We start from the raw sequence: 72,089 nt of genomic DNA on the forward strand, positions 1-72,089 counted from the left end.
AGCAACATGGCAGCATAACTCTTTTCAAAGCAACTTCACCACTGTGGGTGACAGAGTGCCCCCGCCCACCCCCGGTGCAGAGACACAATTCCTTAAAGAAGGTCTGTGACACTTTTCCTGCCATCCCACTGAGGAATTATGTCCACGATCGCATTGGTATGAATACCTAGGCTGTTTCTGCATTGTCCTTCAAGTCATGTACAAATTTTCCCATTCAGAGGAATCTAATTTAAAGGAGCCCTTGCCTCAGTCTGGTGCCACACCCAAGTAGGCGGTTTTATTTGTCTGTGGCATCAGTGTTGGGAACCAGGTGCAATGTCCCTAGCAGATCACGATGTGCCCTCAACACAGGCCACCCTCAAAGGATGTTTTCTTTCACATCCATATGTCCTTTCCAACTTGGCATGGGATGAGAACTCAGGTTTGCTTCTGGAACATCCTTTGTTTTTAAAAACCATTTCCTCATTTTCCTTGGCAAAAAATAAAACAACAATAATAGTAATAATACTTGGCACCAACAACGAGAAGCCAGAGAAAGATTAAAAGTGGCAACTAATTAAGCTACTCTACTGGATAACTGGATTCAAAGGGACACGCTGAAAATTCAGTTAAAAATGCCAATCTGTACATAATCTCAAATTTTTCCGTTTTCATGTATTCATCATGGTTTTACCACACTTCAATAAAAATGACTAAAGATGATGATCTTATTATGACTCTTATTTTGGATGACCTGTTAAGTTTTTGCCACAGCACAAGTCTTTGCAGAGACCAAATGTGTGTCACTTTTATCATGCTTTCTACCTTTCCTGCCAAATGCTTCTGAGTTCCTCTTAGTTCTTGTACTTGCATAGTCACATACTGTCTTTTTTAAGGAGGAAAAATAAAGGAGCTTGAATAAAACAAACCATTGATACTGATCTAAGCTCACTACAAAGGAAAGTAATTAAAGGGTGGATCATTATTTCTCTGATGCAATTTTGAATCACCCCACAGTAAATTCTCTACTCTGATTATCCCGCTACATTCAGAGATTTGGGCTCTTGTGTTCCAGGTTTCATGCAGTATCATTCAATTGAATGACCTCATGAATGCGGTCAAGGCAGGTTTATTTAGTTCCTGTTTTAGTAAGTACTGTCTTAGTCATCAGCTGTTTTTTTGTTTTTTTTAAGACCCTGGACAAATAATTTCAATAATGAGAAAGAGTTTACAGAAATGTAGCTGTGTCAACAAGAAATGAATTTCCATTAACTGTTCATCTAATTATGTTTCGTATTTACTACATTGAATTCAAGTGAGAGGGAACAAAGTCTCCAAATTTAAGCTGTATCTATAGTAATTTTCCTATATTCTATATAGCAGAATAAAAATGCAGTAGTTTAAGTTCTTTTTGAAAGGAAATTAATTTTATCCCAGTATAACAATCTTTAGAGTATACTCCTCATTTAAGAAAAATAAAATAAAAATAAGTAGGAATTTTTGTTTTAATTACATTGATTCTCTGTTTATTGCCTTCTCTTCTAAATATCAAGCTACTCAAAATTTTGGAATAACAGCACTAGATATTGTAATACAGCATTTTGTATTTAGTGAGGTTTCACCTGATTCCTTCATGTAAAAGTCTATTCTTTCTATTTTTATTATTAAATTATTTCATTCCTAGTCTAAGTACAGAACATGACTGCCAGGTTCTGCCACTTACTGTTTTTGGATATGTTTTCCTCCTCAATTAGGTAATAATCCCCTTGTAGCAAGAGAGGCGTATCTTTCCCTCCTTGTATCTTTACCATCTAGATCAGACCCCCTAAACAATAGATAAACACAAAATGTTTATTGATAATGATTTGGAATTTGCTCAATGAATATTATAAAAAAGAAGAGTGAGAAAATATAAATGTAATACACGTAAAATAGCATTAAAACAAAGAGGATCAATACTTGTAAAGCAAGTATGATATACTAGGCACTCTAAATACATTATAAGGTAGTTATTTGTTAGTTTCACTTTTCAATGTGGAAATAGAGACTCAGCGAGGTGAGGTCAGGAACTTGGTCAGAGTCAGTTTAAGAGCTGCTGAGCCGGGTCTTAAGTCCGGCTGACTCCAAAGCATGACCTCTTCCATTGCACCATGTTGCCTTTTATGAAAACATTAAAACACAACCTCTGTACAAAACCAGATCTTACATTCGGTCTGCAAGAACCAAAAGGTGTTTCTTGCTACCAAGGATGGCAATGTATTTTCTTCTTCCATTGATGGTTAGAGGGAAAAGCAATATGTCACCATACTATGCCAAGTTAGGTGTACACTATAGACTATTAAAGGATAATTTTTTAAACTGAGAGAAAAGAAACTTCTGATCCCCAAATCAGAGAATTCAGTTGGGGAGATGACTCGATGAGGAAAGGAAATTCCCAGCAAAGAAATTGTGGCATTCTTATAAAGAAAGGATAATAGTATAGGATAGAATTCATATGATGTTACTATTTGGGTAAAAAAAGAGGGGAGAGGAGAAAGGATATATATGAATGTATATAGAATATTTCTGGAAGCATCCATAAGAAATGTTGGTTGCTCCCAACATTGGATACCCTTTAAAATGCCCTAGTCCCAGAATGAAATCAATGTTTCTATTAGATTATGGATTAGTTTGCTAGGGCTGCCATAACAAAGTACCATATACTGGGTGATAAGTCAAGAACAAGAACTTTTTTTCCTCACAATTCTAGAGCCTAGAAATCTGAAATCAAGGTTTAGCGGGGTTGGTTTCTTCTGAGAACTCTCTCTTTGGCTAACAAATGGCTGTCTTCTCCCTGTGTCTTCATATGGTCCACCCTCCATACTGGTCAGTGTTCAAATTTCCTCTTCTTCTAAGGATACCCATTGTATTGAATCAGGGTCTACCTTAATTACCTCATTTTAACTGAATTACCTCTTTAAGATCCCATGTCCGAATACAGTCACGTTTTAAGGCACTGGGGGGTTAGAACTTCAATAGATGAATTTCAGGGGATACAATTCAGCCCATACAGATTAAGTCAGATTTCTTTTCATTTTAATGACAATACAGCTGAAAAGAAGAAAACTAAATACCACTTATTCTTCACCATGATGAAAGAGTGGTATGTTAGAATCAACTACAGCGTTTTTCCAAAGTATAGTCTCTGTTCCCATCACCCACACAGAGATTTTGATTATTCAATATTCTCCCCCTGCCCCACTGGAGAGCTACCATTTTGCATTTTAAAGAGCTAACATTTATTGAATACTTACTATCTATCAGACACAGTTAAATGCTTTATGTGGATTATTTTTATCTAATCCTCATGAAAACTCTATAAGAAAATCCCATGAGATATTAATATTACCCTCATTTTATAGATAAGAAATCTGAGGCAAAGAGAGGTTAAGTAACTAGCACAAGGTCTCAAAGCTAGTAAATCAAAGCACCAGGTTCAAAACCAGCATATCTGGCTTCAGATCCCATACTTGTAACCATCACACCATCTTTTCATCATAATGTATCTGAGATTCAGCAAAGTATTTCTCACAATACCTCATGAACACGATAAGATGGAAACTGAATTATCAAATATTGAGGTAGGTCCATAACTTGTGAATGACTTTTCCTAAAACACATTAGTGAATTGAATATGATATGGAAACATGGTCTCCCCTTTCACACCACAGGCCTTTTTCCTTGGTCCTGCTCTGGTCTATAGACTTACAGAAGAATATAAGATTGTCAAATTAACAAATGAGATTAAACTGGGAAGGATGGAAAGTATTTGTATTTTAGAATGAAGATCTGTATTTCAGCTCTACAAGGGAAACAACTGTGAGGTAATACACAAAGGTGATCATTTCTTTGAGGGGTGAGGTCAATGGAATGGGGGTCACTTAGCCTGTGTGTTCTCAGAGACATTACAAAGGGAGGCCTCTAGACCTAGCTTGACGTTACCTTTGAGTCCTCCTGGTAGAAAGGTCATGAAGAACATGAGGACATGGAATTAGGAGGAAGAGATATGAAAGAAGTGACTTAGCGAGCCCCGATATAGGCCTAGAGGGATGAGGTCCACTTAATACCTCACTCATCAACCAAAGATCTTAATTCTAAGACTTCTGAAGCTTTGAAAATATCCCATGTTTGTTGTTGTTGTTTTCAATCATGTTTCTTTCTTTGTCACTAGCAGAAGGATTCCCAAACCCTTGAAATCACAAAGGGCCTATGTGATAACCTTTGAAAAGGGCAAGTAAAGGAGAGCCAAGGATACGGTTTCTTGCTCCTCAAACTCCAGGGCAAGAATAATGGGAAGATCCCAGGGAACAGAGCGACTGATGACAGGGGTCGTGTGTGAGGTCTGCTCACAGGAAAGAAAGGAAGGTCTGTGTACTGTCCAGGGCTGCGAAGGGCCCCCAGGACATAAAAAACAGAAAATCCTGATAGGGCCTCTAATAATTAGAGTTATTCAGTAAAAGGACAGGAGTGTTTTTAAGGTAATGAGCTTCCTGCAGAGGATGGATAGAGTTGTAGAGAGGATTTCTGTTGAGGATAAGGGGTTGTTGTAGCTTCTATCATGAATCTATTGCTTCTGTTGTCTATGGTCTATTATCTCTGAGGCATGGAAATTAAATATAGAGGGATTAATTATTTCAAAGAATAGTTCCAAGTCCATTTATTAATGTATTAATTACACATTAATAAAGTCTCCTCTACATTCGCATACCTCTTTACAGTAAGGTGTTTTTACAGACTTTACATCCAATATTATCTCCTTTAATAGTCAAGTCACTAGTCAAATCACTCTAATCTCGCTCCTACTACCAACCGTTTTACTGGATTGTTTTCAATAAGTGACTTCTTGTTTTCTACATAAAATCAATGTTTTTTTTGCTCTTATCTCACTAGATTCAAACTCTCTCCAGTCCTGCCTTCCGTAATGGCACACAGTTCCAATTACATTCCTCTCGCTCTAACCCTTCCTTCCGGATCCCCTAATGCTATTGCAGGCTCTTCTTGCATCTTAAAAAGCTGAGGCTCCTCGGTGTTTTATCCTTGCTCCTGTTGATTTCTCAAGCTCCAAATTGTCCTTGGACAATCACATCTAAACCCCTGGCCTCAGCCAACAACTAGTTACTGATGTTTCCCAAATAAATCCAGCCGAGCCACTCTCCCTGACCTTCACACCAGTTTTTCCTACTGTATGTTGAGCATCCCCACTTGCACATCCCAGAGGATTTTTGGATCTGGCATGTCTAAAATGGAATGAATCATCTGGCCTCCTAATTTCCTCCCTGCTCCTCTCAGCGTTTCCAGTGTTGTTGGATTACAGCATCGTTTCCCAGTTTCCAAGCCATTAACCTGGGGATTGTTCTGGATCTTTCCCTATTTCACACTCACAATCAGTCACCAAGTGCTGTTGTTTCCTAATCATCTCTTGAACCTGTGCCCTTTCGCCACCCCCTTGGTTATTGCCATAACACTGACATTGACCATCTTTTGCTGGACAATTGTAATTACCTCCCGCTACAGACTTAGATTTCATCAGCTGGACCTCCACATCACAGCCGAAGAGGGCTTTCAAAACCACACACCTTATGGCGCCACTGCTTTGCCGCAATTGCTCACCACTGCCTTCAGGATTAACAAATTTTTCACAGGAGCATGGAGTACATTCTGACACATCTCTACTTTTGTACCTGACCAGCCATCCCTCCTTCACAGACACCACATGCACAAGGCACATTAAGCTCTAGATAGTTCCCGATCTCATCATTCTCTGTCACACCTCTGTACACGTTATCCCCTCTGTCTTGACCATTTTTCTCATTCTCTCTTCTACTCAGCTCAGACATCACTTCCTTTCTGACATCTTCCCTAGCTGTTTCTTCCCCATGAAGAATTAAGACTCTTTCCATGTTCCTGTGGCTCCCCGTGCAAAACTCTATATTTGTACTTATTCTGTATTTTAACAGCCCACGTATGCCTCTATTTCTTTCAAAGATGTAAGCTCCTTGATACCACGTTTCAATTCTCTTTGTGCCCCAGCAGCGAATACAGTGCCTGACTGATGGTGGATTGAAGACTTCTGTTGAATGAACAAAGCATGTTCTGCCTAGAAAAAAAATTAGCCAAAATTTAAAAATCATTAGGAAGCTGGGACGAAGTGAGAGAGTGGCATGGAAATATATACACTACCAAATGTAAAATAGATAGCTAGTGGGAAGCAGCCGCATAGCACAGGGAGATCAGCTCGGTGCTTTGCGACCACCTAGAGGGATGGGATAGGGAGGGTGGGAGGGAGACGCAAGAGGGAGGGGATATGGGGATATATGTATACGTACAGTTGATTCACTTTTATATACAGCAGACACTAACACACCACTGTAAAGCAATAATACTCCAATAAAGATGTTAAAAAAAAATAAAGTTCGCACAAAATATTTACCAAGAAAGCCCATAATCTAGGCCATAAAATATTCTTTTTTAAAAAAAAAATTAAAAAATTTTTTAAATCATTAGGAGACATGTATAAAAAATGATTGATTTCCATAGCAGAGCATTTGAGCATTAATGCAGTTCATGCAGGCAGGCATGCCTGGATCGCCTGAGATTAGTGAATTCTAAAAGGCTCTCTGGCCTCTAATGATCACCTGGGTTATGTCAATGCCCTTGACTAACCTCCTGATACCCCAAACTTCACCCTCTTTGGCTTTCACAAGAGACAATGAAGAGGATAAATAAGGCACAAGTTTATAAAATGAGGTGGGAGGGGCACTTTGGAGATGCCCAAAATAAGCAAACGTGCAGCAGAAGTTCAGCTCTCTAGAGAAGGAAGGGAACATCACGGCCCATGGCCCCCAACTGCGAGGGGAGCTCAAAACATAGTTCACAAAACCAGGTCACAGATCAAGCAATGCCCCAGAAGGGACACACTGCATGTCACCTGGCAGAGCAAGAAACTCAGAGAAAAAGTGGCTTATCTCACCTAAAAGTGGGTAATTCGTGACCTTAAAGAAAACTGCCCAGCAGGTCACCCTAGGCAACGACAGCAAGTTTACAGTGCAGTTGTCAGTTGCGTGGTCGCTGTGAACCTTCTGCGGACAAATAGTCACAGTGACCGTGGGACAAATCCCATGGCCTCTTTGTGAACAGTCTGTGAGCTAAAAGACTTTTTACATTTTAAAACTAGAGTAAAAAAATAATGAAGGCGAATATGCAACAGAGAGCATATGACTGCAAAGCCTAAAACATTCACTATCTGGTCCTTAAGAGGAAAACTTTCCTAAACCTTATATTCCACTCACATCCAGAACAGTTTATAGAATGGCATGCACTGGGATGCAGTTTTTTAAAATTATGCTCTCATTACATTATTATGGCCAACTTGGATTTCTCCGTGTAGAAGGTTAAAAAGGAGACGTTCTCTTGCCTCTATGGGTCACCATTTGCGGACACCTCTATGTTCTAGTGGGGGAAAAGCATAGCCCAGGAAGGGAGGCGATCTGGTTTCCGGTGACAACATCAGGACCTGTCTTGGATCTCAGGCAGCTCACTTAACATTGCTGCGTTTTAATTCTCTAATCTGCAAAATAGGGGTAATGCCTGCTTTGCTGTCTTCACAGGTGTGAGGATATAGTGAGATAATAGATGTAGTACACTCTGCAAAGTTGAAAGGAAGATACAAATCGAGGTTATTATTATAGGTGATGACATCATCAACCCTTAATTATGGCTACTTTGGGGGAGGATGAAAGATGAATAAATTAAGTCGTTGGTTGTTAGAGGAACTTTCTACTCATTTATTCTTTTATCTCTTTCCTCATCAAATCTTTAATAAAACTAAGAAGTGTCAGGATTGATTGAGTTTAAAGTTTTTTTGTCCCTTCAGTCAATAAGTTTGTGGACTGTGTGCTCAGTACCTTTGGGAGGAGGGAAAATGAGCCATCAATGGCCAAAAGACTTCATTAGAATTAGAGGAAGAAGGAAGCAAGAAACCTAGAAAGTTAAATAACAAAACAAAGGAAAAAAAACACTTTTATTTCAAAACCTATCTCTTGAAAGCTGGTTAGAATTATTTCCATTCAGGACTTAAGGTTAACCTGCCCAGCAGTGCTACGAACTCAAACACTGTCTGATTTATTCTCTTCTCTATCAGAGACAATGTTTTTTTCACTATGCCCATGCCTTTCCCTTATCCTGAGCACACAGAAAGAATGCATTTTTCAATGTCCCTCGTGGTTAAGTTGGGACACGTGACTAGTTCTGGCCAATGAGCTTAAGCATAAGTAACAGGAGTCACTTCTAGGACAAGGATTAAAATATTGTGAGTTTTCCAAGTACTCTCTTTTTGCCTGCTCTGGAAAGTTCGTAGACGCTCCATATCAAGATGGTAGAACCATAAAATGGAAACCGCCTCCATCGCTGAGCCATTATTTGAAGGGACCTGTCCTGGTGGGATGGAAGCATCCTTCTGTATGAAGAAGAATTTTGTTTTTCTTTTTTTGCAATAAGCCACTGAGATTTCAAGATTTGTTGTTAATGCAGACTTACCTAGCCTATTCTGACTAAGACATTTTCCCTCCAAGTTTGGTATCACAGTCTATATTATTCTTCATTGAAATACACACTTCTATATTTTAAACAACCCATTGTCATTACTGAGACTTCAGAAAGATTTGCTATTTCATGTTTGCCTTTCTGTATGCCTTGTATACAGAAGGACATTTCTAACACTAGACCCAATAAATCACAATTGTTTGTGGGTTAGAGCATGTTCAATGGCTGCATATATACACACACACATATATACACATACATACACACACATGTATGTATATAAATGACTCCTGTCTTATATATAGTTATAAAAATACAAATATATAAATTTAAATATATATGTTTATAATGACTCCTGTCTTTCAGCCTTAGTTGTTTCCTCTGCCTAAAATGTACTTTCCCCAGATATGTCCTTGGCACTCCCTCATCTCCCTTACTTCTTTGCTTAAGTTTCATCTTCTCAATGAGGCCTACTTTGACTTTCCCAGTGAATACTACAGCCTGCACCTACACACACACACACACACACACACCCAATACAAATCCCTTGTATCCTAGGACAACCATGTATGTGAGCCTGGAAGTGGATCCTCCCTCAGCTGAACCTTCAGATGACTGACCCTTGACCAGCATCTTGACCTGGAGCCACAGGACCCAGCAAAGGAAGGCCCAGATTCCTAACTCATGGAAATAAAAGTTTGTTGTTTTAAGTCACCAAGTTTGGGGCTAATTTGTTACATAGCTATAGATTAATACACTCTGCAAGATTTTGGCCCCAAGGACAAAGCATTGGCCGTTGACTACTTATTTCCTCTATCTCTGCCCCACCTTTTCTCACTCCCTCTTGGAAGAGAGGGTATGGGATTTCCACCTCCTCCTCCCAAGTGCTCAGAACTCCTTTTATTGTCAATACTTCTTTTTTCTTAGGGCAGTGAGCCTCACGGTCAAGCTACCACAGGTAGGAAGAAAAGTTTCCCTACATTATGGCAGAAACTGAATAGTCCTTTTTTTTAAAAAAAATTGAGATATAATTGACTTATAACATTATATTAGTTTCAGGTGTACAACATAATGATTCAATATTTGTATATTTTACTAAATGACCACCACAATCAGTTTCGTTCACATCCATCACCACAGTTACCAATTTTTTTTCTTGTAATGAGAACTTTTAAGATCTACTCTCTTAGCAATTATTCAATACAGTATTATTAACTGTAGTCACCATGCTATACATTACATCCCTAGGATTAATTATTTTATAACTGGAAGATTGTACCTTTTGTCTGGTTCTTGGTAGATGGTCAAGACACTAGGAACGAAGGAGTGCTGAGGGGAGAAAAGGAGAATTATTTAAGAGCCTTAAGGTTATCTATCTATCTATATCTATCTATCTATATATATATGTATATACTTTTTTTTTTTTTTTTTTTGGTCGCTCCAGGTGCCTTGTGAGATCTTAATTCCCCAACCAGAGATCGAACCCAGGCCCACATCAGTGAAAGCACCAAGTCATAACCATGGAATCACCAAGGAATTCCCGGTAATATATTTATTATACCAGGAAAGATGACTTAGAGCAAACCTTTATCTGCTCATGAATATACTCTAAAGTAAGAAGGCAGTTCTGTCCATAGAGGAAACATGAGTCAAATTTTCTGAGTCAGGAAACTATACACTCTTTAACTCTATAATTATTTATTATTTCCTTCTATCTGCCAAGCAATAGGTTAGGCACTGTGGACATAAGTCCATGTAAGTCTGCACATAATTAAGACCCCATCTATTCTCCCAAATCACTTATAATCTAGTGGTAGAAACAGACAGGTATCCAGATAGTTACGTTTTAGTGTAGAAACAGACAGGTATCCAGATAGTTACGTTTTAGTGTGATATGATATGACCAGAGATGGATAGCACATAGGGGCCTGTCTAATACTGACCTGGAGTCTAGGAAGACTTCCTGAAAGAGGGGACATCTGAGCCCAGCCCTGAGGGACTAGTGGGAATCAGTTCAGTAAAGCTGTGGTGAGAGTATGCCAGGCCAAGAGAAAAACACATGCAAAATCCAGAGGGTTAGAGAATGTGTAGCAAGCTTAGAGGCATGTGAGCAATTCAGCGAATTAAGATGTGAAGAGATGGAAGCATTGAGAGATGAGTTAGAAAATTCTGGGGAATTTTCAAGAGGAAACACACTATGAGAAGAATTTTAAACTCTATTCTGAATAATATGAAAGTCATAGAAGGGTTTTAAATAGCTTAAATCAAATTTAATTATAAATATATAAATGTGAATGGAAAACTCAAACCTGAAAAAACTAAATGTCAGAGAATATTTTCATGATAGTGGGTGGGGAAGATGAAGAGGATGTTTTGAAACAAGATCTCAAAGACCAAACCAAAAGGAGAACTAGTGGATTTGGTTGCAGCAAAATTAAAGATTTCTGCTCAAGGAGGGAGTGTATAGGCAAAGTTCACGGGGAGCAAGAGATATCTGAAAAGGAGGGAGGGGATTATATGTAGAGTATATAAAGGGCTCCTGAAAATTAGCAAGAGGAAGGCAAAGTATCCCATAGAAAAATGGGGAGAGGATAAAAATGAGCAATTCAGAGAAAGGAATGCTGACTGGCTTAACCTCACTAGTAACTGGAGGACTGTACGTTAAAAAAACTGTGAGATACCCCTTTTCACAATCAGATGGACACAATTTAGAAAGTTGAATTTGGTTATAGGTAAAGAAGAGAATGGAAATTCTCAGCCATTGCTGCTGAGACTGTGAGTTGGTACTGCCATTTCGCATAGCACTCTGTTAGAATCCAGTGAGGTTAAATATGCTAACACCAATGCTAATACAGCAGGGGAATCCTACTTCTGGCATATGTCCCAGAGACTTCTCCTTAAGCCCACAGGAGATGCAGATGAGAGTGATGATTGCAATATATGGTGGTTTGTGGCAGCAAAGAGTTGGAAGTAACCTAGATGTCTATCACTAAGTGTCTGTATGCTTATCCATGGTATTTGCTGATGATGGAATATGGAGCAATGAGAAGAAATTAACTAAATGGATATCAACATGGAAGGTCACAGACATAAAATAATGAGCAAAATAAATATGAAACAGACTGAGGTTTATAGCACAACTCCATTTATTTCCATTTAAAGACTCCGTTGGTATAAATTTAACACCGCACTTTCAAGGAGGCATACTTATCTAAAGAAGGAAAGTGGAATGGGAGAGGGATATGTATAAAATATAATTAAATGTTGCCATCAATAGGGATGGAAGAGAATGGGAGGGAGGAGAAAGGAGAAAAACAATAATAAATAATGAACCTTAAAAATAACTCCAAACTGAACTGGGTTGAAGAGTACCCCTCCAAATTCATGTCCTTCCTGGACCTCAGTATGTGAGTTTATTTGGAAATAGGATCGTGGCTGATGTAATTAGTTAAGATGAGGTCATACTGAAGTATGTTGGGCCCTTAATCCAATATGACTGATGTTCTTATAAGAAGGGACGCAGAGAGACACAGAGGGAAGACAATGTGAAGATACACAGAGAGACTGTAACAATGCCTCTACAGACAAGAAATGCCAAGGATTGCCAGTCACCATCAGAACCTAGGAAGAGACAGAAGGGTCTTCACCTAGAGCCTTCAGAAAGAACACGACCCTGCTAACATCTTGTTTTCAGATTTCTGGTCTCCAGAATTGCGAGACAATAAATTTCTGTTGTCACCAAATTTGTAGTACTTAGTTATGGCAGCCCTAGCAAACTAATACAAAAACAAAATAAGGTCCTGCCTAGACCCATGATAATGACCATGAGCTGATATATATGCACCTGAATTACTAGAATAAATAAAGGCTACAGTAGAATTCTTTTTAGTCTGGGAGACAGTATAGAATATTGGGAGACAATATTAACACCCGTGTGAAAAGCCAATACTATGCTATCTAAGACTTGCACTGCATAGAATGGTTCTTTGCCAGAGCTGTTGTGTGATTCACGCTACCTCCGTGGTTGTGTAAGAGTAGCTGTCATAGAATGGTGCTCCTTGTTCTGTATTTAGAAACACAGCCAGAACTTAATTGGGGTATGAGTAGAAAAAAAATGTTTAGACAAGTGTGTGTCAATCATTTCTACAAGAGGTTCTTGGGTCTCTGACCACAAACTTTATTTCTGAGAAAGGCTATTTTAAATTCTGACGAGGAACAAAAGCATTGGAACTGATCCCACACCTCAGCTAACTGTTGGTGCTTAAAGAAAGGTAAGCGAGCATCTTCGATTATCCCCTGAAAGCTGACTTGTTCCTAGAAAGAGTAGACACAAATTCCCCAAGAACTGATGCTCTGAGAATCTTCTTCTTATAGTATTATTTGCAACTTTGGAAAAGCAGAGGGGGCTGCTTCACGACTGAGGGCCTGTACTTATTAATACAGTGGGTACTCTGCCCTGCTTCCAACCCCTTCCACCGCCTTTCAGATCCAGACATCAGCATTATCAGAAAGTCTCAAGACATATTCTCTAAAATGCTGGCTCTCAGTTTACTTATTACTTTTTTCAGCTTTCTTAAGGTATAATTGACAAAGCTGTTAAGATACATAAAGTGAGCAATGTGATGATTTGATATAAATATACATTATAAAAGGACTTTCCCCAACCAGTTAATTTACACCTCCATCACCCCACACAGTTATCCTTTTTATTTGGTGAGAACATTTAAATTCTACTCTCTGGACAAATTTCAATCATACAATACAATGTTATCAACTATAGTCACCACGTTTTACAATAAATCCTCAGATCTTATTCATCTTAACAGCTGAAAACGTGTACCCTTTACAAACCTCTCCCTATTTCCCCCACCAGATGGCTCTCCGTTTAGACACACATAAAAGTCCTTACTGGGTGATTGTTAAGCTTTGTTCCCTCAGGCTCACATCCCACCCCAACTGTCCCTCCCCCAACCAAAACCCTCCCTCTCCCGCAGAGATCTTCATTCAGGAGCTAAACTGGGGCCAAACAGTCTGCATTTTATTAAACAAAAGAAATAAATACCTCAGGTGCTTCTAATGGAGGTTCTCTGACAATACTTTGAGAAACAGTTTTCTAGATTTTCCCACTTTCATATGCCACCAATTCACGTGGAGTCCTGTGAAAGTGCAGGTTCAGATTCTCTGTGGGTCTAGGATGGGATCTGATTTCCAGGTGAACACAGCTGGTCCACAGACAACACTTGAGGTGGGAAGCCTTTAAAATCCGATGCCCCAGCAGCATGTCAGACCACTTGATTCAGAATCTCTGGGAGTGGCCCCTGGTGTCAGTACTCATCTAAAGCCCTCAGATGATCCCAGTACACAGCCAGGTATTCAATACTAAGTGACAATGCCAGTAGCCGCTTGCAGATGGCAATAGTAGCTTCTAACTCACAGATTTTCTCCAGACACAGGTTAACAGTAACTGATATTTCAAAGGAAGAGATGACTGATTTCAAAGGAGTGCAATTTAAGAAAAATAAAGCCTGGGCTTCCCTGGTGGCGCAGTGGTTGAGAGTCTGCCTGCCAGTGCAGGGGACGCGGGTTCAAGCCCTGGTCTGGGAGGATCCCACATGCCGCGGAGCAACTAGCCCCGTGAGCCACAGCTACTGAGCCTGCGCGTCTGGAGCCTGTGCTCCGCAACAGGTGAGGCCACGATAGTGAGAGGCCCGCGCACCGCGATGAAGGGTGGCCCCCACTTGCCACAACTAGAGAAAGCCCTCGCACAGAAACGAAGACCCAACACAGCCAAAAATAAATAAATAAATAAATGAATTAAAAATTCATCATGCTTCAAGAGCTTTCAATTTAAACAAAAGAAAAATAAAGCCTTGACATAACCATAATATTTTTTATTTAACAAAATCATTATTTTTATACTTGTTTTACTGCCTCAAAGAACACTGGAATTTCTCTCAACTATATTATTTCCAGCTAATTAAAAATTGATAGTTATGGATAGACCTTCTTACGTTTTTGTCAGTTGAGAGAGTTCGTTGTATTTTTCTTCTTTGTGTCTGGATTCAATCCTGATTTCTGAGCCTCATATTGTACTGGTTAAGCTGCAGGATGGTGGTTCTGAGATGTGGCTGGACAGCCCTCCATCTACCCTCGTGCATTAATAATGATTAGAATGTGAGGGACACAGGGGCAGTCACTTAGTACAATTACCCCCCATTTTCCCCAACTTCCTCCAACTGAGTACTCATCCCTGTCAGGAAATGCCTCTGGCAGCACATATTCTGATTGTTCTACCCAAACCTGGAATCCTGGTTCCAAATCTTTTTTTTTTTTTTTTTCCCTTTTTGTGACCTTTTCCATTCACCAAATGATTAACAAGGAAATGATTTCTATCATTAAATTCTGATTTCTAAATCCTTCACCTGCTTCTTCCAGGACGTTTGCTTACAGGAGCCAACCTTCTTTTCTTCAGTTCCTGATCATTAAAGGGAATGACGTATGTAGAAAGTACCTTGTATTAGACTAGTTCCTCTTATTGTCGACAGCAATAGTAATGCAAGAGAAGTCTTCTCTTGAGTCAACCAGGAGTAGCATTTGGCTGGATAATCAAAATATTTGTCTAAAACAAGGAATTGTTTTAAAATGATGTAAACTATGAAAATGTTATATTTTAACCTAAAACATTTGTAGGCACAGCTGACATTCAGCCAGCATGTGTAATTGTTTAAGTTTGAGATCCCTTTCTGATTATGACAGACATTTATTCTGATTGATCAGTGTCAAAACCATACCAATTATTAAAATATTTGGATATAATCCCTCTATATTCATCAATCTTTTGACATAGGATCAAAGTCACTTCTTTGAGTATAGGTCTTCTGATAGGAATTCTGATTCTTTCTTCCCATAAACCATGCCCAAAACATATCATACTAAATTTCCACTTTCAGTTTCTTTGATGTACAGTGAGAATTAAAAATCACTTAAAGTGCAATGCACTCTACAACTTTAAGATTTCCCTCCCCAAACTTTTAGAATATCTCACCTAAGCCTCAGTTAAAAGCAATTTTTAAATCTCACCATGAGTACTGACAAAGCATTCAATCTAGTTTTCACAGAATCCACCAACTTTCTTTTTATACTCATATTCATATTCTATGGGTTTACATAATATCTAATTAAATTATGCAATTACAGGAATAAGCACAACTATCATAAAATGTTTAGGAACAAATACAGTTGATTCTGGTCAACATAATTCAACTGATGGGAGCAGAAGTTTGCAGACATACTAGAATGTAGCCCAGTAGCCCCATGGCTCAATCTACCAGGGTCATTGATATTAGGTAGAAATACTTGAAAATGCTGGTGTTCCATCATTTTTTGACCTACAAAACCAGCAATTCAATATGATTCAACCAGTATGTTTTACAGTCATGAAAAGCTGATCTGTGAGTTAAGTGCATGTCAACTAAGGCAGCTTCTATTATGATATTAAAAGAACAGAGATGCTTTTCAACACTGTGCTTCCTCTTTAACATTTTTTGAATTGCACTTATTCATGGTGCTTATTCTTCTGCCAAGCATTTCACAAAAGCTTCTCTCTGACCCCCAAAGAAAAGCTCTCTCCACCAAAATACTATTGTTTAATAAGTTTGGGGAACACCACATGCCATACCCATCTAGGAGATTCATATTTCTCATTAGCATATTAAAGGCTCTGAGAAGTCCTGTAGCAAGGCCTTTGTTTAACTTTGTTTACCTTAGGGTTTCATAAATGTATTTGACAAAAGTAGGCCGTTTCATGTAACATCTAATCCTGAAAGGCTAATGTTTAATGAAACAAACGCACTTTAGTAAACACGAGCCAACCAGCATTAAAGACAGTATTATTCTGTTTTTGCAGTAGATTAAACAAAGACCATCTTAATATCCATTTGAAATGGCACAATTTGTGCAGGTGTCCCAAAGCACCATACAAATTTCACTTAGTGGTAATGTTCTCCCCTGGACAAATAGAGAAACAAAGGTATAAAGAAGCATTAGGTTGTTTGCCAGAACACACACAAGACTGAGACAAACTGGAACCAAAACCCTCATGTCTGAACAATGATTTCTAAGCTGTGTTTACAAACAGAACCAAATTGCAAATTGTAACCACTCACAGTTTCGAACCGGAGTAACTAAGTCAAGTTCTACCTTGGTAATTGGATTTTCACGTAGTGAATTTTAACTGGACACGCTTGTAAAATTCAAACATATATTAATTTTTGGTTCTTCTTGCTCACATATTTCCCTCTTTAGGGGTAGTCAACAGCTAGTCCCTTTTGTTAACAGAGTGGTAAGTTAGGTAGAAGGGAGCCTACCTCTTACCTACACATAAGTCTTGGTGATGAGCAGATGACATTTCTTCATGCTATTTTAACATGAAATCAATGAAAAAGATGAACTAAGGTAAAGCGTGTGCTCCTTGAACCAGAAATATCAATAGAAGACAAGACTTTGGAGTTCAAGGGGCAGAGTCACATTGACCTGTAGATTTGATCGCTGGTGACTTCTATCAATAATCACGAGCAGAGACTCCATAAAATCTCTGACAGCTACAGAGATTCAAGGATCCACTGTCTTAGCTCAGAAGCTCATTGAAAAAACCAAGACACGGATATATGGCTCTTTGTTGGCAAGATTCCGACCTTGAGAGAATGAATCTCAGTCATTTATAAGGTTAAATAGATTTATGTGTTCTGAAGCTTGTCAGAATAATGGGTGTTTCCCAGCATTTGAGAATTGCATGATACGTGACAGGGGAATAGCTTTTAGAGCATACCTGCCCACCCCTCTGCCAGGGTGGGAGGTGGGGAACGGTGATGGGTGACTTAAGAATCAGATTTATAGACAGCTTTGCTCTGTATACATTATCTTTGAGTACTCTCCAACACCACAGGGCCCTACGGCCTCTGTCACAAACAATATCTGTTCTTTCAGAACACTGCAATGCTTTACTTCAAGGCCGAGCGAGAGTTGTCAAATAGAGATGAAGAGCCTTTTGGCAAAAAAAGTGCTCTTAAAATGTTTACCTTCTCATACCTAATGGTTTTAGATCATATCTTATTAGCCTAGGAGACCATTATATAAAGTACAATTAAGATCTCCTTGACATTTTCTAGGAGTTCCAATTCAGCTGTGCTAATGGCTATAACTTCATTGCTTTTTTTCGGTTGTTTTAATTTAATGACATACAGTGTTGGAAATGCAGTTTACAATAACGTGGGCTACCCAGGGTGCACTTGCGGTAATTACACAGAATGTCAACAGCCTCTCAAGCTGGGTCCTGTGTTGATTGCTGCTTATGACATTCACATTTGGTCAAATTGTTGGAATTACACCTCTGCCTGCAGGCCCCTGCCCCACCAAGACTTCCAAAAGTGTTCTCCAAACTTTTAATTTGATCTTGACTATTGAGTTTCACATTCCCCAGATTATAGAAAGAAATTAGAGCCAGGCCTAAGGATAGAAGAATTGTTCCCATGGTCCATATCCCACCCATATTATCAGTAACTTTTGTTCCAGAAACTTCTACTGAGTGTCCATTTTATATTCAGCCTTGTTTTAGGCACCGAGGACACACTTTTGTGCGGAGGTAAGAGAGTTCAGAAACATCTTTACACCCACAAAAGAATTTCTTCACAGAAAAGAAATCCCACAGGAGTTAAAACTTGAGCCAAAGAGTTCTATTCCATCCCCCTTTTCCTTTTTTCTTTTACATGTTTTCCTCCGTGGGCCCATGCTATCCAGACCTCTGGTTATCAATAGGCTTTAGGTGGTTCACAATTTGGTGAATAAACAGCTAAAATGTATATAGTGCCCATGCTAAACCGGACTGTTATAACCTCTTATACGTACCAACCCATTTAATCCCTTCAATAATCTGTCCCATAAGACAGATATTACTATCTCCATGTTACAGACAAGTAAACTGAGGCACAGAGAGGTTTATTTTTTACATTTCACACAGCTGGTGAGCAGAAACTCTGAACTTTGAACCTTGGTTATTTGCAGTCAAGGACCTGATACATTCTGCCATTAAAAGGGAAGTGCTGATAAAGGATCAGTATGGTAAATTAAACAATATAGTCCCCAGAAGATTATTAATGCATGTCATAAAAACAGGATGGCTGAAAATGAAGAGGGTCAGGACAGGAACAGAACAAAGACTTTTCTCTTAGTCATCCTTGCTTCAGCACCTATGCACCAATTCCTAAAAGAGGGATAAGGGTTAAAACAAGAACAGCCCTGTATGTGATTTATAATTTGTTTGAAAGATGCTAATACTTAGGTTAATGGCTTAGTGTGCTGTATAGTTGATCCTGTATGAGAGGTTCATTCAGTCAAACTACCCACTTTTGTTCTATTTATAAAGTCTTGAGATAAAGGAACTTCTCCCAGTATTATTAAAGTAGAAGCCTGACAGGTGAGGTGCACCTCATCCAACTGGTGTCAGGGTTCTGGGGAGGGAAGGGGGCAGACTAGGAAAGCCACCCCTCTCACAGAATCTGATTGAACCAGGCTCATGCAGGTATAGAAAAACTCCATTTTGTACGTACAACTGATTATTTTGGTATTAAATTAAAAATAAAAAGCCAGAAGCAGGTCTGAATTATATTATTCTCCTAGTAGACTAAGGAGAGGCTGCACCTTTGGAAATGCCTGCCAGAAGCTCTTCCTGGGACACTCATTATTTTTCAGCCCATTCTGAATCTGGAAAGAAAAAGTGAATAGGCAGGTCAACTGCTCAGGTTAATGCGAGATCTCAGAAAGTGCTGGATTAGACGCTGGGAAGTGTTAGACCATTGATCAAAGAGATTCCCTGCTTGTTACCCAAGAATCGCCTTCACTCTCAAAGCCAAAATTGCTGGGGTTAGGTTTTCTCTTTACAGTATCGATCATATTTTTCACTCGTTTGACTGGTTAAAGAACAGGTTTGGTCTTGTCACTAGATTTCTTCACGGTTAAAATGTGAAAGAAATTTAAAAGAGTTGTGCCTATTTGAATGGGCTCCTATTTAGTTCTCATTGTCTTTAAATAAAATTTATTATAGCTATTTATGTTCTTTTAAAGCTATTTGATTACCCTTTTCTCCGACTATGAATTCATTTGAGTCTGGCTAAAATAAGCTCCAGTGTTTACTTATGACTCTCTTGGTCATTGAATTAAACATTTTTTTTCTTTTTGGTCATGCTTTAGGTATTATCATGCTGCAAGTTATTGATTAGAAAATTTATGTGCATTCTCATAATTGTGTTGGTTAAAAAACTTAATAATGTTTTATCAATATATTTGAAAGAGTCATAGATATACAAAAAGATAAACTATGTTTTAAATTTTTCTTTTTTGCCATGTATTTATATTAAAAAAGGCTCTTTACTATGTTTTATTATACTTCATTACAGCAGGCGGAACAATCTCTATGCTGAAAACTGAGTTTTTAAAGTTTTAGTGCAACCTCTGAAACTTTCTATAAACTAATATAATGTGGATATATTTATAGCGTTAAAAGTAATTAAAATGTAGAGTCTTATTATGGATGACACAGAAAATGTAAAATACTACCTTAAAGTATTCATTCAGATGAGATGAACTAACTGAAACTGTTAAGTTATTGCCTTTTGCTCTTGAGTAAATGATAGAGTATATAGGACAAACAGATAAAATAAGAAGAAAATATAATGTCATAGCATCACTGAGATGTGCTATCAAAGCATTTATGGTGAGAAAATGACAATAAAAACACATGTTTCTCTGAACTGGTATATATATAGAATGGATAAACAACAAAGTCCTACTGTATACCACAGGGAACTATATTCAATATCCTGTGATAAACCACAATGGAAAATAATATGAAAAAGAATGTATATATATGTATAACTGAGTCACTGTGCTGTACAGCGGTAATTAACACAACACTGTAATTCGACTATACTTCAGTAAAAAATAACTTTTTTAAAAAAGGTATGTTTCTCAAAAGAAATATTTAGAATTGTATGCCGAAAGTTATACATCTGTTTTGTTTGTCAAAACTTGCTGGCCTATACAATTAAGATCTGTGCATTTTACTACACATTAATTATTTGTCAAAAAGTTACACATTGTTTCCAAACTTATGAGATGGTGGGTAGGATTACATTGGTGAGAATTGTAGTGAAATTTTTAAATTTTATTTTTTAAAATAATATACAGTAAAAGTGTTTTATGCCATTGTATGAATCTTAACACATGGATAGATTCATGGAATCTCTACCACGATCGGGATACAGGATAGTTCCATCACCCCCAAAAAACCCCTTCATATTACCCATTTATAGCCATAATTTCCCCACATCCTTAACCCTTGTCAATCACCGATCTATTCTCTCTTCCTATAGTTTTGTCTTTGGGAGAATGTCATATAAATGGAATCATACAGTACGTAATCTTTTGAGACTTGCTTCTTTCACTCAGCTTAATGCCTCTGAGATTCATCCAACTTGTTCTATGTTTCTATAGTTCATTCCTTTTGAATTGCCGTATGGTATTCCATTGTATGGATGTACCATACGTGTTTATCTATTGAAGCCACTGAAAAACATTTGGACTTTAAAATTTGGGGCAATTATGACTAGAACAGTCATAAAAAAAATTGGTGTGCAGGTTTTTGTGTGGCCATAAGATTTGATGTCTTTAGGATATATGCCTATGGGTGGCATTCCTAGGTCATATGTATGTTTAGCTTTATAAGAAATTGCAAACAGTTTTCCAAGGCAGTTGTTCCATTTTTGTATTTCCACCAGTTCCAGTTGCTCTGCATCCTTGCCAGTGCTTGCTTTTTTTTTTACTTCAGCCATTCTAATAGATACGTAGTGGTAACGTTGTGTTTTAATTTGTGTCTCCCTAATGGTAAGGATCTTGAACATTATCAAGGACTATAAAAAGCTTGAGACGTTATCATGTTTACACGTTAGCCTACCAGAGCTTCATGAATGCTGACAAAAGGCATGCGACTCCTGGGTCAGAGACGAAGGAGCTCATTTATGCAGGGGCTGCAAACTTTTAGCTCTAAGTGAAATGTTCAATTATAGCATTATGAGAATATTTAAAATTAGAAGTATTTGCTTGTTGTAAATATTTCCAATTAGGACTCCTTCCCGGACTCCTTAAATTGTTTAGGGTACGTGGTCTTGGTGGGAACAGACATCCAAAGTTTCTACTGGATGAGCATCCGAAGTTGGACCAGAGGTATCTGCCTGCGTGGAAGAGTGCCTTTTCTAGGGTTCGTTGTAGCAATTGGCACAGACAATTCTGAATCGCCAGGGTGGTTTCACCTGTGCTCAGCCAGTTCCTTTTTTTTTTTTTTTTTTTTTGTTGGCCAGATGATAGGCTGCTCTGGGGTCCCTGTAGAATATCCTTTGACGCTACTGCCACTGACCACATCAGTTATGTTGCCCATGTCCGTAGAATAATCCCTCATCAGTGCCCACTGATCATGTCCACACTACAGCTGTCTGCAGTGTCTGTCCTGAAGCTATTCATGCCCAGGACATGGATTTCTCTGTAAGGCTGTCTTTATCTTCCAGAGCCCCTGGCAACGTCTTTCGTCATGCTAATGTTGCTGGACCAGGGTTGCCACTTTGCACTCTTAACATTCCAAGCAAATTTTAATAAATTCCTTTCCACTTATTCTGTTTTGTTTTATTTGATTTTGTGTCCTTTTTATTGCCACACCATGCCTTTTGGTCAAGTATTCTTTAGGAGCTAGGTCAAATATCTTAGTGGCAGACATGCGTGGTTCTCACAGTCTCTTTTCCCGCTCCAACATCAGCCCTGTGTCCTTGAGTCATTCTCTATTACTTAGGATGAGTCTTTTCATAGGATTCCTTTTAGTCCTTCACTCAGCTTTAAAGGGCTCTCCTCTGTTATCCTGCAGACCTGTCTAGATTTGCTGAGTCTTAAGTACACAGATCATCACTGGCTAGATATATACATATATACTCCCAAAGTTAGTTAACATTTTGCATTTCTGTTAGAAGTCAATAACATTCTCAGTAGACTTGTTTCCTATATTTTTGAATAATATAAGCTAATATTTATTTCATACCTCTTATTTAACAAGCACTGTCCTAAGTCCTTTACAGGCATCATCTCATTTAATACTCTCAACCCCAGGTGGGAGGCGCTTTTGTTGTCAGATTTACGGATGAGGAAAATGATGCCCCAAGAGGTTAAATACCTCATGATCATAGACCAAGAGTGACAGAGTTGAGTTTCCAACTCCCGCTGTCTGCCTCCAAAGCCTGCAGCGTGAAGCTCCACCCAGTCTCAGGCCACTAGAAGGATCCATATTACAGCTACACATGAAGTCTGTAAGGAGAGCCTCAAGATTGATTTAATTTTATTTAAAATATTGTTTCTAAATTGACATCATTGTGTCTAATTACATTTTTTCTAGGCTCAGCTTCATCATTCTCACGTTGTTTCTCAACTTATGTTCTAGTGCAGAAGAAAATTTTGGTAAAGAAAATATTGCATAAAGAAGTTCACACAGTAAAATTATATGAGTTCTTGCCAGAGTTTTACATCCAATTTGCCCCCATTTTGTTTAAATATGCTGGAAAATGCTCCCTTAGCTGGAATGAAATCGCTCTTTTAAAAAATCAGAGACAAATCCAGACAAATAGTTAAGCATTGTTTCCCTTTAGAGTACTAGTAGAAACCTCAGGTCAACCAGAAATGCCTCACTCTGGAGCTCCGTGGGGGAAATATGCATTGTGGGACTTGGAGGCGGCTCCAGCCCACTTTAAGCTGAGCCAGGAGATGGGAAGTTCCTCTGGCCAGGTCTGCAAATCTTCCGTCTTGTTGTTTGGCAATACGTGTGTGTTAATCATTCACTTCAACGATTTCTTAAAGAGTATTTATTCCCAAAATAGAGATGTGGAAGTCCACCTTTACCACTGGGCAATAATTCCATCTCCTGTAACTTTCCCATAGGAGTAAATCTGATCAATGTCACTGTTGTTGAAATTATACAAGTGAACCAACTAGAGAGTGGAATTCTCCGCCCCCCGCCCCCCCCCACCCCCCCCCCCCCCCCCCGCCTCCAGCACCCTCCCTCTTGTTTTCGTGTACTTTGTAACCTGAGGAGAAGTTTCCATGAGGAAGCAAAGTCTATGTTGAGGTTACTGGGTGATGTATGGAAGATCTCAAACACAGAAGCTGCCTTTAGACTTTAAAAAGGAATAAAACTCTGTTGTGTCCACGATTGACCTGAGTAAGCAGAATGCTAAATGTTTTCCTTTGCAGAGGCATTGGCAAGGTTCATTCCCTCACCTAAGGATCTTACAAGATGCCCTCTGTTCTCCATTCTAACGTCCCCATGGTGATAGGACTACCTAAATAACGCTGCCCATGAGGGACTTTCAACCCTTGGCAATGATACTCATTCATGATTGTGTGGGCAGCATTCTTTGATTTACTTAGGAAAAGCTTTCCTACTTACTGTGTTGATGCCTGCCTAAATATAAGATAGATATAAACATAAAATGGAGAAATGAGTTAATTATCTAGATATTCTGATTAGTATTTAGATTATCTGAAGCAAAAGTGAGTTTTTCTTTACTTTTTCTGGAGTATTTCTTCAAGGCCATGTAACTTTGCATATGTAGTTATACCTGAAATTAAATCTGTTGAGGCTTTTCTCCCCGATTTCTTCTTTATTCAAGATCATTTTTTATCTCTCCCATTTCAATTTTATTACGGAAATTAGTATAATCACGTGAACACTTCTGAACCACACCATTTCATAGAATTGAATCGAGAAGAAAAATATTTTACTTGGAAGCATTGACATTTGACATATGATGTTTACATTTTATTTACTTTCTAAGAGAAATACCTGAAACCTAACTTGAGACTTAATTTCGAGGGTCTTGCTTTGGGCACTGGTGCTTCACCTCTGGAGCCAACTTGGTTCCAAACTGAGGAGAAATTTATGATCATAAGCAAAGTCTACTTCCATAGAAATCAGGAACAACTCCTGGATCCCCTCATGCATCACACAGGGGATTTTTTCCTTCTCCTTCTGTATGAGGTGAAATTGCATAGAGGGAACTCAGGAGGGCGCTAAGGTGGGATATTGGATCCCTCGTTTATCTTGAATAGGCACCATAGGACTGGGTTCCGTCCCTCACACAGAAAAATAAAGGTTACCTGAATGAATCGGTAAAGGTTAAAACCATCTAAAGAAGTAATCATTCATTTATTTAATTGTTAATTTATTTCATGTGTTAGATTTTGCCTGTCGGCATTTTTATTCTCAGATGAATGGTTATGTCATTGAATGGAAGCTGTTGTTCCCACTGGGAGCTAATGCTTATAGCCATAAGAGGGATGGTACCAGCTAACAGCAAACAGGTGCTCCAGGGCTACACGCTTAACACGTAATCACTCATCTCATCCATGCAAACACCCTACAAAGGCGAAGTATGTTCTATTATAATCCTCATTCATAGAAGAGGAGTTTGAGTCACAAAGAGGCGTTTATGTTTTGAGTGCTCGTTAAATTTGGTCGATGGGGAAAGTAGAACAGAAGGGAAACAAAAGTACATGCGTTGAGTTCCTGGTATATGGAAGGCATATTACACTCACCTTTTGATTGAAACCAAATGAATACCTAGAGGAAGGAACTTTAACCCTCTTTTAGGCAGGAAAACTAAGATTCAGAGGAATCAAATCATTTTCTGAATATATTGATACTTAGCTAGAAAATGAAAGTAACGAGAGAAATCCAGGACTCCTCAGAATATGCCTGTTCAAGACAAACAAGGGATCCAATGAGTAGTCCCCTGGTGCCTGGTGTGCAATTTTACCTTATACACAAGAAGGAAAAAGTCCCTGGGGTGTTGGATGTGGGGATCCAGGAGTTGTTCCTGATTTCTACGGAAATAGACTGCACTTATGATCATACATTTTTCCTTGGCTTAGAACCAAGTCAGCTATAGAGACAAAGCGTAAATGGAATTTGTATTCGTTTCCTAGGCCTGCTGTAACAACAGACCATAAACTGGGGGGCTTAAACAACAGAAACTTATTGTCTCACAACATATGGGATTAGGGCCCACTCTAATGACCTCATTTTAACTTGATTACCTCTGGGAAGACCCTCTCTCTAAATAAGGTCACATTCCGAAGTACTGAGAATTACAGCACCAACATATCCTTTTTTTTTTTTTTTTTTTTCTTTTTGGAGAAGAAACACAATTCATAACAGAATTTAATCTCAGATTTACAGAAAATGAGATATAGCAGGCCTGTAGTCTAGGGGCCTAGGACTGTGGAGGCTTATGAAGCATCTCATTTGGCATTTAATCCTGATATTCGGGCTGGGTTGAGAACTAACCCACTAAAAAATGAGAACAAGAGAAATAAATGCAGAGTGCCTGGCTCCAGACACTAGAACATGTGTTATTGAATTGCTCTCCTAGCTGAGAGGTATGCAGCAGACCCCAGGAAGGAAAGGGACATCTTGCGTGGGTTCCCTCCCCACAAGTCCTGAATCCCATTGCTACAGTGGTCGACATGCTTCCACACCCTGAAGCAGTGCTGAGGTGGGTGTCTACTGTACTCGGAGGGGCTCTGCTGGTCTGCTGCTTAGGCAGGAAGATCTGAACTGGTTTGTCTCCCTTCTGTTCTCCAGATCCGGCCCTGTAACCCCTGGTTTCCACACCGCCGTGCTTATCTTTGGAACAGTGATAAGCTGTACCCCCTCTTCCCTTAGAACCTTGGCCTTCACATTTTGCCTAGTCAGCATGCAAGATAAATGTAATTTTGATCTTCATCTGATCTACTGATGTGGAACACGAGGAAGAATCCAGGAGACACCTTTAGTACAAAGATATTCAGGAGCAGATTTATCTGGAAATATTTTCACTGATCAAAGACTGTGTTCTCTGTAATAAGATTCTGAAAGCTCACAAGAAAAAAGATAAGAAAGATTTCTGAGGCCAAGTTGGTGGTAAATATCACACTGTTATCTCTGCTGATAACGCACGCTGCTTATTATGGGATGTGTGCTACAATGGTGACTGGGTAAGTGAGGAACTGAGAGAATATTGGAAAATGCTAAAATAAGTGAAGAGTTATTTTTCTTTTTTTTTTTGCACACAAGTGTATGCCCATGTGAGCATGAGAAGCAGGGGAGTGAGAGAGATAAGAGGAACCCTTTAGAAGTATTTTTGACACACCCATGGCCTACTCCTAGAATGCACAAAGGTATAATCAAGTCAACAAAGTCTCCTGAGAGTCTTCAACCCAGAAAAATCTCAGTCTATTTTTATTCCAGGATCCGAGGAGCCATAGTTGCTAAAGGGCAGAGATTTCCTAGTAGTGGGAACCCAGTCATAGATTCCTAAATCCCCCAAAATGTGACTGACTTCTCTCACTTACCTGATATTCACTTTCTCGGTCGTGTGTCCTATCTGGAGATCCATCTCCCTCTGGTGATGGACAGAAAGAATAACCTTATCTTTCATATGAGATCCACTCCTGATTCTGATGGGTGAGGACTGACCCTTGTATATCCCACATGAAAAACCATGTCAAACAACCCAATAACCTCAACATTCACATGAGCGATATACACTAACAGTCACGATCATACTGATACCCCGTAATCTCAATGTCCTTTTTTATTCATTCTTAATGTTGTTACTGTTACGGATTGTGCCCATTAGGTTGTTGGCTTTATGAACTCTGGCATATAAGGCCTGCTCAATGCCTTAGGAGGGATAGAAATATGTTCAGATTTAGATGGGAAGGGCTCACAGACCAGGTGCTAAAGCCCACAGGACACAATTGACCAGGTCTTAGAATCTATTGTGGATGGAAAATGTCACCTACCATAACAGTAAACAAAGAGGAAGTTTCTCAGACATCAAGCTGGCAGTCACTGCAGCCGCCCTGACTGTGCACCCTGAGGGGACTCAGGATGGAGAAAAGCAGGCTACTGGCCTAGATAGTTAAGGTGCATGTCAAAGGAATGATTTCAATGAGCCCAGACTCTTGTATCTTTCCATGCATAGAAAAGCACTAAATTCATAATGAGATGTCTGGTTTTCTTTAATGAACAGTCATCTTTTGATATTCTGACTACCTGTTTTTTTTTTGCAAAACTCCTATACATCTTGGCTCCTCCCTTACCTCTTCTGAGGAGTCCCGCAGAGGTATCCGCGAGGCTGTCTTCCAGGCTAAAGTCCTCTGAGAATCCTCTGCACAAAACATAATTCTCAACTTTTAAGTTGTGCATCTTTTTCAGTTGATACCGTATCACGTTCTCCCATCTCCTGACCATCCGTAGCTATCGGCGATGACCAGAAGAGAGAATCTAATTAACTCCTATTTCCCAAGATCCAGCCCCAACTCTTCTCTCTTCAGGCCTTTCCATTTTTAAAGCTGCTCATTTTCAGGGACTTCCCTGGTGGTCCAGCGGTTGGGACTTTGCCTTCCAATACAGGGGGTGCGGGTTTGATCCCTGGTCAGGGAGCTAGGATCCCACATGCCTCACGGCCTAAAAACCAAAACATAAAGCAGAGGCAGTACTGTAACAAATTCAAGAAAGACTTTTAAAAAATGGTCCACATCGAAAAAATCTTAAAAAAAAAATAAAATAAAGCTGCTTATTTTCATGTGTAAGTTTTCAGAATCACATGAGAGCGCTAGATGCAGGGTTTACTCTTTCAGTCATTTGTTTTAATGCAATTATTTGAAATAAGTATTTCTCTTTTTTATACAAAGCATATCAACTCATATTTACCCTTCTTGGAAGATGATTCTTATAACTGTACAGGTTTTTTTTGACTTTCTAATAATTTAATTATCTTATGTTTTTAAAAGTCTTGAAAGCACTACTGGAGTATGAATTGATTCAGAAAGAGGAACATTGTCTCAACTTTTTTATTAACAGGGTAAAAATATTTTTCTCTGTTTACCCAATTCTCCAGATTTCAACAGCTATTTAAATCGAATCTAATTAACTCCAGACTCTCTGTTGAGGCATGAGGGTATAAGAGAGATGTGAGGTATAGAAAAAAGTATAGCAATAAGAAATAGTGACATATAACTGGTAATATGCTAAATTGTAGTTCAAGGGGGTTTTATGATGTGTTTCTGTGTCTATAAGTTTATCCAGCTTGTCTCCTTAGACACATTCTGGGGAGGTTAGGGATTGTGATTTATTATGCATTTAAGAAACTAGCCCATTGTTGGTACAAAAAGGATGCACAGGCATTTTCTTGTGTATATTTTGTCTAGCCAATAGAAAAGAACCTGGTTTTGAAGGGGATAATATTATTTACAAAGCAACCATATATGAGACTTTCCTAAGGTGTATTTTTGATAACAAGCATCATTCCAGATCTGGGCACATAGCCCTGAAGATGCATAAAAAGAAAGTCAGTCTTGGCATAAGTTACGATGAGCTGTAAGTATTGAACAAAAGCAAGACTTCCAAGTTAAAACAGTTCGACAATATACAAAATGTAGGAAAAGCTTCACTAACTTCCCCCCCAAAAATATAAAGGATTTAGGAAAAGAATTAATATACTCTTTTGTATGTCTTTTGAATCAGAATCTTCCATAGAAATGGAGTATGGAGAATTCAGAATATTTACACAATAAGGCACAGATTTCTTTATATTTTGGGTCATACAATGATCTATGTTTTATAACCAGGGCATCTTGTCACTCAAAGGATCAACACAAGGATTAAAGAAATTGTAACAAGCTCATATTTTCAAAAATTGTGAAACCTAATAAAGTCTAAATTAATGTCATGTGAAAAGTGAGAATGAATCAACATTTACATCTGTTTCTATTGTGGTGGCAATCCACACTAAGGGGACATCTGAAAGTATAGCAGCAACAGCAATGGCATAGGACCATAGCGTGGTAGATGTTGCTGTGATACCCATATCCCTTTCCTCTGTACCTTATTCCTAAACAGAGTCACCATTATATGGATCTGTGAACTATCATCTCCATAGTTTACTAATGGCAAGCCAGACTTTGCTTGCTTTTTTAGCATTGTCTTTAATAGTACATAGCAGCAAGGCACCTCTACAGAATGTGAAGCTATAAGAAATAAATTTTGAGCTAGATGAAGAAGAAAAGATCTGTATCCCGGAATGAGAGACCCAGACAAGCCTGAAAGTTCTTTGCAGCAGTACTTACAATAACTAAGACATGGAAGCAACTTAAATGTCCACTGACAGATGAACGGATAAAGAAGATATTATATATATATATATATATAATGGAATATTACTCAGCCATAAAAAAGGATGAAATAATGCCATTTGCCCCAACATGAATGGACCTAGAGATTATCATACTCAGTGAAGTAATCCAGACAAACATCATATGATATCGCTTATATGTAGAACCTTAAAAAAATAATGATACAAATGAACTTATATAAAAAACAGAAATAGACCCACAGATATAGAAAACAAACTTATGGCTACCAAAGGGGAAAGAGGTGGGGAGGGATAAATTAAGAGTTTGGGATTAACATATACACACTAGTATATATAAAATAGATAACCAACAAGGGCCTACTGCATAGCACAGGGAACTCTACTCAATATTTTGTAGTAACCTATAAGGGAAAAGAATCTGAAAAAAGAATACATATATATTCATATATATGTAACTGAATCACTTTGCTGTTCACCTGAAACCAACACGACATTGTAAATCAACTACTCTTCAATTTATAAAAACACAGTTAATTAAAAAACAAAAGAAACCAACTTGAGTCTAAACTCTGCCTGTGAAACACTGCTTGGAGAGGTCCATTAAGACCACAGAGGTTCCAGGGACACCACCAGCAAACTCCAGTGTCACTGCCCCATGCTTGCTGTCCCCCAGCAGCTCCTCAGTAATGGGATCCTGCCCTACATGAAGCTGTGTACATTTCTGTGATAAAATGAATTTCCATGTCTGAGTGCACACCCACTAAAAGAAAATCAGAAATGTGTCGGATGCCAAAGGTAGACAACTTGCATTTAAAAATTGGAGATTTAAAAATTGGCCTGTACACAAGGAAAACATGGACCACCACGATCAGATATTGAAGGAGATACTGACCAACCGATTGTTTTAATGCTTCTGGAGTTTATTTTAAATTAATTCCTACCTAAATGCACTTAGAACTCACTTCAGTTGGCACTCTTAGTTTATAAGTCACAGGAGACCCCCCCAAAAGAGTAGGAGATTGGAAAGAAAATGCTGTGTTTCTTGAGGAATGTCATATACAGGAAGGAGAAGGCACATACCCAGTACACACACCGTTAATTAGGACTTCATTAAAACACTGTGTTCACTTTGAGGTCTCATCAATGAGAGGTAACTTGGAAGGCTGTGTAGTCAATCCTTTAAAAAAAAATCCTAGTGAATAAAAATTAACTTTATAGCTCTCATCTCCCATGGAAGTCTGAAAAAGAATGGAGGATATAAATTATTTTGATGTTACTCTGTTCACTGAAGGATAATTAAGTCAATGCAGTTTAAGAAATAATGTAAAAAAAGAAAGGCTAAGTCCTAGAGAGAATGTACTTGATTAATAGTTGTGAAATTCGGGGCTTTTAGTAAGGAACCTTATTTTTTGGAGGCTACTTAAGAAACAGCTACTCAGTTGACGTTATGGATGGTTTTCATATACTTGTAATTTAAGGGAGGTGGTGGATTAGATGACCTCTTGAGCTATTTCCAACCCATACGACAAGTAAGGTTTAAATTTATAACAAAACACTGTAGGAAATATAAACATATGCAAATGTCCAGCTGGCCCTAGTAAAGTCATTAATTAAAGTAAAATTATGCCTTAATATTGCTGACTTATTTTAATAGGACCACTCATGGAAGAGGTATTACCGTGGAAGGTTAAAATGGCCTGCTTTGCAAGCACAACTTAATAGTCTAGGGAAAATCCAACCACAGTCAATCTTACCTGATTTGGATGTTGATATTATCATTTGAGTGGGTATGCTGCAAATGTATATTTGAAATGAAGAGGGTTTGCCAAAAGAATTAGAGGATGACTAAACATGCTTTGGATTTTAATAACAAAGTGAAGATTGAAAAAATTCTGTCCTGCAATGGTGTGTCTTTTTCTCAAGACTCATCTACTCAGGCTAAATATTATCATCATCATCCATTCATTTATTCATTCAATAAGCATTTATTGACACTTACTGTGAACCAAACACTATTTGCAACACTGGAGCTTCAATGGTGAACAAACCAGGCAAAATCCCTACTTTAGACTTGTAGCTCAATTGGGAGCTGAAATACTTGTGAGAGAAGACAACCAATAAATAATAAACTGGTAACATTATTTGAGGGTCTCATGGAGTCAATGAAGGAAAAAACAAGGTGATTTGATAGAGAACAATTGAGTGATGTCGGGGAGGTAGGGTCAGGGGCTACTAGATAGCGTGGTCATGGATTGCCTGCACTAGAAATCAGGAAGGCTGGATTTTTCACCCAACTTCTGCCACCAACAAGCTGATTGGCCTTAGACAAGGGACATCTGTGGAATGAGCAGGTTGGCTAGACTGAATAATTCCAGAAGCATTTCAACAGCCTGTGGCAGACAGAACAGCCTCCTTAAATATCACCCCCCTCCCCATCTTCAGGCCCGCCTGGAACCTGTGAATAGATCGAGTTCCATGACAGGACTTTACAGATGTGATTAAGGTTAAGGACCTTAAGGTGGGGAGATTATCCTAGATTACCAGGGTGGGCTCACTCCAATCCCATGAGTCCTTAAAAGTAGAGAATTATTTCTTCTGTTTACAGAAGAGGAAAGTAGAAGAGAAATGCAGCAGAGAGATGGCAAGAAAAAGGGATGCTGGAGAGATTCGAAGTGTGAGGAACTCTGACTGCTGTTGGTGGAGAGGTCTGTATGGAAAGCATGAGAAGGAATTCGGGCAGCCTCTAGGAGCAAAGACCAGCACCCGGCTGACAGCCAGCAAGGAAATGGGGTCCTCAGTGCTACAACCTCAAGGAACGGAATTTAACCCACGGCCTGAACAAGTTTGAAAGCAGATTCATCCTTGAATCTTTCAGAAGAGAATGGAATCCAGTCTCACTGGACTCTAAGCAGGGGACCCAGCTGAGATGCACTTGGAGATAATAAATGTGTGTTGTTTTAAACTACTAAATTTGTGGTGATTTGTTGTGACAACAATAAAAAAATCAACACACAGTCACTGAGCCAAAACATGGGCGTCATCCTTTGGTTCAGCGGTCCCCAACATTTTTGGCACCAGGGACCAGTTCCGTGGAAGACAATTTTTCCACGGATGGGGGTCGGGGGTAGGATGATTCAGGCGGTAATTCGAGTGATGGAGAGCGGCAGATGAAGCTTCACTTGCTTGCCCCCCTCTCACCTCCTGCTGTGTGGCCTGGTTCCTAACAGGCCACAGACCGGTACCGGTCCGAGGCCCAGGGGTTGGGGACCCCTGCTCTAGTTCTCCCTGACTTCCACCCCTCACACTCTCCCACCCCATGTACAAAGGACATTTGCTACCAATTTTACCTCCAAAACACGTATTGACCCATCTTCTCATCTCCATAAAATTCGGCTTTATCTTTCAACTGAACTGTTCCCAAACTGTCCCTTCTACCTCTATCTTATTTTCTCTTAAAACTCAATGCGTCCTCCAAATTGTAGCCAATAATTTAAAAAAAAAATGTGACTATGACATTTCTTTTCACAAAATCTTTCAATATTTCTACTAAGCCAACAGATTCAAGTTCAGCCTCCGTGGAATACAAAGACATCCGTGGCATGACTCTTATCTACTCCTTCCAGCCTCTTACCCCACTCTTTGCCTTAGTCTTTATGCTCTCATAATGGAGAATTTGATTTCTCTTTGGTATCACTCTTAGATCTGGACACACAGGGTATCCGTTCTAAGACCTCTGTTCTTTAGGGTGCACGGTTCTGGTGCTACCTGGTCCTTTTCACAGTTGAGATGCCCGTGTATTTAGGAGAGGCACTCACTCGGAGGCCATGCTTCCTCCTTGCGGACCATGCTACTGGTCTCCCGAATTCCCTGAACAAATAACCCAAAGCCCTTCCAGCACCTGTATTGTTCTCTTCCCTGAGTTTAGGCTCTGAAGGATAGACCATGACCTTGGGCAGGTCTGAGGTGGGCTGGCCAAAGGGCCAATGTTAGCATTATTGCCAAAGAAAGGGAGGTGGGTGATGGAGCCAGGAATGAGAAAAGAAGAAGGTGGGCCATGGGCTAGGGGCTGACTCTCTCCTCAACATCACATTTCTAGCCTGGAATTCCAATAAGTTCCAATATTCCAACTTACAACCCAGCCTTCTAGAATGTTATGAAGGTATATTTGTCAAGATAGGAGGATAAAACTTATTTTATATAGCAGTTTGTTAGCTTGGTTTATAACTTCTAAATAGACATAAGGTATGTGGCCGCCATTTGCACTCTTGCCCTGATCCCTGCAAAAGCCAAGGCTGTTTTGGTATTTTTTCCCTACACACCATGTCTTCATGCTGTTTCTCCCTGTTCCAGGCTCTTCTCACTAACTGGAAAGACCTGCACATTATTCTTCCCCTAGCTGACTCTCACACACTCTCACACTCTCAGGATTCAGCTCAGTGGTTGCCCCCTCTAGGAAGCCTTCAATGGCTCTCCAGTGCCCCTTCCCAGACAACATCCCAGTCAACATGTGCGAATGTGACGTTCTGAGTTGTCTCTCTTACGCTCTAAGATGAAGAACACAGCGCCTTATTCAGTGTCTTGTCTCATTACCATGATGTCTGACCATTGGTTTAGTTAAATTTTATAGAACCAAAAAGTGAAAGCAAATGGTTCCTTTAGAATACATTCACCAAGCATTTATTAGGGAATAAAATAGCACAAAGGGAGGAAGAAAATGGGGGGGGACGCAGATGTGGCAAATTCCTTGTTTCAGGTCACATAATAGTAATAGTTGACATTTTTTGAACACTATTTGCCAGAAATTGCACTAAGTATTTTACATCGAATTCTTGCAACTCTATGAGGTAGAAACTATCATTATCTTCATTTTATAAATGACAAAATTAAGGCATAAGGAGGTTTGCTTAAAGACCCAAAGCCAGTAGGTGTTAGAGCCTAGAGGGGCTCCAAAGCCTGAACTTTGACCTTCAGAGCCTTCCCCTTCCTGACACACCCATACAAGAAAAGGGAGCTGGACCCACAGTGCCTTTTTTAAAAAGACAAGAAACCAGTGGTAACCCTCAAGGGTATGTGTAAATGTTAGCTGAAAGTTAACTGCATGCACTTCAGGAACAAATATGGGAACAGCTGAAATGTGTAAATAACAATAACATTGCAAAGTAAGAAAGACAATTTGGATCAAATAATAAAATGATATGTACTCTGCTGAGAGCGGGCTGGGGGTGTTTCCCAAAGGAAGCTGGGAGGTCTTGTTGAGAGGCCCTCAGTGCAGCAGAGTTTCTGGAAGCTTCCTGAGACAGGATGTAAGAGGGGAATGTATGGGGGCTGAGTTGGTGTTCAAGTCCAAAATGAAATACCAACACAAGTTTTACATTAAAATGTTTTAAGACATAAATTGTTCTTCACAACAGTTTTTCATTTAAAAGAGGAGTTGCCATGTTTCCTAAAATGTTATTTAAGGGCATTTTACATGTCAAATAATTGGATTAAATTACTTTTTAAGTTGAATTCAGAAAAGAAACTCTTTTGCCATTTGGGGAAACCACACTCATGCCAAGTAAGCAGTAATATTTATAGTGGGCAAAAAAAGTCACCCACAAACTCTTTGGTGACAAGAAATTTCCCTATTTTGTTGTAACTGAACTTAATGTTCATTTCTATTTCCCATTTGGCCAAATGGTTGGAAATTTGATCTCAGTCTATATAATGTGGTCTCCTCCCTGTCCCCCACCTTTACCTACTCTCTGCTTCCCCAGGATTAGGCTTAAATTTAGGGTGACTTACAGGGTGTGGAGGCATGGGGAGGGCTGGAGAGGGTCAACATCCACCCTGGCATCCATGAGGCACCCTGGTCTCAGTCTTGCTTCCGGTCATCAACTATCCCTGCAGGTTACTGCTGCATCCCTCCTCATTCACAACCTCAGACCCCTCCGACTCTCCCACTCTTGTGTCATGTCCATCCCTCTTGGGTGCAGAGGTTCAGTTCATTGGTGTTGTGATGAAGAGTAGGATGCAGAGCTCACTGAGGCTGTTTGGGGCCTGTCTGCCCAGCGCTGCTTCTGCATCTCAGCCATGAAAGCCAGAGCTGCTGGAAACTTGCTCCCTGTCCGGTGGCTGAGGACTCAGACCTGATTTGGGATACTTGAACCTTCCAACTGCATCCTGGGTTTCCATGGCACCCTCTCCCACTAGGTGTTTGGTTAAAGAAAAGCAGGTCACATGGTCCCTTCTCAGAAACCAATCATGTCTAAGCTCTCTGCATCTACTTTTTGAACTTTTCCTTCCTCATCCCAGATAATCTTTATCCAGCCTGGGGCAAGAAGCCTTGTTCTTCACATCATTATGCATTGCTCCAAAGCATTATGCATTGTTCCAGGATCTAGGCTTATGAAACCCCAAAACCAGGAATAGACTTTTTTGACTGTGATTTCTTCTCTCTGTGGACACTGTGTAAGAAATTTCCAACTTGCCTAGGCTAAAGGAACAGCCAAGGGATGGGGGAGGGGGAAGGGATGTCATAATGCTTTCAAAGCACTATGTCACTGCCATAGTTCAGAGAAAAGCACCAGACAGGGAATCAGAAGATTGGAAGTTTGCCCGCAAGATCACAGAAAGGCCACTTCCTCTCTGAGACTTGGTTTCTTCATCCATATAATGAGAGTAAGAAAAGACAATTTTACATGTTCTCTTCTGACTCTAGAAATGCTACTTTAACTGATATTTTCTAAGGTTTTTATCTAGTTCTGTGCCTTTAAAACTCTGTGATCACGTGTTCACGGTAAGTAACGTAGGGCGCCATGATTTACACCCCACTCCCGCCTCTTTGCAATACTTAGAGGTAGGATCCCTTGTAACCGGGTTCGGAAAGATTTAATGGAAGCTAATATCTAATTTCCATAGCTAAAATAAGTATACGTAATGGATTTGTCTGATGTAACTTAGAAGTTTAATTCCCTAAAATGTGTGAGCTTCAATATGAATAAGCATCTCATCACTCTTTTTTAATGTGTTCTAATTAGTAGCAATATTTCTTGTTTACTTTCTGTGAACTTTTTAGTTTCAAACGGGAAAAAATTTAACAACCTCAACGACTACCTGGCGTTTTACAAAAGAATTATATTTTTATGAATATCTGAAAAGTGACTTGTTTTTAGAAATTGTGGACTGATTTAAACAAAATTTCCAATTTAAAAAATAAATGACATAGCAATCCATCAGACATGGTCAAGTGTCCTTTTGAGAATGTGTTCCAAAAATTCAAAGAGAAAAACATCCACCAAGTAAATAATGAAAGAATAATGGCTGGCTTCTAGGCCACCAAGAGAAGTAGGAGTGAAATTATAAATACCACATAAAGCTCTGAATCAGTGCTGCAGAAAGTCTCTTTATGTTGTCTGATAGCTCTCTTGTTATTATTTCACTCTTGCTACCAGAGTTGGTATGTTGTATATAGTATATGTGCTATAAAACACCAAGGCCATGTTTTCCGTTTTCAGACGGTATGGAAAGAAAATTCAAATAAAAGTCTAATTCTAGTGTTGATGCCAATTACCCCTGTCACTTTGAGGAAGTTCTTTAACTCCATTTGCAATAAGAGTTTTAAAAAGTGATTTCTAAGGGAAATGCCAGCCCTTAAATTACTTGATTCTGTACTTTTTTTTCTTAGCTCTAAATAGAACCATAATATTTGTATTATTTCACAGAGTTGAAATGAGAATGAAAGCTTTTTTTCACTCAATAGTGAATGTAATTTTGCATCCATGAATTATTTGCTGAATGCCTATCACCCCCGGAGGCCATTAGCCCCCATGAGGGCAGGGAGAGTGTCTGTTTTACCCACTGATGTATTTCTAGGACAGTACCCGGCACATCACAGATGCTCAATTCGTAAGACTGTTGAGTGAAGCCTCAACCTAACGTGGGTGTTTATACAGGGCATTGAAAGCCGGTAAGCCACACCTCAACTCTGCTTTCTCAGAAGAAAAATTGTAGAAACATGTAGCCATGTTTTGTATCAACCATTGATAAAAAACCATATTACTTTTCTAAAAGAGAAATACCCTAAATTTGTGCTGCTCAAAGTATGGCCTATAGACCATAACATCAGCAACAACTGGTTAGAAATGCAAATTTTCTTTCCCCACCCCAGACCTACTGACAGAAATTCTGGGAGTGGAGGCCAGAAATCTGTATCTTCACAAGGCTTCCAGTGATTCTAATGTACGTGAAAGTTTGAGGACCACTGTCTCAAACGATCGTCTTTATGTATCTTCTTTACTTATTATGTACATATTTTTACTTCCCTCAGTTTAGCTTAAAACAGTCAGCCCAAAGTTAAGTTCTCTAGCCTCATCTTAGAAAATTATCAACAACAATAGTAATACTAGCTTACGCTCTTGAACACTTACTATGTTCCAGGTCTTGATTGTAGCACATAAGTCTCATACAAATTTATGAGCTAATAACTGCTATTCTACCTACTTTATATATCAGAAAACTAAGATTTTATTAGATTTACCTATCACCAATAGCTTGAAATCTCAGGAGCCTGGGGCCACAGCTGGGCTTTTAACTACTACATGACACGGACTAGCTCCTAGCTCCTGGATGAAGGGAGACCCCTTATGTGTCGGACTCGAGCCATACAATGAGGGGCACGTGTGAGCAAGTCCATACAACTGACTCGACTCCACATTCAGATAAGGAGTGAAGCACCTTCCCAGGAGATGGTCACGGGATGTCTGATGTTCAGATCAGATTTTCCCTTAGGAATGATCTTGGGATCTCTTCTCATGCAAGGGTAAAATTGTTTAGTGTTGTCTACATAAACTTCAGTGAGTGCCAAAAACTATGATGATTTTCAGTTTGGCAGAGTTGATACTAATTGGTCATTTCTGGAAATACTGAGACAATGGGATCCATTGTTTCTTGAGCTTTATTTTCTCCCTCATCAACCTCAAAATAGAATCTAGAAAATGGAAAAAAGGAATAAATTGAAGAGGGATGTGGGAAAGGAGGGGGGAGGGCAGAATACGTAAGAGGAGAAGGAAAGTCCGATGGTGATGCTTTATCCTTGGTGGTCCTTAGCCACTGGTGTAGGAAGTGGAACCTGGGGATGAGTCAGGAGTGGGGAGGGGGACTGGCCCTGCCTGGTCAGAGGATTGTGGCAGAGAGAGTGACGCAGAGGTGCCAGAGGCTGCCCAGTTCTGCGTGAGCCTGGGGAGACCTTGCCTATTCTACTGGCTGGAAGAAGTCCAAGGCTAAATGGCATCTGAAGAAGAGGCAAGGAAGTCAGCAAATGGATGGCACTCAGAGGCAGGAGCTGATGGTGTTCCCAGAGAGAAGTGTGCTCGTGGCACTGGCTGCCATGGGCTTCCTTGGAGAGCCCTCTTCCAGGACTTGCCTTTTCAACACCATCCAGGGTGGTCTCCTCAAGGGGCCCAGGCCACGGCAGCGAGAAAACGCAGAGAACTACCATTGACTGAGAGCCCACCATGCAAGGCATTTTCCTACTCACTTTATGGATCCGAATCCAGTTGAGCCTCTCCACATATCAACAGGTAGGTGGTATTTTATCCCTCTTTTTACATACAAAGACTCTGAGGTTCAGAGACATTAATTAACTTGTCTCAGATCACCAGCCGGTAAGTAATAGAGCCCCTTAGCTTCCTCTAACTGTTTTTCCCTATCGGACATTGTCTCTTAAAATGATGGGAGGGGGGGCTTCCCTGGTGGCACAGTGGTTGGTAGTCTGACTGCCAGTGCAGGGGACACGGGTTCGAGCCCTGATCTGGGAAGATCCCGCAGAGCAACTGGGCCCGTGAGCCACAACTACTGAGCCTGCGCGTCTGGAGCTTGTGCTCCGCAACAAGAGAGGCCGCAATAGTGAGAGGCCCGCGCACCGCGATAAAGAGTGGCCCCCACTTGCCGCAACTAGAGAAAGCCCTCGCACAGAAACGAAGACCCAACACAGCCAAAACTAAATAAATAAATAAATAAATAAATAAATAAATAAATAAATAAATAAACAAACCCAAAGTTAAAAAAAAAAAAGTACGTTTGAGAAAAATTCTAGATTTGCTAGTTCTCTGCTCAGAAAAAAAAAATAGCACTTTCATATTTAAAAAAAAAAATGATGGGAGGGAGAGAAGAGAATGGGAAATAGGAAACAGTTTTTAGGAAACACTGCTAAATAGGAAACTGTTGAGTAAGATTAGACTTCTCCATTTATTTGAGTTGTTGCCCTTTTGAGTGATTTTTTGGAACTTGATTAGGCCCCCGGTTGGAAATAATAAAAAAGTAGCCTGTGAATTTAAACAATCACTATATATAATATAATTTTATTATTTACATATGTATGAATATCACATATATTATATATATATATATATATTTTTTTTTTTTTTCTCTCTCTTGTTTATAAAACTGATCAGTGTTTTTTAAGTGCATCAGTCCTGGGGTAAAAATGAGATCAGACTGATAATTTTTCTTTGCCTTTCCTAGTCACATACTATCATGGGGCCCCTCAAGATCACCTTCAATTATCATGAAGAGTCTCCAAGGGTGTCTCCTGTGGGCTCACTAATAAGTCTTCTTATCTACCGTGTGGTATCCACTGATTTCTTCTTTCCTGCTCCCAGTGATGTCAGCTACTGGTCCTCTCAACACTACAAGCAGAGAGGAGTTGCTTGAGTTGGGTTCACAATTCTCACGGCTACCCATGCCCACCTGGGGAGCACAGCTGGCCATCTGGTGCTCTCAGAACTGCCAGTGATGCTGGCAACACTTCCTGTGCCACGGGTCGGGTTGCCCACTGCCAGGAAGCATGGATATGCCTGCGTTTGGCCACCAGGAGCATTCTTACAAGACCAAGTCCATGGCTAACATCTGTCTCAGGATGTACCTCATGCTTCCATCTAAGGAGACATTTTTCTTGCATGGATTTTCCCACCAGCTTGCCACATGTGACCAGATGTGTCTGAGATCAATAATGTATACTGCATAAGTTCAGAATGGAACACACCTGCACACACACACACACACACACACACACAGCACATTTCATATATAAGTGGTCCGGTATTGTTGGAAAGCTTTAAGTATAAGGAGAAATCAAGGTTATATAAAATGTGAGGTAGTAATGACTGTACTTTCCAATCATATAATTACACTAATTTATCATTAACACTGAAAGACTTGGTCAAGATTTAGGATGATGAGGAAATCCTATTAGAATAGGACAAATAAAATACACAGCAAGAAAATATTCAAAGGATATGTACTTTCGCTCCTCTTATAAGTTATGTTTTCCACAGGAGGCATGAAGCGAGTTGTTTCTATGAAAATGGGATACTCATATCCTTTGGATATTGTTATTAGGTATTATGGCCAAGGTGTCCTAGAATACCCAGATAGCCAGTGGGCCCAGCCAGCCTTGGCTACAGGTCCCCTGATATTGATGGAACAATGGCAAACAAGGCAATGAAAGGTACAGTATTCTACAATGATATGCTGAGTCTGGGGTTGTGAATGCCAATCTCAACTTCTAATGAGCTATACGGAACCATGTAGAAGTCTCCTTTTTCCTGAATGAATAAAACATAAACATTATCTAAGTAAAAGAAACCAGACACAAAAGGGCATATATATATATGATTCCATTTATATGAAATGCCCAGAATAGACAAATCCATAGGGACGTAAAGTAGATGAGGGATTACCAGGGACTGAGGGAGGGGAAATTGGGAAGTGACTGCTAGCGGGTAAGAGCTTTCTTTCGGGGTGATGGAAATGTTCTGGAATTAGATGGTGATGATGATTCTTTAACATAGTAAATATACTAAAAACCACTGCATTGTACACTTTCAAATGGTGAATTTTATGTTATGTGAATTATGTCTGAATAAAACTTAAAAAATAAAAGGTTTTGGTTTAAAGAAGACTGCAAGGACTATTTTGTTCTCTTCACTCTGCCCCCTATTCCAAAGCCAAAACTCAGCTCTACCCCTATAATGGAAGGAAAGGCTAGAATCATGTCATTCTGCCAGTAACAGGGAAAATTGAAATCGGAAAGAAAATAAACAGCAACAACAAAAATAAAGTGGAATAAAAAAAGCCTGTTTACTTGTGGTGTTCACAAACAAGTTGGCCTGAGAGTCTTTGGCTACCAAGCTAGAGGAAGAGAAAACATGAAAGGATAGCCAGAACTGAAACAAGATCCCAAGATCCTACATCCTCCCCTGAGGGAGCAGCCTGGCCCTTAACAGGAAGAAACAGACAGAAGATGGCCATGTGGATGTGTCTGGTGATGCTTGTCCCTTAGAAGATATCTTTCACTCAGCACCTTGGGAGCAGAGAGACCCAAATCAAAATTGCTCCTCCTTCGGGGAGGATTAAAGGAAGAAGATGGCAGAGATCACTTCCCTTTCTCCAGAGTCAAAACACCTGTTGCTAACTGCAAGTAAAATAAATAAAGAAACCTACAGTAAAAAACACAAAGGTAAAGAAATTGGGACAAAAATAAGACTCACCTTGGTATTTTCTGTTATCCTTTAATCCTGCTCTGAATTCAAGGGGCTGCCATGCTAGGCTTCTCACATCAGGGAATGGTTATTAGCAGCAAGTTTTGAGTAAAAGTATAGGTCCTGAGGGAACCTGAAAGAATTCAGAGTTTAGACAATGTAGAAGAGAGAATACGTAACAAGTCTCCACCCATCATTCTTCCACTAAATAAAGACTTCCTGCGTTGTAGGAAATATGTAGAATTGGAAGTCAAAGGAGAAGAATTTAGGTGCTGGTTGGTCTCTGAAAAGGACCCTGAGCTTCACTCCTTCTCATTTTGAGGAACATGAAGGTGGGGACAGCAGAGTCTTCTGAATGGGTTTTAGAAAACCTAGAGAAGAAGAAACCTGTGTTGCATTTTATACACTTACTCCAGAAGATGTCTTAGGATCCTCCTGAAGAAATAGCTTCCTCCTGTGTCTAAGTCGTATAAGGGAGCAAAATTTGCCACCCCAAAACGTGTTTCTTTGGCATGTTAAGGCCCAAGACTCAGGAAGAACCTTTGACCTTCCTCCCTAACTGCCTAAAAGAATTTAGATGGCTTGTTCCCAGAGTCCTTCCTCCCCTGTGAAGTCCCTGGTTTGGGACTGGCAGCCCCTTGAATTCAGACAAGGATTGAAGGATAACAGAACATCTACTCCCAACATCTTTTGTCTTTAGCTGAAGATGGTATTTAAGTTGAGGGCTTCGGCCATTTTGGTGAGATACTCAGTTTTCCTGGTCTCTCGCAAGTACAGTTGCTCTAAAACTTTTGTTTGATTTCCTCCTGTCAATCTGTCTCATGTCAGTTTAATTCTTAGACCAGCTAGAAGGACCTAGAAGAGTAGAGGAAAATTTCTTCCTCCCTGACAGTAGTTAGGGTCTTAGCCTCATTGGACCCCATACCTGAGTATGGCTTCAGTGAAGTAGGTTGGTTCCTGGAGCACCAATGTGGCTCACAGAGCAGGTGGAAAAGGTTGAACCCAATGGAAAGGGACCTGTATAAACCGGTGGTAGAGGGCCAGAGGGGGCAAGTGCCATCTCAGAGAGGACAGCCTTCCACAGGTGGTCAGTGCTCACTCCTCATCTCACTCATACTACCAGAAGCACTGATTCCAGCTTGTTGGCCCCTTCTTCTTGAGGCACTTTCTTCACTGGGTTTCTTGCTTTCCACATCTCCTGGTTCTCCTGTTACCTCCTGAACCTATTCTTAGTCTTCTTTACTGATACTCCTTTTCTATTCCATATGGAAATCCCCATGGATCAGTCTTATCTTCCCTTCCCTTTCTATTTGCATATCTATACTTATTCCTTCTGAGTACTCGCCCTTTCCTAGGGCTCAAATATCACCATATCAGAAAGGCCTGTCTTGACTAACCTATCTAAAATAGTAGCTCCCACCTAGGATTTCCTGTCCCCATACACCCCATGCTATTTTTCTTCATAGCATGTATCTCCACTTAACAGTACCTACACATATGTTTACTTACATACATATGTATGTGTATATTTGTTTCTATGAAAGCAGAAACTTTGTTTTGTTCACTGCTATATCCCAGAGCCTGAAACACTGCCTATCACACAGTAAGAGCTAAATAAATATTTCTTGAATGAATAATGAAGGAATGATGTCAGAGGACCCAAAGCCCAATTCTGGAAAAAAAGAGGTTGGAACCCCAGAGAAATTGCAGTTGATTTCCCACTTTCCTGGTAAAAAGGAACTTGTATTAGACTTAAGATAAATAAATCCTTTTTTCTCTTGCAAATCTGAGTTGTGATTCATTTCATAATCACTCATAAATAAAATCAAAGTTCAGTTGAAACATATTTATATAGTACTGAGTAGTTTTCAACTTTTTACTTTTTTAGTCCCAACACACTTGATAGATATAAAAAACATCCATCTGAAATGGTGGCTAGTTCTAAAATAAAGTTGGGTAGGGTGAGGAAATGGGAATCCCATAGACTGTCTTGATGAGGATATGTAGTCAGAAAAAAGCTTAATGATTTTGAGACAACTTGCTATTCTGCTTGAGGATACTAGTCTCAGGATGGTAAGATGATTGATACAGGTAAAAATAAAGGCAAACCTCAAAACACTTCGAAGTATGCAAGAAAAAAGAAAAAGGGTGATGCTATAAAAATAGATTCTGGTGACATTGAAGGAGAAATTTCATATAATAGATAATCTTTTAAGAAATGATTTTAGGAGGGAGAAAAGACATCAAGAGAAGGTAAAAGTGAGAATAAAAAAAGGTTTTATGTGGGTAAAGTAATATACAGCATCTTATTTAATGTTAGCATGACGATGAAAGAATGAAGAAATGCACATATTCATTTAATAAGCATCTTTTCAGAATCCGCTCAGGTTCAATACTGGTGTCAGTGAGACTGAAGTGACCTCAGCAGGGCTCACAATCTAAATGGGAAGGCAGAAAAGCCCCAGGACAATGGCCATACAATATTGGGCGACTATGGAGGATATGTATACACACACACACACACACACACACACACACACATTGATCTGCACACACAGACAGAAGCACCTATCGTAGCCTTGGGGAGAAATGGGTGTTATACTTACCAACAAAAGCAGAGGTTACAAAACCTGAGGACAAGGAGGAGTTAGCCCAACAAAAATGGGGGAAGGTTAAGGCACGCTTGGGGTGGAGGAAAGTGGTTCACAGTATTCAACCAGGTACAAAGTCACCCAGACCAGAGAAAGCAAATGATCTGGGAGCAGAAATTCCAGCAGAAGAGCAGGCTCCTGGGTTGGCTGACACCATGGCTGAATTCCTTCTGAAGGGTTGCCTGCCTGCCCACACCTTCAACAGTTCTTTTCAACTGCAATGGGAAAAAGATGGAAATTACCAGTCTCCTCATGTAAGGGGGTGAGGGTTAGAAAAAAGACAGAAGGAAGATAATAGAAACAGATAGATATTGGTTACAAAATCATGTGACATGTGACTTTAAGGGATGGAGGCTTAGGGAAAATCACGGGATCTGCTTAAATAAGAAAGGTGCGGGGAATAATACGGTTCAAGCAAGAAGGCAAACTGAGGTTTTCCATGTAGAGGGTTTAAAGCTGCAGGAGTACGGGGGATGTTAGACATGGCAGTGGGTGTGGCATCTCCCTTCTCAGAGTAAGAAATGCAGGAGTGCACAAGGTGGCCCTCTCAGCTCCTAACTCTGGGCTCCATGGATCCCCCCAGAGCCATTCTGTTACCAAACTTGATGTTCGAAAGCCAATACTTGAGAGAAAAGTGTTGGTTGGAAAGGAAAGTTTGCTTTATTCAGGAGGCTGGCAACCTGGGGAGAAGGTGGACTCATGTCCAATAAGCAACTCCAAAGATTCTGCCCCACCATGAAAGTTTTTAAAGGGAGAAAGGGGTAAGTTAATCATTTGGGGAGGGAGTCAGAGTCTTCATTATCTTTCACTGTGTGCAGGTTTTCTTCTGATTGTTTGGTGGTGAGGTAGCAGGGCGGTGTTGCAGGAATCTTGTGCTCAGCCTGACTTTACCATCCTCCACCTGAGGGGGGGCCTTAGTTCCTGCAGAAGAGCTCAAAGATATTGTTATATATATATATCCTTTGAGGAGGAACCAGGACCCTGCTTTATCACTGTACTATTTATTTTTTCTTGACTGCTCCTCTGTGTTTCTGCATTTCCTCCCTTTTCTGATTAGCAACTGTTTGAATTTGCCCTTTGGAACTCAGGGAAGGTCAAGGGGACTGAATGAAGCCTATTTCCTACAAACAGAAAACGGGGGACATGGAAAGGTTCTGTACCCGGCAGTGCCCTACAGGGTCCTGCTTTGTTTCAATTCTAAGGACACTGCTTGGGAAAGGAAAGGAAAGGAGGAAAGGAGAGGAGAGGGGAGGAGAGGAAAGAAGGAAAAGAATGGAAAGGAAAGGAAATGAAAAGAAAGGAAGGAAAGGAAGGAAAGGAAAGGGAAGGGAAGGGAAGGAAAGGAAAAGAAAAGAAAGGGCTTCTCTCATGGACACCACCCCCTTGCATCTTTGGCAGGTGATGTCATTATGCATAATGTTTAAATACATATGGGTGTGTATTTGAATGACAGTGACCAGTGAGATGAGGAATCAGTTAAACCGAGGTAAATCCATCAAACTGAGTGATAATAATATTGCAAATGGAAAAATGGAGGATGTGAGGATATGTATATAGCCTGGACATATACTTTAAAAGGGAAGAAGACACAAAAAGAATCGGGAAAGCAGAAACAAACAAATGGGAAAAGTACCTAATAGTGGAAGGGGTGTGTGTGCAGGTGTGTTCCATTCTGAACTTGGAAGTTGCTGTAGAAAAGAGGGCAAGGCCGTCAAGCCTTTTCTGGTGTCAGGTCTCCACTGGACACCTGTTTCATGACATCTCGAGTTAAAGGCAAACGGTTAGAAGGAGGTTTGTGTGCCTTTACCAGGAGAAGGAGGATTAAGAATGATGATTACAGAATTGTTGTATAGTTTAATGAGACTCTCCTTCAACATTAGGAGACAATGACAATGTGTGGCAGTAGTAGACGAAAGAGTTTTGAAGGCTTAAGAGCAACTTATGTAAAAATGTAGTGACTACCCTACTTCTCCGCCTTCCTTCTCTGAAATCCATGTCTCCAGGCAACACCTCTTTCCGGAGTCCACACCTATAGAACCAGCCACACCAGGACAACCACCAGGATGTCACACAGCACCTTGTTCACCAGTCTGGCTCTCTTCCTATGTTTCCAGAAAATATCACCATGATCTAGTTGTGCTGACCAGAAAGGTCACTCTCCCACACATTCAATCCACATACCTGGTCAACACTCAAGTGCCTTTCAACAGTCATTTAATGCTCACACCAACCACATATGGCTTACAGTTCTTTGACCCATTTTAAAGATGAGGAAATTGAGGCGCAGAAAAGTTTCAGTTACATGCCTAAGTATGGCTAAGTTAATTAGTAGTAAATGAATCACAAAACATGCAAAACAGCTTCCATCGTACTCAGAGTAAAAGCCAAGAGATCTTTTAAATGACCTCCAAGAACTAGCCCTCTAGACACCCCTGCTTGCTTATCTCCTACTGCTTTCACCCTCCTGCTCCCTGTTCCAGAGTCTAACCATTTTGTTGGTCTAAGAATTCACACTGAAGCTCCTGACTTGGTGCCTGCTGGCTACTCTTCCTGGAAAGAGCTCCCTGCTGGGTCCCCAAGCTTGCTCCATCATGGACTTTTTGTGTCACTGTATTAAAGACCCCCACTGAGTTCTCTCTCTGAGACAATGGCTCTCACCCAGGGCTCCCTTTTTCCTTCCCAGCTATATTATTCTGCAGCACATTCATCACACCTAAAGTTTCCCCCGAGGCATGACCTTTGGTAACCGTGTTCACTTTGTGTCTTTGGTACCTAGAACAGTTATTGCCATGGAGTGGACACTTTATATTGAACAAATGCGGATTCAGCTAGGCAAATGCCTCTTGGACCTTATCCTATCTTCTCATTCCCACTGTTCTGCCTTGGGTCAGGTCATCTTCATAGCTTTTCAGGGTTCTTGCCATGACTCTAAATGATCTTAAATGATCTCCCCACTGCCAGTCTCTGCTCACTTGAATCCATTATTCACTTTTATCTAATTTTATACTGGTGTCACAGTTATCTTCCTATTATACTGATCTGAAATGTCACTTGCCTCTTCAGAGACCTTCAAAAGCCTCTACTGCCTACAGTAAAATCTGCATTTCTTACTTTGGGATTCATAGCGCTCTATCACTTTCCCTCTAATTCCCTTTACAAGAAATTGCCCCAGTAATATGCTGTGTTCCAGACACACCAAGCTGCTCACTAGTCTTTGCAAATATCATAGATGGTCAGATTTGTTGCATTCTCTACCTGTTGAAATTCTTCAAGAACCAGTGCAAAGTCACAACCCTGCCCTGGCAAAGAAGGACATTATGGGATAATATTTGAAGAAAAAGAAAAGAAAAGGGAAAGTAAAAAGAATAAGTCTACTGATCTTAGGGCAAATGAGAACTAACCCATCCATGGAGCCAGGATTGGAAAAAAACATGGAAAAGGATATAAGAAACAGACTAAGAACATGTTGACTATAAGAGAACTGATACTGAACAAAAGCTGTGTTTGTTTGTTGGCTGGAAACTTTTCAGTTTTACTTGTTATTATAATAATTACTGATTTTTCTACCTTGTTTCAAAAGGTTTAAAGTTTATAATAGTAGATGCAGTTTCTTAAGTGACCATATTTCTGGGCCAGCTACTTGGCTAAGATGCTTTGCATGCATTAACTTATTTAACACTCACAACAAACATTATATGGGAGGTGATGTAACCCTTTTATTTTCAGTAGAGAAAAATGAGGTTTACATTATTTGCTCAACATCACAGCTGGTAAAGGGGAAATCGGTTTGGGAACCCATGACAATCTGAATGCATGTTTCCTGCTCTTTTTATCACACCACGACACCCTTGAAATTTGGAGGGATGTCCTGAGTAGTTCCTTTTTCTGTTTCTACTACAGTTCCTTTTTCTTCTCTTTCTTCTCTGGCAAAGCCATCATGTCCATGGCTTCACAGAGTAGCATACTTAAAAGTACAATACTATATTATATTGCAAAATACAGAGCCACAAACCAGACAGCTAAAATCTTACTACCATGACTACACTGGAATTTCTCCTAAAAAGAGAAACTTTCCTGTCTTTACTCAGGTTGGCTTCAATTGTCCTCTTTTAGCAGAAAGAAATAACAGCTCTTGTGCATTGTATTCACAACACCTAAATTTTAAGCAGAAATGCTGAAATGTATATGTAGTGGAATAATTTACATTTAGGGGACAGGCTACAGTGAGGCTACTAAGTGAATGAGATTTGGAGTCAGAGTGCCTGAGTTCAAATCCCAGCTGTGCTATGTACTTGCTATGAGACCAAGGGCAATTTTCTGAATTTCCTTCTAAGCCTCAGTTTCCCCATCTACAAATTGGGGATAATAATAGCACTTATCTGAGATTCAGACATGTCTATGTTCATTGAACTGGTGATATTGTCCCAAGGAGTCTTAGGGGGGAAAAAAAAAACTTCACAATGAAGGAAGGAGTCAGGTGAACAAGATTTAGTCACTGGTTGGGGCATCCTGAAGATGAATTGATTATAAACTTGGATTCGTCTTCTGATTCAGTGTCCCTCACAACACCTCTACAACCAGTGGAACTGTGATTGGTGGGAATGGGAGGCAGGCCATATGGAAAATGTACAAGTGTGTTCTCAAAACACTAGGAGACACTTGGTATTCCACTAACCAAGAGTGGAATTGTGAAAAGGGAAGGATGGCCTTCTCCCAGCAGTGCCACAAGACACTGGGTAGCTTTATGCCTGAAAGACTCTGCTGCACCAGTGATAAAGGAGCTAGATTAGCAAGCAGATGAAATGCCCATGAGGAGAGCAGCATCTGGTAGGTCTGGGATATCCAATGAGGGGAAAGGAGGCTGGTGCAAAAGGGAAGATATCTTCAGGTAGGAAGCAACTGAGAATAATGAGACACTCTTTGGGGCACCCCCAGGATGCACCCTCAGGACTTTACAGGGAGCTGGAGATCCTCAAATAGCAAGGATGTGAATGGTAAAGGATTATTGCATTATAGCCGTGGAAACTTAGTCAAAGAACTCTGAAACAATTACCATATGAAAGAGACTAAGCTAGCCCAGGTGGTGGTAGATTACAAAAAAATGGCCACAAATTCTTCCCATCCATTTGCAATATGACTTTGAGCTCCTCCCATCAAAAGTAGAGTTTACTTTCTCTGGTCCTTGAGTCTGGAATTGTCCATGGTACTTGCTTTGGTCAGTGTCACATTAGCAAATGTGATGAAGGGAACTAAAAAGTGCTTTCAGTGCAAGTAGCCCTGTTACACTGCTCTCGAGAACCCTACAACCTAGGCTAGCTCAGTTACCTTCTTTGTCCCTGCCAATAGCCAACAGGCAACCGAAAATGTGAGTGAGGTCATTGGCTTCCAACTGACAACAAAGCATGATTGACTCTAGCTAATATCAAATGGAACAAAAATGAGCTGTCCCAGCTGAAGTCATTCCAGCTGACCCATTGAATTGTGAGCTAAAAAAGGGTTGTGGTTTTAAACCACTAAATTTGGGGTTGGTTTATAATCAAGGTCAAGGTTATACTGATCGACTTCCATAGATCCATCCATGCATCCATCCATTCATCCATTTGTCTATCCATCCATCTACCTATTACTTATTCACCTTTTTTTCCAAAAGGAACATAAGATTGTTTACAGTAAAGGACTAAATATTCAATAAAGTTAATATAATAGAAATATTAGAAGATAGTGAAAGCATATATGCTGTCATGAGGTGTAATAGGATTTCTGTTGATTAGTATTATATTTAACTCTGAACTTCCTGCAATCTAAAGAAAAAGACTAAAATATGTGAGTAACATAAAGAAGGTCAACCACAAAGTTCGAGTTATATGCTAGCACTTTATATAGGTTTACTAATGTTTACAGCTTTGTGAGCTAGATATTGCTATTCCCATTTTATGGATAAGGAACTTGAAGACTTGAGATATTTCTCTACTCAGCTAATATGTGGAGAGCTGAGATTTAAACTGAGGATTATCTGATTCTAAAATCCATGCCCTTTCCAACTCAGGGCAGACAGGAAATTTTCTAACGTTTTATATAGGGGACAATGAAGGATACTCTAAATCTCTTAAATATCTCTCTTCTTCAAAATATTAATTACTGTCTTAGTTCAAGATCCCATCATTTCCTACAATATACTGTTGGGCTCACCTTATAACCAGTTTCTCTGAATCCAGTCTTACCCCCTCCTACCTATCCTCTACACTTTTGTAGGAATGACCTTTCTAAAACTCAGTTATGATTGTGTCGAGCTCCTGAATAGTTTTTCAATGGCTTCCCATTATCTTGAAGACCACAGTCCTCTATCCATGTCTGGAGTCTCATTTCCCACCAACACCACTAGGCTTCGCCCATTTTCCAGCCATACTGACTCCTTGCCAGTCCCCGGTTAGTCACCAGCTCTATTTCTTCATGCTCTGTGGTCCCAATTCCTTTTATTATTTCTCACTCCTCACCTCCCCGTCAAGTCTTCCTCGTTAATACTGCTTCTCCAAGACAGCTCAAACATCTCTGAGATTCCCAGGCTGAATCTGTGCCTTTGTTAAAACTTGTGCTATATACCACGTCATACTTTCTTGAGGAAGAGGGTGTGTCTTATTCATCAGTTTGTCCCTAGCCCTTAGCCCAGTGTATGGCACAGAGATTCCTTCAATAAGTATTTGTTGAGAGAAAGAATAATTGCCTTCAGCAACAGTATTCCCAACAAATACAGAAGCAGTTCTGTATAGCTGATTTGAAGAATAACCTCAATTCCTCTGTAAACTCTGGGCCCAATTACATTAAATATGGAAGTGATCATATTGCTTCAACTGTGTAGCCTTTCTAGAGCAAATACAAAAAGGGTACACTTTAGAAGGAAGGAAGGGAGGGAGGAAGGAAGCATTCCTGAGTGAGAACCTTTTAGCTTTGGGCACTTTGACCTGCTTCTCCTGCACTGGCCACACCACCTTAGCTCCTTCACTGACCATCATGCCCCCAAATGATGCAAACCTACCTCTCCCACTAAGGCCACCCTAGGATTCCCATGGTCACACTTCCCATTCAGGGTCACTAGTGAAGCATCATAAGCCACTCCCCCTACTGAGGCACCACAGATAATTGTGGGAGAAAACAGAGAATCCTGGGACAGACAGAGAATTTAGGGAGAGAATGGAGCACTGTGGGAGAGAACAGAGCATTTGGGGAGAGAATGGAGAATTCTGGGGGAGAAAAGAGAAATGTGGGAGAACATGGAGGATCGTGGGAGAGCACAGAGGAATATGGGTGCCCACAAAGCACTGTGGGAGAAAGAAATGTGGATGAGAACAGAAAATTATGGTAGAGGGAATTACTGGAAAGAAGATAATGTGGGGAGAGAGAAGTAATTCACAGCTGCTCTTCTACCAGCGTTTCCCACAGGGTCCACCCCCGTCACTTCTGGCCACTGCCCTCACAGTATGTCTGAGTCAAGCCCCTCCCTCCAAAGCCAAGCCACCTTTGCTCCTTCATGACCCTCCCCCTCCTGTCCCACAACTCCTGCTGGGGCCACACACAGTGGTCATCCATGGCCATATCCAGTGCTCCATCATAGCTGCTGAGAATTGTAGTTGAGACCTGGAATTATGGGAGAAAACAGAGGCTTTGAGGAAAGAGAGAACTGTGGAAGAGAACAGAGACTTGTGGGAGAGAATTGTCAATAACAACAAAGAATTATGCAAGAAGGAGGGGCTTTGAGGAGAGACAAGGAATTGTGCTAGATATAAATTAATGGACTTCTGTGCTTCTCCTGTGCTGGTAGGAGCCATATCCCCTCAGTTATGGCTATGCCCGACCCTGCACTCCCTCTGGACCATGCTCCTTAGTGCTCCCTCATGTCTTTAATTCTACTCCCCTCTGGGCGTGGCCACTGCCAGTCATGCCCCTGTGCTTCTTTATGGCCACACCCAACTTTCTGAGGCCATGTCTCTTGGCTCCACAGGGCCATGTGTTTTCTGGCGGGACACATTCCTTCTCCCCTGTATACCGTGCTTTTCTTTTCCAGACCAGTCCTCTGTGCTTTGCCTTGATTCTGCCACAACCTCACAGGCAAAGTTCTTTTTGTTCCTTACAGTATGCTCCCTACCTCGTATTACTCTCCTGTGGCCAGACTGGGTCCTCTGAATACCCATGCCCCTTGGGCCTCACTCCTTGTGCTCCATTGTAACCATGCCCCCTCCAACCCACCACACCCCTTCCACAAGGCCATGCCTCTACCCATTGGGTCTTGGCAAATACACTCTGTTCTAACCTCGTCTCCTCCCTCACCCACCATTCCTTTCCCTCCAAGGCCACTTTGCTGGTTGGGCCCTGTGTTAGTCCATGGTCACTCCCCTCCCACCAGAACCACATCCCGTTCACTTGGCCTGGTAGTGCTTCTCTCAGTCAGTATGCCCCTTCCCTAGTCTCTGCCACACTTCTCCAGCCAGGACCATTCCCTTCTCTCCCCACCCACCACCTCCCACTTCATCAATGCCATATCCCTGCAATCTGTCCTGGCCACACATATACAGTAGGTGAGCTCTATCCTAGCTCAACCCCTACTGTAAAGGGCCATGCCTTGTTTTTCTCAAAAACCCTGTAGGGGGCAGAGTCTCCTGAGAAACCCACTCAAACCAGAGCTTAGGTCCAGTGACATTCATGGAGTAAGTTGAGGCTTGTGGACCCATGATCCTTGCTTTAAAAAATGACTTTCTTCAGGTTTCTGCCAGTTCCAAAGACCACCACTTGATTGGCAACTTCATCAGTCAGTGCGGACAATGGTGGATGGGTTGTGGACTGTGTTTTATCCAGCGATTTTTCTTTTCTTTTTTTTTTTTCACACACACACACACTGTATTTTATTTTTACAAGAGATAAATAGACTGACACCAAGCATTGTAAATGGATGACCACAACAAAAGCAACAATGATTGCAATTACCAAACATGAAATACACTCATGCTATGTCATAATATTGACATTCAGTCCAGTAATCCTCCACTGTAACAGCTCCTTTACTTTGCAGTGAAAATTGATTTGTATATTCTTTGCCTCTGAGTCCTTGTGGGATTTTTTTATTTTTAAATTCAAACAGAAAGTCACAAAAATTCTAATCATCCTCATCAGTTCACTCAGTCCCATGTAATTAATTTTTTTTTTCATCTTGATCTTTTGTTAGCACTTTTATCCAGCGATTTTTCATATCCATGAAAACCATGTCCCTTCCAGCCAGGTTTCATCTTTCCTAACCCAACGTGTGTTCCTTCCAGCTCTGTAGTGGACTTTAAATGCTAAGCAGCTGCATAGGGTAAGCACACACCTCTACTTCCTGAGTCTCTGCTAGATGACCTTTCCTAGGCACCTAGTGTCCTGTTGCTGTCTAGGACCTGTCAAGACAACACTGCACTTAAACTGATCCTCTGGTTGCAGCCTGAGCTCTGAGATTATTCTGATATCCTTACTCCTTCCATTTTCAACTCTGGTTTTACCAGAAAACTATGAAGAGGTTATGACCAGCTTTCTTCCCTTTTCAGAAATCTCTGAAAATATTTAGGAATAAACTTAACCAGGAAGGTGAGAGACTCTGTGGTCTTTCAGAAGGAGAAAACTATATAGGTGACCCTTATAGATGAAAACTATAAGGTATTGATGAAAGAAATTTAAAAAGACACAAAAATGGAAAGATATCCCATATTCATGGATTGGAAAAATTAATATAGTTAACATGTCCATACTATCCAAAGTGTTCTACAGATTGCATGCAATCCTTATCAAATGTTTAATGGTATTTTTTACAGAAATAGAAAAAAAAATCTAAAATTCATCTGAACCACAAAAAAAAACCTGAATAGCAAAGCAATTTTGAACAAGAAGAACAAAGCTGAAGATATCACACTTCCTGATTTCAAAATATATTACAAAGCTACAGTAATCAAAACAGTATGGTACTTACTAGAAAGTTAAGGAAGGTATAGTCAGGGGCTGATAGGTGGAAGAAGACTTGGTAATCACAGATCTTCTTGATCCAATTAATAGAATTACTTTGGAGTAGCAGACGTAGGAAGCTGATTTTATAATACTTACACTGTCTTTTACACAATAAATTCTCAATCAGTCTTCACTGAATCTGAAGAAAAAGAAGGAGGAGGCAGAGGGGGAGGGGAAGGGGAGGGGAAGAAAAGGAAGACGCTTTCCTCTTTGATGAAGAAACACTAGTAGTGAGGTTTGTCACAAGTGTATTAGTAGCTAATTTTCCAAATATTGAAAGCAAATTGCTTTTTAAAATAAATCAGAGTGGATTCACGATGATCACTATTATAGTGTCACTTTCAATCATTTGTTTTGTTAACCGTGGGGAGAAAGGAATATAGTTACAGTCTGTGAATGGGAATTAAACAGGATACAGTCATGGGAGAGTATCATTAAGGTGAGCTTCATCCAGCAAGTGCATGAGGGTCAAAAAAGGTGGAGAATCCTGTTTTAGATTATCTTCTCTACCACTTCTCTCACTTGGGCATTTGACAGGATTATGCCAATAACAACTGGAAGTCACACTCTCTAAAACTCTATTTCATACAGAAGTTGGATCCCCATGCTCTAGAAACTAGAAGACAAGTAAAAAGTTAATATTCTACCTTCAAGTCAAGAAGCTAGATCAGCACTCCCTTAGCGTATTAGTTTTCTGTGGAAACCCTAAACCCTTAGTGGCTTAAAACAACACAAATTTTTTACCTCACAGTGTTGGAGGGTTAACAGTGTGGGAATGGCTTAGCTGGGTCCTTGCTCAGGGTCTCCCCAGGCTGAAATCAAGGTGTCAGCCAGGGCTCTGATCCTATCTGAGGCTCTGGGTCCTCTTCCAAGCTCACTGGTTATTGACAGAATTAGGTTCCTTGTGGGTCTAGGACTGAGGCATTCAGCAACTAGAGCCCCCACAGTTCCGTGCCACAAAGCCCTCTCCGTATGATGCCAGTTTGCTTCTTCAAGACCGACAGGAGAATCTCTCTGACTTCTTTAAGGACTCACCTGGTAAAGTTAGGCGCAGGATAATCTCCCTAATTTAAAGTCAACTGATTGGGGACTTTTTTATATCTACAAAATCCCTTCAGAGCAGTACCCTAGATTATCGTTTGGCTGAATAACTGGGATAATGTACATACTCAGAGTGAAGAATCTTGGGGCTCTCTTAGAATTTTGCTTCCCACACTTGAAATGGAAAACATATCCCTATTTAAATATCTGTTATCACTAGTGTTGCTGCTAAGATTCTTGAGGATCCAAGAATTGCCTTTCACAATTTTCATTTTTGGGGAAAAAAATTACCTCCACAAAACTAGTGCAAAGAACAGTTGCCTCTTCTTAGTTACTTGGATATACTTCAGATTGAAGGAATTAAAAAAAACAAAAAGATTTTCTATGACAATTAAACTGTGGGAAGTCATGTGGGAAAATAAGACTAGTTAGTTGCAAGAAATGTAGATCATGAAAGCGACTCCACAAGAAGAGGTCAAGGTACCACTAATTAAGAAAAGATTGTGTTGAATAGCCAGTCACCTGGATTAAATTAAGTCCATTTCCTTGGATACAAGGCGCCTGGACTCTGACAACCAGTCTGTTCTAGAATCCCTCTGTGCCTTTTTAGTAACCCACAGAAAATTTGGTATTCAATACTTTGAGTCCATAAATCCATTAAAAAAATAAGAATGCACATTACTTTCTGGGAGGTCTGCTTGTTCTAATGAGCAAAGAATAAAATAATTATCTCACACAATGCTGCAGGTGTAGAATGTAAGAGCAACTTCAATAACTGTATGTGCAATTGATAATAGGTCTCCAGTGAAAGAACATTTTTAGATCTCCATTTTCTCATAGTTTCTTTTCTTGTGAAATAGCTAATGCCAAAATTAGTTCAATTGCTCTTTTTGGAAGCCTTCAAAAACTGCAGTCACATTATTGGTTCTTTTGTTTATTACATTCTATCCATATGAGGCTGGCTGGCCTATTCAGAGAGCTCAAACCTTTGTGTATGCCCTTGGGAAAAGATGTGTGGCCTCAATTTCTAATCAGAAAGTGCAGCTTCTCAACTTGACTCTGCCTCTGACTTACGTTCAATTGATTTGGTTCAATTTTTAAATGCCAATAAAGCTGAAAATATCAATAGTGTTCCAAAAATAAATTTATTTTTATCCACAAATAATTGTGAAGTCCTTGTATTAGGATTATAAAGTTTAGTTGAAGAGCGTTATTCAAAGATCTGTCTCTGATGTGATAAGCCACATGCAGAAATGGATTCATTTGTAAATGATTGTCCTTTCAATAGTTTATAAAATGTCAATTGCTTAAGTAAAAAAAAAACAAAAACCAGAGAAAATTTTTTTAAAAACTTGGCTCTGGACTTGGAAAAATTAGAAACAGAAGGTTAATTCTAAAAATGAAAACACTCCTACTGGATTAACCAACAAGTAAATTGAAAAACAATAAAGATTATTTAAAACACTTCCGCATTCTAGAAATACAGTTACTAACTGCCTTACTGCCTAACTCTCCACACCTCAGCAGATGATTTATCTGCTTCACTGAGAAAATAGACCATCCCTTCAATTTCCAGGCAGAATCAAGTTCACTTGATTCTGGGTCATATCCCAGACTTATTAAGATTCTGAACTTCAAGTTCACTTCCCAAAGCTTCACTGCACACTTACCGGCAGGCACTTCATGAATGGCTGTTGGGAGAGGAATGGATGGATGAGTGCAGATCTTCATTCTTGACTCCTTTACTTTTGTCAAGTAGAAGAGATCCTCTCCTGTTACTTAACTAAGGCTTCTGAAGACCAAGTCCTCCTCCTGTTTTTTTGGCTCCATCCTCCAAAGAAGTTCTTGGATCCTCCCTCATCAGGGACTTACCTGGCTGCATCAGTCAATCCTTCTCTTATATACCTTCCATCTCTCCTGGATCTTTCTATTACCAAGTCCAAGCTCATACTGCTTGCCGTATGACAGGCCAATAAATCAAGATACAAGTTCTTGGGGAAAACAATAGTGATGTTATTCGGAAAGCCAGCAGACTGAGAAGAAGGTGGACTAGTGTCCCAAAGAACCACGTTACCTGAGGTAGAATTTAGGCTTCTTTTATACTAAAAGGGGAGAGGGTGTGGCTGGTTGCTGCAAACTTCTTGGTGCCAGAATCCTTTGTTCTTGCAGCTGTCCATGTAGGCCTGTTCATCATGTTCCTGTAAACCTCCAACAAGACAAATGTCATTCTCTGTTCTGCAACTATTTATCTCTATGTGAATGGAAAAGTGTTATACCTTTAAAGGTCAGAGCCTTGAGTGTGGGCTATCATGTATATTTCAGGCTAGAAGCAATATTCTTTTACAAAAGGTACAGAGCCAGCGTGACTAAGCACAGGCAACAGAGCACCAGGGTTAGAGCTAAAGGAATAGATGCAATGTGGAGTCAAGTTTGTTCTTCTCTGTTACATTTGTATTTTTCTATTAACAAGGAAACATGCTTCAGCTTTCTTTTCTCTGATGTGTGTGTCTGTGTGTCTCTGTACACGTATATACACCTTTATTACATTTACAAACACATATGTCACATTGTATTTAGACATTCCCTTGTTGATAGCCATTTAGTTTGTTACCAAATTTTTGCCTTTATAAACATTTCCCTGTCTGCTTGCACACAAGTGTGACCGTTTCTCTGGGACAATGGTCCTCAAGGGTCATATTCCAGACTTATTAAGATCTCCAAGCCTGTTTCTTAAAAGCCTTGCAGATAATTCTAATGAGCAGCTTTCAGTTGAGAAATACACCTTTAGAATGAGAAGTAGAAAATCTGGGTAGGAAGGTATGCACACTTTACACTTTATTACACATTGCACAATTACTTCCCAATGTAATTGTACCTATTTTCTATCCTATTAGTATGGTAAGATTTTTCTTCTTCTTGCTTGCTACCATGTGGTATTGCCAGACTTTTTCATTTTTGCCAATCCAAGTATGAAATTGGATTTCAAATTATTTTTATTTTGATCTATCCCAATTACTAGCCAGTTGGATCATCTTTTTGTGTATTTTTCCATCCTGGTTCTTCTGTAAATTACCTGCTCATATCTCTTGTCTATTTTTCTGGTGATGATTTGTCTTTTTCTTATTGATTTATAGGTGAGGTTCAAAATATATTCTGTGTAATAATCTTTTTTCTATATGTGCAAAGTATCTTCTCCAAGTGTGTTGCTAGTTTTTAAAACTTGTGGGGTTTGAGTGATAACCGCCTAAGTTCAGTTTCCAGCTCCACAGTTTCTGTTAAGTTGTTCTTTTTTATAATTGGAATTGACTATTCTTAGACTTTTCCTCTTTCATATGGATTTCACTGTCCTTTTTTTTTTTTTTTTTTAATTCATATCACTTTCTTCAGAATTAAAGTCCAGAAAGGAGTGTCATGTGTTCTAATCCTGGCTGCCAGGGACATGGATCTTTTCAGCTTTGGAAGTGGAAAATGGGTTCTGTTCTTCACCAGAACTTTTGAAATCAGAAACTCCCCAAACAGCAAGGGGAGTTTAGATGCTGACCAGCCAAAAACATGAAAAAATCCATTGTAGCTTCTAAAATGTAACTAAAGGCAGTAGCATGCTAGTAAATATTTAACTGGCACTCCAGGGGGAAGAAGCATTGATTTGGAGCATTTGTCAGTTTCTGGGGTGTATGTATCCCACTATAACAAATTTCAAGCTACCAATGTGATGTTTCTTAACATAGAGTTGGGAAGTGATGAGCTCAATCCTCTCTCAAGAGCTGGTATGAGTCAGCTCCTGGACAAAATTGCAACCAGTATAACGATTGTTGTAAGTTTGATTTCTCCTTAACAATAACAAAGAAAAAAAAATCCCAAGTTCCCCTTTAGTTACAGCCCTTCACAGATGATTGTCATGGAAGGATTGTCTACACCTGCTAACCCTACCACCTCAAATCATTCATTCTTCATCTCTGCTCTAAGTCTATACACTCCGATATATATTATCTAATTAGCCTGTGGCAGCTTAATTCCCTGAACACTTTCCTGCACTTTTGGAGCAATCTCTACCATGAACTTTTGTGTCTACCATGAACATTAGAGTCTGCAACACCACATTCTTCTGTGGTCTGTCTGATAATCAACCTGATCTTTCTCAGTCTCATTTTATAAACATCTTTTTTTCTGTCCTCCCCTTGAATGTCAGGATTCCCCAATTCCCCTATGGCTCTATCTTGACCTCTCTTCATACTCTACACCACCATCTATTGGGTTGGCTGAAAAGTTCATTCAGGTTTTTCCACAAGACATTATGGGAAAACCTGAACGAACTTTTTGGCCAAATAGAGATTCCTGATTCTATATCTTCAGCCCTGTCCTTTCTGTTGAGGTCCAGACCTATACAGGTAGTTCAAACTGCTTTTGGGCAATTTTATCTGGACGTCTTCTTGGCACTTGAAATGATATGCTTAAAACTAAACCTATCATCTTCCACCCACCTTACTCCTTGATCCAACCCCCTCCCTCTTCCACTATCCCAAGCCAAAACCTTCTCCTCTTCATATGTTCCTTATCAAAACCAGAAACATGTGAGTGGCTTTCAAGTCCTCTGTTTCCCTAACCCACAGCAAGTTATTACCTAGTCTCTTAGACTCTTCCATTTGCCCTACTATGACCTAAGATGAAGCCACCATTAACTTTTTTTTTTTTTAAAGCCTATATTTTATTTCATCATATGGGTTTTTTTTTTTTTAGTTTTATTTATTTATTTATTTTTGGCTGTGTTGGGTCTTCGTTTCTGTGCAAGGGCTTTCTCTAGTTGTGGCAAGTGGGGGCCACTCTTCATCGCGGTGCGTGGGCCTCTCACTATCACAGCCTCTCTTGTTGCGGAGCACAGGCTCCAGACGCGCAGGCTCAGTAGTTGTGGCTCACGGGCCCAGCTGCTCCGCGGCATGTGGGATCTTCCCAGACCAGGGCTCGAACCCGTGTCCCCTGCATTGGCAGGCAGATTCTCAACCACTGCGCCACCAGGGAAGCTCCATTAACTTTTGATGAATGCAAAATCTTCCTCATTGGCTTTCTTGCACTACGCTACAAGTTATTTACCTCCAAAATCTAGTGTTCTTGTTCAAAGGCACATCTGATGTTGTGACCTTTCTACTTAAAATTTTACAGGGATTCCTGAAAGTCTGCAGAAAAAAATACTTTAGCAAGGCATTCATGGTTTGTAGTGCTAATTGTGATTGACCCCATCCATTCCCAATCCTATCCTCCTACTATGCAGCAAAATAGTTTTAGGAACTGACATTTGCTTCAGAGGCAGATCCTGCTTAGTCTAGCCAGTCATGATGATCCCATCCCCCTCGCCAATAATGGATTTTGGAACCCAGGGCTGAGATAATTGATGCTGGACATTCCACTGGTGACATTTGTTGATGGAGCTGTGGATATGGTGACTAAGTTGGTCCACTCTAAGACTGAAGTGAGGAAGTTTTATTCCACAAATTGGAGAGTTCTCTCTTCCCATATTGAGGTAAACAATAAGAGAATATAACCTTGATTACTCTTGGCTGCTATTTTAACAGGCTAAAGTTGATGCTGTGGAAGACAAAGCAAAATGATGGAAGAAACCAACCAACCATGAACATACTATGACTTACTTTTGTAAAGCTTATATGAAATCATCCTAAACATTATAAGGCTCTGCATGACCTAGTCCCTAATTACCTTTCCAGCTTCACCTCTTCTTATCTGTCTTCTTACACCCAGTGTGTCATCTGAGGACCAGCAGCATTGGTATAACCAGAGAATTGGTTAGAAATAGGGAAATTTAGGTCCTACCCTAGACCTACTGATTCAAAATTTGCAATTTAATAATTTTCCTAGGTGACCATATGCACAAGAGTTTGAGAAGCACTGCCTTTGACCAGTGGTTCTCAAAGTGCAGCTCCCAGACCAGCAGCATCAGGATCAAAATCCCCTGGGAACCTATTAGGAATACCAATGCTCAGGCCCCCAGACCCACTGAATCAGAAACTCTGGGGGTGGTATTCCCAGCAATATGTGTTTTAATGACTCTGTCACTTCTCCAATACCATGCATAGGATTTGTATTTTTAGGTGATGCTGATACTGTCTGTCTCTAGACCACTCTTTGAGAACTATTGGTCTACACTACTGTTTCCTAAACTTGGCTGCACGTTGAAATCACTTAAAGAGCTTTACAACTTACTGATGTCTGCGTGACATGCCCAGAGAATCCTGACATAATAGATATGGAGTACAACCTGGCCATTGGGGAGTTTTCAAAGCTCCCCAGGTGACTCTAATTTTCAGCAAATTTGAGACCACTGAGCTACACTGTAACCATACTGAACTACTTCTGCTGTTTCTCCAAAATCACAAAACTTTCTTTTTGCTGAACCAAATCACTTGTTTCTCCCATCTCACCTTTCCATTCTTTACCTGACTGACTTGTATAGGCCTTTTACAACTCAGTGCAGGTGTCACCTCTTGCAGGAAGATTTCCCTGACGGCTAAGTTTGGATTAAGTGCTCCGGCCATATACTTATGTGGCAGCCAGAGCAATTCTCACACGGTAGTCCACTTTGTTTCTTCTGACCTATCTTCCTCATGGAATTAACAGTCATTCTGAGTGCAGTAACTCAGCCATAGACACTGTTTCATTCCTGTGTTTAACAAGACCTTGCACAAAAATGGGTGCTCAATAAGCATTTGTTGAATAATACGCATTAGGGCAGGAATTTTGTCTTCAACTTCCTTGGTGATGGTCATAGCTCTTCAAAAAAATATTTATAGAATTTTTATAATTACTTCTTAAAGGAACTCTTTCCATTTAAAAGCCTCCAAATAGAAAATGCTATAGATGTAGGAAAACTAGGGGAAAATAAAACTAGGGAAACTTGGTCAACACCATCGATTTACTGCTGAATGAGGTCTGGACATTGTGTAAAATTAGTTATTTTTCACTGGGTCTGGGATGTGGATTTTGACTAAGACTGGATTACCATGATGACTATATATAGCATCGATGTGATTAAGAGTTGGGTTGGGGGCAGCAAATTCCAGCTTGGCCACTTACTCATGGTGTGTCTCTGGGCAGCTGCTTGCCTTCTTTAAGCCTTACGGTCTTTACCTCTAAGATGGGTAATGTTTGCCTCACAGGGATATGGAAAGCTTAAATGAGACAACATTTTTCAGGCACGTAGCACAATACCTGGTACATAATAAGTGCTCCATGAGTGGGAGCTAAGAGTTAAGAGGGTATTTCTAAATTCCATTTAGACTTGTGGGTAGAGTTTGGTGCCATCTTTGCTGACCAAGCTATTTTTCAAATATAAGCTTGGTCTCTTCAGAATCTTTGCATTTTGTATTGAACTCTTGATTACCCAGGGGCAAAACCAGAAACTGTTTCCACACCTACTCCTTCCCTGCCATCCTCACAAATATCCTCTTATGGATATTACTTCTTTCTTCCGAACAATAGCTGCCTTACAAAGTAATGAAAACTCCCATGAAGGGGGTTGAGGTGGGATGAATTGGGAGATGGGGGTTGATATATATACACTACTGATACTATGTATAGAATAGATAACTAATGAGAACCTACTGTATAGCACAGGGAACTCTGCTCAATGCTCTGTGGTGACCTAAATGAGAAGGAAATCCAAAAAAGAGGGGATATATGTATACGTATAGCTGATTCACTTTGCTGTACAGTAGAAACTAACACAACACTGTAAAGCAACTATACTCCAATAAAAATTCAAAGAAAAGTAATGAAAACCCCCAAAAGATGGCCCAGAGGAACAGAAGGATGGGAGGGCTTATTTGTGGATGACTGGCCCACAAGCAACAGATTATGATTCTAACTGAAAGTCCCAGAAATGCAGACCTTCACAGCAGACGCCAGCCTATGTAGGAGGAAAGGAATCACAATTTACCTGGAGGTTGAGCTGTGTAACCCACAGCTATAAAATATAGCCCTACGTGTGTTAAATGCTGAACCAGGGCACATTTAGACAAGAAATGTTTATTTATAGGCATCAATAAAGTGAAAGCATAAGCTGTACGGACAGAATTGGGCTGGTCAAGGGCAGCTAATTCCTGCAAATACCTTGTTGCTCATTGAATGTAAATGATCTACTTCTGCATTTTATCATGTTTACACAGTGATATTTTGTGGTAGCTGCTTCCAGGTTTATGTGTATCTTTAATCTGGGAAAGTCCAGGGCTTATTCACTCTTATGTTGAATAAAAGGTCACTGGTAAAAATCAGGAACCAATCTAAAACAAGAGAGGGACGGGAAGTTTTGCCAAGTGTGTACATACCAACTTATTTCAATATTTTCTTAAAAATCCATTGTCTCTAAACAAGACATGGCTTCTCATATTGCAAATAAAAAAATCAGACATTTCAATGAGGCAAGCAACAATACCAACAAAAACAATACCCTAAATAGTGCCCTCAGCTTTCATTAGAGCCACAGAGAGGTACTTTTGTGTGGATATAGTGGGTAAAAGGGGATAAGTAGAGTGAGGTGAAAATAAGCAGAACCCCAAACTTCAGATATCGTATTTTATTTAAATGATCTAGCATCCTATGAAGTTGTTACTACGTGTTATCCCCATTTTACAGATAAAGAATCTGAAGATCAGCAAGCCTGATTTACCTGCCTAAGACTCACATGGCTAGCAAGCCACAGGGCTGATCACCAAGTCTGGGTTATTCAGCCTTGTCAAATCCTGAGTTTTCCTCCATAATGTGATTTTTTTTTTGTTTCTTCAGAAAAAAAATGTTTTGAGTATGTGTGTGTGTTTTCTTTATTCATTGTACAACTCAACATCTTTTTTTTTAAATACAGAGAAGAGGCGTTTGGGGGTATTGGATTTCGTACGCTGAATAAATGTGTTTGACATACCTGAAAAAATTTTCTACAGCTCTACAGCATGAAAATTCATCCCACTGAATTTCAGCTTATTAATATTATCACACTGAACATTCTGTTCAAGGATGGAAAAAAAAATTGTGTTTCCCAAATGACAGACACTGAGTGTTAAGGAAGTTAAAAAGGACACTGAATGAATGTATTCATAAACTCATAAATATGACTTTATTCTTCATATATATAAAATCTGAAATCTGTTTTGTGATGCAATATTTCTAATGTAAATATTCCTGGCAAGATATTAGCAGTTTTTTTAAAAAAGTTTTTAATAATCCTTTTGCTGCTTTGACCAGTTCTCAACCACTCCCCTGAGGGACATTCAGTTCTCCTAGAAAAAAGAACAGGAGTTTACAGAAAAAAAAAGTACAGTTCTCCTAACCTATGCTTTTGCATTTCTAGTCTTCCTCCCATTTGCTCTTTTGTTTTTAAAAAAAAAAAAAAAAAAAGGCATTTGATAGCAGTTTGCAATCAAATAGCAGACTGAGTAGTGAAAACTATCAAATCAGATTTGATTTGCCCAGAACTCTCAAATAAGAGACATACCTTCAGTCAAGTAATTTGTAGAAAACTGTTTTTCTAAACATTTTCCCATCTGTGTGTTGGATGGAATAATCCACCTGGGTATTAGATTGCATGGACTCCAGTGCATGAAAGTGTATTTTGACAAATCCTCCTACTCAACAGGGACTAAGCAGATGAGTGACACGTCCTTTACTTCTTAGGCAGACTCACCCTGAGCAAAATTATAAGCCAGAAAAAGATTATTTTCCAGGGCTCCTGTCTCTCCTTCATGAACCTCTGCACAATTCTCTCTTTACCCCTTGCCACTTCTGTAACTCCCAGCCACCGCAAGCAACCACAATGACCACCGCAAAAAGCACACAATCACAGGAGGGAGGTGTTTGTACTAACTTCATTCTCCTTCTTAATCTAAACCTGCTCTTGTAAATACATCTCCAGACTCATTAATATTAAGGTGTGACTGTTGATAAGGCCACCACTTTTGCTCTTCAGGCTTATTTGGTAAGTGATTAGAAGCCTTAGGGAAATAAATGAAGTCTAATGGGTAATTTCAAACACCAAGTGCATAAGTAGAGAATATATTTACTGAGGAGGTGGGCTAGAAGGGGTATTTTTAGCTGACCCCCAAATAAAATAGCTAATAATCTGTGTATGCTTAAGGCAGGTACCCTTTCATACTTAAGTAGCTGTGATCTCCTTTGTTCCAACATTTCAAGCCCACACTCACAAAATAAAATATCACTTTTACCTTCCTGGAGATCGCAGGGAGATGGCCCCAAACTCTGCAGAAGACAATGATAATGATAAAGGGATCTTTGCTGTAGGTCTGATTGACAACATGGGCGTTCTAAGGGCAGGGTATCCTGAGAGAGGGAGAGGGACTGAGCCACCGTGTGTTCGCTCTTTTAAAGTTCACAAAACGGATAAGTTACTCCCACTCCTCTGGGGAGGAAACACAGAGGAGTGGAGAATGGCTGGAATCGATCTTGCTGAACTTTCCTTCCTGTGGAGTGAAGTGGAAATCTCTTCCCTTTATGAACTTGACGAACGGGGAATGACAACAAAGGCTGACTTTGGGCAGGCTCTGCACTGTCATTTTGTATATGTGATCCTGTTTATACCTCACAACACCCGAGAAGGCGGTGTTTTCTTTACCCCCAGTGTTAAGATGTGTCTCCTTAGGCAAGGAGATTGCAGGCATCACTCTGCCGGTAAACTGAATAACCAATTTCTAAAAACACTCCCGTCTGACCTTAACACGAATACTCTTTCCACCGTGCCAATATTTTAAATATCTTCAACCTCTATGACACAAATGAACTTATGTACAAAACAGAAACAGACTCACAGACAGAGAACAGACTTGTGGTTGCCAAGGGGGAGGGGGGGGAGGGGGAGGGATGGATTGGGAGTTTGGGGTTACCAGATGCAAACTATAATATATAGAATGGATAGACAACAAGGTCCTACTGTGTAGCACAGGGAGCCGGATTCAATATCCTGTGACAAACCATAATGGAAAAGAATATGAAAAGGAGTGTATATATACGTATAACTGAATCACTTTGCTGTACAGCAGAAGTAAACGCAACATTGTAAATCAACTCCACTTCAATAAACTAAATTTTAAAAAACCTTCAACCTTCTGTAACAAAGACTAAGGTCGTAGCTCCACCAGTATATTTTATCAAAAGCTTCTTTCTTAACCTCTGTCCTCAAAACACTCACAGTTCCAAACTTCTACCTAGATCCTCTGGCACAAATGGAGAAGAATTCAACCAATTTTGGTAGGAAGTCTTTTTTTTTTTCTCATCATGGAATCGAAAATGACATCATTACACCATTTGTCAACAACCGACTGAGGCCAATCTCAGTCTTCTTTTCATTTATATCAAACATGTCCTATTTGTGAATTGATCCCAACAGTCAATGGCATTATTTTCAATCTAAGGTAGAGGAATCTTTCATTGATAATACATTCAAAAGAAGTAGGACTCTAAGAAATATGATGGGAGGGTCCTTTAGTTGATAAGGAAGTGAAGAGATGCCAAACACCAGTGCCTATGTGAAGCTTTACGGAGCCATTAACCTTGAGACTTCACTGTATGTAAAGATTAAACTGCAATTTCTGGTTAGCAGATTTATAGAGCTTTTCAAATACCTTGGTTTCACTGTTTGTGCTTTTATCTACTTCTGGATTTTATTACTGCTTTCTGTCCAGTGATAGTCTTATATACACAGAATGCCAAGAGATTAAGCAGTGAAAAGGAGTCAAAAGGTTTCCTTTGCCATCTTTGATGTCTTAAAGGTCTTGATAGAGAGATGCACCTTCCACCAGTTAGAGATCCATAGAAAATGCCACCCATCTCCCCTGCATGGGTGACAAAATTTTCATAAATCAGTCTCTACAAATAAAGGTCAAGAAAATGTTAAAATAGTAGCTCTCCAGGGTTATGGTGGAAAATAACTAGTCCCTGATTAGCAATTCACTGCATAGGCACAAAATCAAATTAAATACTTTATATGATACAGTCAGCATATTGGTAAATAAATATATCACAGTTATATATCATTAGAAAAGGGACTATGGTTATGGTTTTATGTGAATAAAGACAGCCACATCAGTGTAGAAAATGAATTTTTAAAAAAGGAAATGCAAAATTTTTAGACCCCATCTGGGCTGAACGATTCTAATATTACAGAATCTTTCACAAAAGACAGGAAATGACAATGTTAGCACAAAATACATTAATATTGGAAGAAGAAGGAAAACATCCATTAACAATGTGAAGAGGTGGCCTGTTCCTACTTGCCCTGGCTATGAGGAAGTATTGTGTATGCTCGGGCCTTCATGCTCCTGAGTTGTCTACTGTCACAGGGGCAAGCTACCAAGCCACTTGAATGCTATGACTTGAAGGAAAACAACATTTCTGACTAGAAAATTGTTTCTCAGCTACAGTTCTACCTGCTCAGCAAAAGCATTAGAGTCAACGCATTTTTTTTCACTTGAAGAAAACAATTTATTTTTTCATTGCAGTGAATTCTGTATACCAGCTGTCATTCCGAGTTTCAAAATTCTATTATATAATATGTTTTAAAAACCCAACCCTAATCAAATGATCAAGTGAAAGCTATTTCTAAACAGAGACTCATACATGAGGTATGGTATCAATTTAGGGCTTACCTAATGTGCGTTTTCTTAAAGGATTTCTTTGGAAAGATGCAAAAGTATTAAAGTCACAGAATTAAAAGACTTTTTTTTTATTGTCATAAGACTCTGTGGATTGAAATGATGAAAAGGTAATCAGATGCTAATAAGCGTGGGCACTGGCAGAGAGTCTGAGCAGAAACTTTTAGGTAAATTGGCACCTTGTAATTTTCACAATATTTGAAAATTTCAAAATATTCTCTCCCTATAAAGTGCTTGGTGAGTTGATAAAATTCTATTTTCTAATTTTTGAAAAAAGGAATTTTATACTTTATAATTTTATACTTATACTTTACCATAAGCCCATAAGCATATATATATATATATATATATATATATATATATATATATATATATATATATATATATATATATAAATTCCAGTGAAAGGTTACAGAATACAATTTGATAAGCCTCCACTGATGTTAATTTTGACATGTGAATAAATTTTAAATTATCAGTTATTTTATTATGCTCCTTCTTTAATGGAAAACCTAACATATTTGTGTGTGCGGAAGTGTGTGTAAGGGAGTGCATTTAAAATATGACCTAATTTTCAAAACATTTATCAAAACATTCATTTTTAGGAATAATAATATTACTCCCTATTGCCTAAATAATAAAAGCCAAAGTCCACAATGTAGCCTTTATGGCCCTCTGTGATCTAGTTCAAAAATACACTTTCAATTTTACTGTTTCTATTCCCTCATTAAAATCCTATTTGTAAACTGGATCATTTATGTAGCCATCAAATATTTATCGAGTGCTTACCATGTTCCAAGCTTTGAGACCCAAAGATCAATAAGGCACAATTTCTACTTTCAAACAGCTCACAGTCGAGCAAAGAAGAAGATACTTAATCAGCTACTTACAGTATTAAAAGTACAATATTTGACGTGTGTTAAAGGCACAAAAGGAAATGTCAGTCCCTTCCTGGATGGATAGATAACAGACTTGGGGAATATTATATAGGGGGAGTAATGAGTAAATTAGAATTCACCAAACTGACACACAGAAAATGTGCTCTGTACACAGGCACACAAGTTTGAGATAGGAATGTAGATCTGTTCAAGTACAGATGTTTGACTATTTCTGGAACAAAGAGTGCAGGGGTTCACCATCTTCCAAATGCCATGCATCCACGAAACCCTTTGTTTATGGCTCATCCTGCCATTTCTGCAGACTAGAGTAGACAATGTTGGTTGCTTATGGGAACCTAATAACTATGACATGACCTTGGACCAGAGTTGTTCAAACTTGGTACTATTGAGAGTCTGGACAGAATTCTTTGTTATGGGGGACTGTCCTGAACATTGTAGGATGTTCAGTAGCATTCTGGGATTCTAATCACTAGTTGCCAATAGCATCTTCACTCCCAGTTGTGATAATCAGAAGTGTCTCCAGTCATTGCTAAATGTCATGTGGGGGAAAAAATTGTGCTCAGTCGAGAATCACTGTCTTAGATTTGTGTGTCCACATAATCACTTTAATATTGGTAAGGGCTATAACCCTACTAGATAGGAATGATTATAAGAAAACAAATTATCACGTTCAAAAGTCTTTAGGACTGTAAACAACCTAACGTTATACCTAAAGGAACAAGAAAAAGAAGAACAAATAAAACCCAAAGTTAGTAAAAGGAAAGAAATTATAACGGTCAGAACAGAAATAAATGAAATAGAAACTGAAAAAAGAATAGAAAAGATCAATGAAACTAAGAGCAGTTCCTTTGAAAAGATAAACAAAATAGATAACCTTTAGCTAGACTCATCAAGAAAAAAGGAGAGGGCCCAAATCAATAAAATCAGAAATGAAAAAGGAAAAGGTACAACCAACATCACAGAAATACAAAGCATCAAAAGTGATTGCTGTGAACAAATATATGCCAATAAAATGGACAACCTAGAAGATATGAACAAATTCCTAGTAATGTACAATCTTCCAAGACTGAGCCAGGAAGAAATATAAAATATGAACAGACTAATTACCAGCAATGAAATTGAATCACTAATTAAAAAAAAAAAAAAAACCTCCTCCAAAGCAAAAGTCCAGGACCAGATGGCTTGACAGGTGAATTCAATCAAACATTTACAGAAGAGTTATCACCTATCTTTCTCAAACTATTCTAAAAAATTCAGAGGAAGTATTGCCTTTGAACTCATTCTACAAGGTATCATCACCCTGATACTAAAACCAGACAAAGATATCACAAAAAAGGAAATTACAGACCAACATCACTGATGAACATAGATGCAAAAATCCTCAACAAAATATTAGCAAACCTAATCCAACAACACATTAAAAGGATCACACACCATGATCAAGTGGGATTTATCCCAGGGATACAAGGATGTTTCAATAACTGCAAATCAATAAATGTGCTACACCATACCACGTTAACAAACTGAAGAATAAAAGTCATATGATCATCTCAATAGATGTAGAAAAAGCTTTTGATAAAATTCAACATCCATTTATGATAAAAACTCTCAACAAAGTGGGTATAGAGGGAACATACCTCAACATAATAAAGGCCAATTATGACAGACTTACAGACAACATCATACTTGATGGGGAAAAGCTGAAAGCATTTCCTCTAATATTAGTAATAAGACAAAGATGCCCACTCTCACTCATTGTACTCAATATAATATTGGAAGTCCTAGCCACAGCAATCAGACGAGAAAAAGAAATAAAAGGAATTCAAATTAGAAAAGAAATAAAACTGTCACTATTTGCAGATGACATGATAGTATATATAGAAAGACACCATCAAAAAAACCATTAGAGGGACATCCCTGGTGGCGCAGTGGTTAAGAATCTGCCTGCCAATGCAGGGGACAAGTGTTCAAGCCCTGGTCCGGGAAGATCCCACATGCTGCGGAGCAACTAATCCCATGCACCACAACTACTGAGCTCTAAAGCCCGCGAGCCACAACTACTGAAACCCGTGTGACACAACTACTGAAGCCCGTGTGCCTAGAGCCCATGCTCTGCAACAAGAGAACCCACTGCAATAAGAAGCCCGCACACCGCAACGAAGAGTAGCCCCCGCTCGCCGCAACTAGAAAAAGTCCGTGCACAGCAATGAAGACCCAACACAGCCAAAGATAAATAAATACATTTATATTAAAAAAGCCCATTAGAACTAATAAATGAATTCAGTAAAGTTGCAGGATACAAAATTAATATACAGGAATCTGTTGTGCTTCTATACACCAACAGCGAACTACCGGAAGGAGAAATTAAGAAAACAACCACATTTACAGTTGCATCAGAAAGAGTAAAATGCCTAGGAATAAATCTAACCAAGGAGGTAAAAGACCTGTA

The sequence above is a fragment of the Eschrichtius robustus genome, chromosome 18 (genome assembly GCF_028021215.1).
Source record: "Eschrichtius robustus isolate mEscRob2 chromosome 18, mEscRob2.pri, whole genome shotgun sequence".
Lineage (NCBI taxonomy): Eukaryota > Metazoa > Chordata > Mammalia > Artiodactyla > Eschrichtiidae > Eschrichtius > Eschrichtius robustus.